The following is a 68,138-nucleotide window of genomic DNA, read 5'->3' on the forward strand; positions in this document are numbered from 1 at the left end:
CCTGGCGCCGGCTCTCCTGCCCCCAGCCCCTGCGGAAGGGCCTGCTGGGCCCGGGTGCCCTGGGGTCCCTGTGGCCCTGGCCCGGCCCAGAGCCGCACTCCTACCTGCTGCGGGACACCCTGGCCCTGGGGGGGGAACGTGGCAGGGGTCGCAGGGAAACACGCGTTCTGCGCACAGGGACTCTCGCACGTGCCGGATCACCCATGTCCACTCTTCACGAGTGTCCGGGACACTGTGGGGCTGCCGTGCACATGCTGCTGGACATCACCAGCTGTCACAAGGGTAGGTCACCAAGGGCCCATTGTGACCCGCCACCCCTGCCGGGAGGGGCAGCCCATCCTGCCCCCCGCTGGGACCTGGGCTCTCCCAGGGGAGTCAGCCCACCGCCGGATCTGGCCGCAGCCTGCGGTCCCTCTGCGCACGTCCCCTGCCGCAGGCAGTACTCTGCGGCCCCTTTGGCCTGAGGCCTGAAACCCGGCTGTGTGGTCAAAGGGCATCCTGCCACCACCCACCTGCAGAAATACGTCCAGACCTCTGCCAGGAGCATGAATCCCTCCCATCGTTGGGGAGGATCAGGTCCGAGACTGCCTGAGGAACCCGAACATACCTAGATGTTTACTGATATTAAAATTACTGATTATTATTATTGATATCCCGAGTTACTGTGTGCTGGTTTCGTTTGGGATGGAATCGACCTTCTTGCGGCAGCTGGCGCAGCGCTGTGCTTTGGGTTTGGGATGGGAATGGTGTCGGTAACTCTCACAGTTTTGGCCACATTGGCCGATGGCCGGCGACAGATGCTCTCCCCCCACGTCTTGCACAGGGAGAGGAGGAGGAGACATAAAGAGACTTACGAGTTTAGAAGAAAGTAAACCATTTTAATGTGATATTAATAATAAAATAAAAAGGAAATAATGAAATAGATACAGCAGATACAAAGCCGTACCAGGCTCCCAGGATGCCGTCACCGGCAGGCACTGGGGAAGTCCCAGACTGGACTCGGCGACGGGTGGGAGCTGGGTTCCAGAGCCGGAGCCGGGAGCACGCGGGTGGGGATCCCAGGCCGACGAACAGACAGGGCCCTGCTGGGACGCTGCCCATTGAAGAGAGCGAGCTGACCCTTTGATCCCTCAGCTTTCACACTGAGCATGGGACAGGTGGGCTGGAATACCCTGTTGGCCGGTTTGGGGTCCCCTGTCCCGTCCGCTCCTCCCCTCCCCGCAGGTGGGACCCCTCTGCGCTTTTCCGCTTCCCACCCTCCAACGGGGCAAATAACGAAATGAGCTGAGCTTGGGTGTTACGGCAGTAAGTATAAGCAAGAGCCTCCCTGCGTGCCGCTCCTCGGCACAAGCTGCAAACGTTGGTCTTATCGCGCCGAGAACGAACCGTTTTCGGCACAACGTGCTGTTAATTTCAGAGCGAGAAGAGGCCTAGCTCAGAAGTAAAATGACTGAACGCACAGTTGGTTTGGTTTTACCTCAAACCAGGACATTCCACTCCTTATTCCATACCGTTTGCGTCGTGCTCAGATCACTGATACGTTCATCTATCAAACCTACACGCACGCATAGATCGATAGATAGACAGACAGACAGACAGACGGAGGTTACTCAGTTATATCTTGACTTTATACAGAAAAGTTCACTGAGTCCATTTAGTTCATAACTGTAGCGTTTCGTCTACCATAGTAGACTCTCAGGGTAGGAAAGATGAATGAAATTCATTGTGGGCCATGCCCCTGGGTAGCATGTCCATCTCAAAGAGTTTTGCTGGATGACACTTGATGAAGTTGGTTCAGGTTCATTACTACTGCGTTACCCTGAAAAACACTGATAGGACACCGTTAGTGTCATATGACAATATCATGCGATTCAGAATTAAGTATTCCCACCCGGGTCAAATTTCCTTGGGGTACACATTGATCCTCTCCGTTCTTCAGCATCACCCACCAAGTACAAGCAGGTCCTTGAGCAAAAAGAGTCCCACAAACGGGTTCGCCTTGGCCTGAGGCAGGAAAAACCCAAACAGTTTTCCCTAACGTATTCCTTTCACGCACCACAGGGACTTTATCCCCTTCTACTATACGTAAAAGGCCTGATTGAGCTGGAGCAGCTCGATTGATGGATCCCCTGGTGTTAACTAACCAGGTGGCTTGTGCTAAAGGCTTGTCCCAATTTTTAAAGGATCCACCACCCATTGCATTCAGGTAGTTTTTAACAATCCATCGTATCGCTCCACTTCCCTGGAAGCTGGTGCGTGACATGGGATATGACATACCCACTCAACGCCACGTTCTTTGGCCCAAGTACTTATAAGACTGTGTTTGAAATGAGTCCCATTGGCTGACTCGGTTCCTTCTGGAGCACCATGTCGCCACGAGACTTGCCTTTCAAGGCCCAGGATGGTATCGCGGGCAGTGGCGTGGCGTACGGCGTAGCTTTCCAACCGTCTGGTGCTTGCTTCCACCATTGGAAGCACGTAACGCTTACCCTGACGGGTCTGAGGGAGTGTGATGTAGTCTATTTGCCAGGCCTCCCCGTACTTCTATTTCACCCATCATGCCCCACACCCCCAAGGTTTCAGCCGTTTAGCTTGCTTGATGTCAGCGCATGTTTCGCGCGTTTTCAGGGGTAACCTGCGCGATAGCATCCGTGGTTAAATCCACCCCTCGGTCACGAGCCCATTTGTATGTTGCATCCCTTGGTGACCTGAAGTGTCGTGGGCCCACCGAGCTAAAACCAGTTCACCTTTACGTTCCCAGTCCAAACGTGTCTGGAAAATCTTAGCAGCCTGATCCACTTGCTGATTATTTCGATGTTCTTCAGTGGCTCGCCTCATGGGTACATGGGCATCTACAGGACGTACCTTCACCACTAGTTTCCCCAGCTGGTCAGCAATATCTTGCCATACTTCAGCAGCCCAGAGGGGTTTACCTCTGCGCCGCCAGTTGCTCTGCTTCCACTGTTTCAGCCGTCCCCACAGAGCACTGGCCACCATCTATGGGTCGGCATAGAGATAGAGTGTCGGCCACTTTTCTCGTTCAGCAATGTCTAAGGCCAGCTGGACGGCTTTTACCTCTGCAAATTGACTCCATTCACCTTGTCCTTCAGCAGCTCCTGCGACTTGTCGCGTAGGACTCTGCACAGCAGCTTTCCACCTTCAATGCCTTCCGACAATACACAAGACCCATCAGTGAACAAGGCGTACTTGCCTTCTCATTAGCTGAGAGCGCATTGTACGGCGGGGCTTCCTCAGCACGGGTCACCACCTCCTCTGGTGGCATTCCAAAGTCTCTGCCTTCGGGACAGTTTGTGATCACTTCTACGATTCCTGGGCGATTTGGGTTTCCTATTCAAGCTCGCTGAGCGATTAAGGCAACCCACTTCCTCCAGGTAGCATCAGCGGCCTGATGAGCAGAAGGAACTTTAGCCTTGAACATCCAGCCCAGCACTGATCATCGGGGCACCAGGAGGAGCGGTACCAGTTACCCCTCAAGCAGCTCCAACTCCTTCATATGCCGCCAAGATTTCTTCCTCAGTTGGGGTACGGTTGGCCTCGGATCCTCTGCATCCCCGACTCCAGAATCCTAGGGGTCGACCTCGAGTCTCCCCTGCTGCTTTCTGCCAGAGGCTGCAGGCAGGGCCATTGTTCCTGGCTGTTGTACAGAGCACATTTTTAACATCCCATCCTGTTTGGAGTGCTCCAAGGGCTACTGCACGCACAGTCTCTTGTTGAATTTGCCTCCAAGGCCTGTCGTTGCTCAGGAGCCCACGTAAACTCCTTTTTCTTTCGAGTCGCTTCACAGAGAGGTTTCACAATCTGACTACAACCTGGCATGTGCATTCTCCAGAAACCCACCACACCTAAAAAGGCTTGTGCTTCCTTTTTGTTCGTAGGTGGGGACATAGATGTTATTTTGTTAATGGCATCCCTTGGGATCTGGCGACACCCATCCTGCCACCCGATTCCTAAGAACTGGCTACTTCAGGCTCTTTGTGTAGCAAAACTTGCTTTCAAAATAATCTTGACTACCTTCTTACCTTTCTTAAAAACATCTTCTGCTGTATTACCCCACACAATGATGTCATCGACGTACTGCCGGTGTTCTGCAGCTCCCCCCTTCCCCAGTGCCGTCTGGATCGGGCCATGGCAAATAGAGGGTTATCTACATCCATAATGAAATTATCGCTCTCTAAACCAGCTCTGGGGTTTAGAAAGCCGACATTAGTTTATTTACAGCACCGGGTGCATGGGGGATACCTCCTCCTGTCATGCACAGCCATCAGAACTCTCCGTGTGATTTTTATACACGTTTTACAACATCGCTAGAACGTTAGTACCTCCCACCCCTATTTGACTGGTTAGTAACTCACATACAGTTACACCGTCAAGTTACAGCTACCACACATGCTCAAGGGAAGGGTCTTCACCTGGGCAAGGGTTGTCTTGACCTATGGGCGTGATTTTTAGTATTCTAATGAAGGTAGTTCAGCTTGGGACACTAAGAATTTTCACTTTCCTGACAAGTCGGCTAAACGTCTCAAAACACGGAGATTAGTACCATCCTCAAGGTCCTTACGCTCCACGTGCTTCCTGGAGAATGATGCACTACTTGCCTCCCTTGATGAGGAGTTCTTTTAATTAGCTCATGCCTGATAAAGTCGGGGATAGAATCTTCATTATTTGTGAGAACTCCCGTAAGGCCTTCCAACCCTAGCTACTAATAACATTTCAGGGATGTGCTTTGCTAACAGCAGGGCTGTGTTTGCACCCCTGGGGCAGTCAGTTCCAGGTGTACTGGATGCCTCTCCAGGTGGAAGGCTTGCTGATCACGCCTTGGGTCTCCAGCCGACGAACCAGGTTCCGGATGGGAATCGGGGACTCTCGGCTGATGCGATACTGTCGCTGATGCACCCCTGGTACCATGAGCCGGTGATTAAGGACTCTCTAAGACTCGGTTTTGGAGTGTCAAAGCAGGCATTCCTTATTGCAGCGCTGGGCGCACAGGGGATCGCTCCGCCTAGAGTGCGCGCCGAGTTGCTCAACTACAAAGGCTACAAGCAATCAGAATATACATATTAATTACATTTCCCAGAAATGACTAACATACTCCTATTAGCACCTACAACTCATTAATATGTAAATGTCCCTGATGCATGCGCATCCGTGTCCGTTGGTGGTCTTCCAGGGTCCTCTGGTGGTCGTCAATAGTCTTCCTCACCGTGTCTGCTGGTTGAACTCGGGTACAGTTGCACCCGCGCACACTCCGTTCGTCTTTTGGCTTAGTTTGCAACTCCAGTTCTCACCAAACTAGCTTATTCTAGCATCTCTCCCATCTGCTCTCCTCAAGGATACAACGTCTCAAGACTTCCTTGTATCCAACTAAACCCAGCAGACGTCTAACCCATGCGCTTACAAAGCGTTTCAAACTTAGCTACGTTACTCCAGTAAGGAGGGAACCAGATGTTCTTTTCAACCGGGTATCAGTGAGGCCTGAGGGGCTTTCCACCCCAGCCTTTTGTGCTGTTCAAGGCTACTGTATCACCAGCGAGGGTATCACCCTGGCAGCAGCCATTGGGTGTTCTTTCACCTTCTTTAACCTTTAACCTGTTCTTTAACCTTCAGCAGTCCCGCCACAGAAGGGTCAGCTGAAAGACCAGATAAGGCAGGCAGCTGTGTCATGTCCTCACTCCCTCCAGCTGCCATACCAAAAGCCCACCCATACGCTTTCGGGTCTTTGAAATACCCTCTCTTGAGATAGTTTACGCCAAGGATGCACAGAGCGCCTGGGCCAATCACAAGAGTCCCCAGGAGGATGGGGCCAGGCTTTTTTCAGAGGTGCCCGGGGACAGGACAAGGGGTAACAGGCACAAACTTGACCATGGGAAGTTCCACCTCAACATGAGGAGGAACCTCCTTACTTTGAGGGTGGCAGAGCCCTGGCACAGGCTGCCCAGAGAGGTGTGGAGTCTCCGTCTCTGGAGACATTCCAAACCCGCCTGGACGCGTTCCAGTGCCGCCTGCTCGGGGTGACCCTGCTCTGGCAGGGGGGTGGACGGGATGATCTCCAGGGGTCTCCGCCAACCCCTGCTAATCTGGGATTCTGTGATGAGAATAGCTGACGTGCAATAACATTATTTTTGGCAAATCAAATTACATAGTTGCAATTCTATTCCATACAATAAAGGGAGAAGCCAGATCAAGGCTCGGACACAAAAATCCAGCCCACCAGCAAGACAATGCTTCTCCTGAAATTCAGTTTCCTACCTTCTTACAGGACCCAGCTAGAGTACTGCAAAGGACAACTGAAGACAGAAACAAACCCACAAAATATTGATAGGAAAAGTAGCACAGTGTAACAAGATGCAGCAGCTATGCCTTTTCGCACGAGGCACAGCTCAACAGGTTCTGCCATCAGGAAAGCAAAGACCTCTTGTAATGCTTAGCAATGTCTGTTCCCAGCGTATTCCAGCACCAATACCTACCGTGATCTTCCTGTAGACTGCCATGAGGCTGTTATCATCAAAGGGGAGAAAGCCACACAGCAGAGCATACAGCAGGACTCCCATGCTCCAAATATCCGCCTACAACATAAACGCAAGTGGAAGTTGCGAACATGATCTATCCAAAACAGGGTAGACAGCTAACATTGTCCCCCTTTGGCAAAGCCCACATGCAGCTCATGAGAAGCAGGCTCCTTAATTCTGGACAGAATGCTTACATTCCAAGTGCGAGCGCGCAACCCAAACTCCATTTTCCATTCACTCAAGCTAGAGCACCAGTAAAACAAGTATCCTCCCCTTAGGTCACTAAATTGCTGCATTACCTTCAATCTACAAGGATTTCGCTGGCGAAAATGAAATCCAACTAGGAATGGCACGGGATTTCCTATGGTAACGTATTGCGGATGACAGCCGCCGCCAGCACAGGTGCCATCAACCTGAAAACCCTGCTGCTTCTTCTCTGCTCGTAGAGGCACGACAAGGTCCACATGCCTCATACCGCCTCATACCGTAATCCCCACTTAGACCATAGATAAGGAGGCTCGCAAGGCACCAGACTTCACGCAAAACAAGAAAGAAAGCAGGAGTGAGAGGCTGAGGACAGTGGTGCAAAAGTATGCAAAAGGAAAAAAGACCGACTCCATCCCACGGCCCAACAATTTAGGAAGTTTGAAGGGATTGCAACGACAACAGTTTGGATAGATGAACAAAGGCGAGTACCACGTTCTAGACATGGAATCAAAGCTGGATAAACTCCACGGTTTTTCTCTCTCAAATTTTACTATGCTGCACAGTATGAAGAGAGCAAGTTTCCATACACGACCGGACGACAACTACGCAAACAGCTTGAATTTAGGATCTTTGGGCGAGTCTCTGCATTGCCCTCTGAAGTCAAACGCGCGGTTTTTATGTGCGTGCAGCAGCTAATTTAGCCCTACTCTGGGAGAGCAACTGATATTCTTACCTTTGGCTTGGCACAAAGTCCGAAGTCTATCAGCTTCAAATTATGCTCCTTGTCAATCAGCAGATTTTCCTGGTAACAGAGAAAGCGGTAATGAATGCTTCTATAACCTAAGTATCCAAGGGAGCACGTTTTCTTTCGCCTTATTGCTTCGTGTTGTTAGCAGCTAGAATTTACCTAAATCTCTCCTCTGGAGATTTTGATCGGTTGTTACCAAACATACCCCGTATTCCAGATGGGGAATCCCAGTTCCTACCCGCTGAGAAGGGTCTGGGGGGTGGGGCAGGGCTGATAGACAGCAACCTGGATGTGAGGCAGCAGCCTGCTCTGGCAGAAAAGGCAGTCGGCAGCGTCACGGACTGTGTTCAAAGGAGCACAGCGAGTCGGCTGGCGGAGTCACTCCAGTCCTCCGTTCAGCACAGCGACAACAGCGCAACCAGCTTCTGCCCCCCGCGCAGGAAGGCCATACAACTGAAGTGAGCTCTGGGGATTGCCAGCAGTGTGCTCAGGGGGCTGGAGCGCTTGCTCAACGAGAGGCTGGGGGAAAGGTGTTCCTTCAGCCTGTAGACGAGCAAGCTTCAGCGGAGATGTCGTGGCAGCCTTTTAATACCTCCCCGGAGGGCAGGAAGACAGAACTCGCCTCTTCACAGCAGCGCAGGGTGGGAGAATTGACAGACAACAGGCATGGAGAGAGGTTCAGACTGGAACTAAGGAGATGCCTTTCTCCTCATAAGGACAGTGAAGGGCTCAACAGATTGCCCAGAGAGATCGTGCTGCCTCATCCTTGGGAGAGGTCGAAGATGTGACACGGATAAGGCCCGAGAAGCTTGGTCAGACACTGCTTTGAGCGGAAGGTTCCAACAGAAGCCTCTAGAAGCCACTTCCCACCCGAGTTATCACACAGGCCTATGAATCCGTCCGCTCGCCAACTGCAAAGCCAGCTCCTTCACAAAGGTACATACGATGCTTTGTTTGGGGAGAAGTTCTTCGGAGGCAAAGATTTCAGGAGCTCTCTAGGAAAACGCTTGTGCGCTAAAACAGTTGCTTTTCTCAGAGATGCCAGCAGCTGTAAAAATGCAAATTTCTAACCCCGTCAAGGAGAAAGGGACTCAGGTCTTCCATTACCTACACTGATGCTTAGGGATGATGATGCCCTAAACCCTGCCATGACAGCAAAGCCACAGGATGGGTCCAGTCGCATGCAGCTCCCCCTGCACCTTCTCTCTAACCACCGCTTGTTTAAATTATCCGTGTCACTTTTTCCTTTGGGCATGCAAATACAGCGGTTTGCACAACAGAGTGGCACCATAAAGTCTCTCTACAGGTACAAGCTGCAACGAAGGGGAGAACAAAAACGTCTAAGTAACATTCCAAGTCACATTCCTCTCTCCGCTCCACTCACAGCTGAAGCATGTTGTTCTGCTTCCCTTTCAGAGGAAGCCGAGGGAAGCTCCTTCCTCGGATACAGACACATCCAGCTCAGCTGAGGAACACAGTAGCAAGCCGAAACAATGCTCTTTCAGAAGACACTAGATAAAGAGCTCTAAGCACCAGAGAACAGAGAAGGCATAACTTACTCCAGCTCCTAATGGAGAAATGAGAGCGAGCGTTCGTTATCACTCATGCAAATCTAGCTACTCTTCAGGCTTACTGGTTTGAGGTCCCTGTGGGCATATCCCTGGCTGTGAACATAAGCAATCGCCGAAACAATCTGCCGAAAAAACACACGAGCTTCCTCTTCTGAAAGGCGATCCTTAGAAATGATGTAATCAAACAGCTCTCCTCCAGGACAGTACTGCACAAAGACAGGAAAAAGAGAACACCTTGAGAATACAGTAAGGAAATCCAAACAGCAGTGCGAGGACGCTCTTCCATCCCTCTGCGTTATCACGGTAGCGCCCAGGTGTCCCCCAAACGTGCCCTCAGCCGGCATCGCAGCAGACCAGAGCAGCCGAGGAGCCTGACTATTGCCTGATGCGCTGCGACAGATACATCACACTAATGGCACAGCCATACAAACTGCCCAGGAGGTGACAACCACGCCGGAGTTCCGGGGCCCTACGTACCCTCCTGGTGCTCTTTTAAAATAACTGAAGCACAAGGTAGCAATTACAGTTATTTCACTTCTTGTCAACAGCAAAGAGCGGCTTTTACAGGAAGAGAGAACATGCACATCATTCAGGGAACTTCCTAAGAATTGTTTCGTTTGAACTCTGTTATCAGCTACTGCTACAGCGAAAACCAGGAACCTTTGCCACAGGAGAAACACCGTTGCTTACCTCTAGGACCATGAACATTTTCTCAGATGTCTCTATCACGTGATACAACTGGCAAATATGCTGGTGCCTTAAATTCTTCATGGCATCAATTTCTATTTTAACACGAGGCAAGTCATCCTAAGAGACCACAACAGCAAGCCATGAAATTGCCAGCTACTGGGAAGGCTTGTCCATCACAGTAAGCACCAGACTACCGTGCAATACAAAGTTCCACAGCGCGAAGACGACAGCACCCGATTCAAGTGCCCAAATTCAACCCAGCAGCAGCTCTGCCGTTACTCTCCTACAATTCCAGCACATTGATCAGCCGAACCCAGAGGGGCAGCCGAAAAACAGCCAGTATTCTCACCAGCGTTCTGTTCAAATTACTGTAATAATCTGTAACTTCCTCAATTTTACAGCCAGAGAATGTCGCCCTCCCCACAAGAGGCCACGAGATTAATATTCTTTCAAGACTACAGCATCCACCAATAGCCCAAAGGGCAGGCAGGCTGCCTTTTGACACGTCGCACCCCTGTGTTCTCAAGAACTCCGCAAGGGCAGCGGAAGATCCCACCAACTTGTAAGTATCTCATGGCTTACCCCCAGAGCAAGTTTGTCCATGATTTTTATGGCAACCTTCTCACCAGTGAGGAGATGGCGTGCGAGTTTCACCTTTGCAAACCCACCTAGGATTGGAAAAAGAGACGTTGAAAGCTCAGCGTGAGGACACGTTTTCTTGCCTGTAATCTCACAGGGGCAGCGGATGTGTCACACACACAGCAGGCAGCGTCTTCACTAGAGCAAGAAGCGATCACTGACGCCAACTTTCAGTGACACTGCCAGAGCTCTGCCACGCAAAATACACAACAGAAACGTGCCCCGTGCCTTCGACAGCAACAGTTAACGTGTGCTTAGGGAAGCACGAGAGCGGTCAGACAGGGCGCGCGCATCGGGTTGTGCCCACGGATCAGGCCTACCTGTTCCAATCGTTTCATGTAATTCGTAGCACTTGAGAATTTCCTCATAATCACCTAAAGCCATTCTGAGAGGAACGGGGACCCGGCAATTCTTCTCAGCCCCTGCGAGGAGAAACTGCAGCCGGCCTTTGGGCTTCTCCACGCTGAGCAGACTCTGGAACGGAAAACGCATTTACTGCAGCTCGGCGAGGGCCGGGGCGGGGGGCAACCTGCGCTGATGACCAAGCGCTACACCCCCAGCGGGAAATTCACCAGACGGGGCAGCCCTCAACATTAGAGGTGCCCTGCCTCCAGCCAGGAGGAGGAGAGGATAACCGAGTTTATTGGGCTCTGTGGATTCGATGTCCTCGCGTATTAGAGCAATGTTCTTGCACGTCAGCTATTCTCATCACAGAATCCCAGATTAGCAGGGGTTGGCAGGGACCTCTGGAGATCATCCCGTCCACCCCCCTGCCAGAGCAGGGTCACCCCGAGCAGGTGGCACTGGAACGCGTCCAGGCGGGTTTGGAATGTCTCCAGAGCAGGAGACTCCACACCTCTCTGGGCAGCCTGTGCCAGGGCTCTGCCACCCTCAAAGTAAGGAGGTTACGTAACCTGGTAAGCCTGGTACGGCTTTGTATCTGCTGTATCTATTTCATGATTTCCTTTGTATTTTATTATTAATATCACATTAAAATGGTTTACTTTCTTCTAAACTCGTAAGTCTCTTTATGTCTCCTCCTCCTCTCCCTGTGCAAGACGTGGGGGGAGAGCATCTGTCGCCGGCCATCGGCCAATGTGGCCAAAACTGTGAGAGTTACCGACACCATTCCCATCCCAAACCCAAAGCACAGCGCTGCGCCAGCTGCCGCAAGAAGGTCGATTCCATCCCAAACGAAACCAGCACACAGTAACTCGGGATATCAATAATAATAATCAGTAATTTTAATATCAGTAAACATCTAGGTATGTTCGGGTTCCTCAGGCAGTCTCGGACCTGATCCTCCCCAACGATGGGAGGGATTCATGCTCCTGGCAGAGGTCTGGACGTGTTTCTGCAGGTGGGTGGTGGCAGGATGCCCTTTGACCACACAGCCGGGTTTCAGGCCTCAGGCCAAAGGGGCCGCAGAGTACTGCCTGCGGCAGGGGATGTGCGCAGAGGGACCGCAGGCTGCGGCCAGATCCGGCGGTGGGCTGACTCCCCTGGGAGAGCCCAGGTCCCAGCGGGGGGCAGGATGGGCTGCCCCTCCCGGCAGGGGTGGCGGGTCACAATGGGCCCTTGGTGACCTACCCTTGTGACAGCTGGTGATGTCCAGCAGCATGTGCACGGCAGCCCCACAGTGTCCCGGACACTCGTGAAGAGTGGACATGGGTGATCCGGCACGTGCGAGAGTCCCTGTGCGCAGAACGCGTGTTTCCCTGCGACCCCTGCCACGTTCCCCCCCCAGGGCCAGGGTGTCCCGCAGCAGGTAGGAGTGCGGCTCTGGGCCGGGCCAGGGCCACAGGGACCCCAGGGCACCCGGGCCCAGCAGGCCCTTCCGCAGGGGCCGGGGGCAGGAGAGCCGGCGCCAGGGCCGGCTGGGCGAGGGGGGACTGCCCGCTGGAAACGGCGTCCTGCAGGAGTTCCCCCCAGCCCTGCCCAGCCCCTGCCACCCACCACCTCCCTGCTCGGGCCAGGCCGCACCGCGCTGGGGCCGCTCGCCGTGGGCAGCCCCCTCCCCACCCTCAGCCCTCTCCTCTGTCCCGCAGGACGGCGAGCGGTTGCCCTCGGAGCAGCCCTGCACCGGAGGCGGCAGAGGACCAAAGGGCCGGGGTGGCCGCCGAGGACCATCAGCGGCCAGAAAGCCCCAGGCAACGCCGGGTGCAGAGCGAGGACTTGGGCTGCGCCAGCCTCCTCATGCTCCAAGCGGAGGAGGAGAAGAGCCCCGGCATCCCCGCCATGAGTGAGTAGCGAGAGGACCCCAGGGGACCACCTCCAGCCTCGGGGCAGAGAGCAGGGCAGGGAGAGGCCGCTGGGCCGGCGGGAGGCAGCGGTGCTGCCGGGCTGGGGCCTTTCCCGCCCTGCTGCCAGCACCATCCCGGGGGAGACGGGGCATCAGCACCCCGGGCCAGGGCTCGCTGGGAGCAGGGCAGCGGGCGCAGGGCTGGAGAGGGGGCCCCTCTCTTCCCTCTGCCTCCTGCCGCGGCTACAGCTCTCCCCGCGCTTGTTCCTCCTCAGGTGGAGCTGCTTCTGCCTTCAGCTGCTGGCTGAAGGGCGAGGAGAAGGAAGCCCACACCTACGTCTTGGCCTTCCTCGACGGCACCCAAAGGGTAACGGCAGCCTTTGCCAGGCAGGCTCTGCCCGCGGCTGCCAGCCGCGTGCTGCCGTGCCTGCTGCCTGCGCGCGGGCCCTAGGGGGACTGCTGGCTGTGCAGGGCTGCTCCCCCCCCGGCCCCCTGCGCCATCGCTGCACCCCTCGAGGCCCCGCTCCTGCTGGCCCTGCTCTGGCCCTCATCCGCCCTCTCTGTCTCTCTGCTCGCTGGCTGTCAGGAAGAGGCCTCCAAGGTGAGGTTCCTGGTCTCCATCCGCATGCTCTGCACAGCCTGGCTGCAGGGCAGGTACCGGCCCAACCTCAGATCAGTGCAGGAGCTGGTGGAGAAAATGGAGGTGAGGGCACCCAGCGGGGCCGAGGGAGGGGGGCAGCGCTGGCTGAGCGCTGGCTGAGCGCCAGCCCAGCGGTAAAGACAGCACACGTGCCCTTGGGCACAGGGGAGGGCGAGACGGGCCTCCCTGGGCACAGCCCTGCCTGCCACGGGGCCAGTGCCACGCGAGGGGCTGCCCTGGGGGCCAGTGCCCGCCCTGCAGACTGGTGCTGGCCGCTGGCAGCCCTGCTGCTCCATCCTGCCCGTGCTCTCCCTCTCCAGGCCCTTTGGAAAAAGGAGTCTCCTCACAGCACGGATGCCGTGATGTGGCAGGAAGCCATGCTTGCCATCGCCGCAATGAGGTACCTGCCCCAGACCCTGACCTGGCCAGGGCCCCCCACGGCGTGGGCCTGCTGGCAGCAGGCATCTCCCATCCCGGCAAGACCCTGGCACCACTGCCTTTGGGCCTCTGCTCTCCCTCACGCTTGGCCCCCCATGGGTGCGCCAGATGGGAGGGCAGAGGCTGCCCGGGGGCTCCCCGCTACCTCTTAGCTCTTCCCTGGAAGGGAGAGGCAGGAGGCGGAAAGGGGCTCGGGCTCCCCCGGCCAGGGGGGTCCTCTCCCTCTGTCCCTGCCTCAGCGGCACCGGGGAAGGAGGACGTGCCTCCAGGCATCCCTTCCCCACCTCGTACGGGTACCACCCTGGGGACTGCCAGCCCCGACGCCTGCGACCACCTTCCCGACGTGGAAACCCCGGCATCCAACCGGCACCTTCTCTCCTTGCAGCGAAGACACTGAGGGCCTGGTGCACGAGCACTTCTGCCCCTGCATCCGTGACATCTGCTGTCTTGACCCAGCAGAGAACGGGGACGGTCAAGGCGCTTCCCTGGATGCTGCGGTAAGCGCGGGTTTGAGCTACGGGGAGATCCTGCCACTCAGTCCCCGCACACATTTTCCTAGCCGCCTCTGGCTGCAGGAAGACAACAGGGGAAGAAGGAAGAGCAGGGAGAGCCTGAGGCCTCTCCCGGGCGCAGCGGGCAGTTGAAGCCCGCCTCGGGTGGAAGGCGTTCAAGCCAGCTCCCTGCAAGGAAGAAGGGCCAGGGCAAGCGTGCCACCTGCTCTGTCCTCTTGCAGATCCTGAAGACTCTGAACAGAGTGCTGGAGGTGGTGATGTGTGGTGCTTCGCCGAGTTCCAGCCTGCTGAGATTGGAGATGATCTTGCAGGTGAGGCATTTGCCAAGAGCGGGGCTCTCGGGGTCTCTTCCTTGCCCTACCCGAAAGAGAGGTGACCTTCTGGAGTGTGCACGGCCCAGCCTGGAACCGGAGCAGCAGAAGGAGTCCCAGCATCCTTCCCCGCTCCCCTGCTCTGGCAGCTGGCGCTGCTGAGCCACTGCCCTTGCCGCCCGCCCCGTGCCTGCTCTCCTCCCCAGAGGGCAGCAGGGCAGAGAGCTGCTGGGACGTGGCCTGGTGCGAGGGGAGTCCAGCCCTGAAGCTGCGGGGGCAGAGGTGCTGGCACCTGCCTGGGGCAGGCCCCCCTGGGGGTTCCTGTCCTCCCGCAGAGGGGACACGTGGCCATCTCTGGCGGGGCGTGTGGGAAGGGGCAGAGGTGGTTGGGAGGGTGGGATCCGGCTACCTCCCTGACTGCCGCAGGTCACCAGCTGTTGCCAATGGTCCCCGAGGCTGTGAGGTGGCCGGACCCCGATCCAGGCTTCCCCCTGTGCAGGGGAAGCCTCAGCAGCACATGGTGTTAACCCAGCAGGCGCGCGGCAGAGCCACCGCTCTGGCTCGTTTCCCAAGGATGACCATTTGCTTTTGCCTTCCCAGGTCCTGATGCCCCTCATGACATCCCCGGAGGTGGCTAGGCGCCAGAGGGTTGTGCGGAGGATTGTCAACCTCACCCAGTTCCTGAGACTCTCTTGCATGCGGGAGGTAAGGGGCGTGCCGTGCAGGCGACCTCTCGGCACCCCTCACCGCGTCCTGCTGCCCCAGCGTAGCCGGTAGCGCTGGGCTCCCCGCAAGGGAAGCCTGGCCTGAGGGCAGGGTGTTTGGCAATGCTCAGCCCTGCGCCACCATCTTTGCCCTTCCCTCTGGGAGCTGCTCCCTCCCGTGCCTTTTTTCCGGGAGCCAGCTCCGTCCCAGGGCGCAGAAGCGTTTTGCAGGCCCGGCCCTGGCAGCCCTCCCTGCCTCCCTGCCTCCCCTGGGCTTCTGCCCAGCACGCTGCTCGCCCTGAGACGGCTGCCGCAGGCTGGGTCTCCACGGGGCACAGCACAGGGCAGAGCCCTCCAAAGCTCTGGCTACTGCTCCGTCCTCTCTCCCACAGGACTTGCCCTGCGGAGACAGAAGGAGGTCCTTCTTCTGTAGGCAGCCTCTGCCATTCCTGGGGCAGCTGATGGGGCTCCTCACCCTGTGCTGCGCTGAGGAGGACCAGGAGATCAGCGATGGGGCTGCGCAGGCCCTGCGTGCCTTCCACAGGTTCTTCCTGCTGCGAAATGGTAAGAGAGGCCGGGCGGGCTGGGGCCTCCCAGCCACAAGGACCCAGGCATGGCGCCACACCGCCTCGGCGCACCCCCTCTGCTAGAGGAAGGGGCAGCGAACTCCTGCGAGGCTGGAGCAGGGCAGCAGCTGGGGGCCTGTCCCGAGAACCCTTGGGCTGGAGAGCCTGTGGCAGCGGCACGCCCGGCCTTCTCTCCTCCTCCCGAGCAGAACGCCAGACCCCACGCTCCTGCCCTTCTGCAGCCCAAGAGGCGGTTTCCCCTCCTCCCCTGCCACCCCGGCACACCTCCGGCTCCCCACAGAATGGAGAGCCAGGCACAGAGCTCTGCTTCAGGCCCTCGCCTGCTGGCCCCAGCTCTGCCTTGTTCTGGCCACTCATGCTCTGTTTTGCCTCCTTCCCAGCCTACCAGGCAGGAAAACTGAGCCAGAACCTGGTGCTACGCGTGGAGCAGGCAACTGATGTCGCCCGCTGGGCCCCGGAGCACGTTGCCAAGGTGGTAACAAGCTCCTTCCTTGCTGGGGGTCTTGGCCGTGGGGCTGGCGGGAGGCTTGGGATGAACCAGTGCATCAGCCGCGGCGAGGGATGGCACGGCCTCCTGCCCATCAGGCTGCAGGGAGCCACCACCTCTCTGCAGGGAGCAGTCCAAGGCTTTAGCCCAGCGCCAGTGCCACAGCTCTGGCCATTCTGGCCACCGGCGAGCTCTGGTTGCTGGCAGAGCCCACGGTCCCTGCCGCCAGGGCAATCGGTGTGACGCCTTTCCCCTCCCTCTCTCCCTCAGCTACTTCGGAGACGCTTCCTCCCATCTGAGAAGAGCGACTTTGTCCTCACCATCTTGAAAAACATGGCGGACCCCAGGGTCTCTGACATCCTGCTGGTTGCCAGGTGTCTGGAGCTGGTCTTGAGAGGCTCGTGTTTGGATCTACTCGGGGTAGGCAGTGTGCAGCCGGGTTGCCCTGTGCGCGTGCCCTGCGGGGGCCGTTCCTTCCGCCCCGAGGCCAGGGCTTGCCGTGCCTGCCAGGCGTCCCTTGAGGCCAGCAAAGGGTGGCGGGAGGGAAGCAGGTCTTGGTGGCAGCGGGGGCCATGGCTGTGCTCCAGCCCGCTCCAGCCCGCTGTCTCCGGCAGATGGACGACCTTGTGGAGATCATCTATAGGCACCTGGTCTGCGTCAGTAGGCTGCAGCTCCAGGAGATCTTGACGTTCACCCTTCTCCGGCTGGCCAGCATCGACAGTTATGAGGTGGTCACTGGCCTGCTGAGGGTTTCCTGGCCCTGTGACAAGTACGTGGCCCATCAGCCTCGGGGGCAGCTCAGGACCTCTGGGGCCTGCCCAGGCAGAAGGGGTGGTGGCCGAGGTGGCTCCGCTGACAGTGTGCTCTGGCTCTGCAGCACTACCAGGGCCATGTGGAGCACGCTGGCCCAGGAGCCCGGCCTCGTGGCCGACCTGCTGAGGGTGCTGGTAGAGGTCAGTCACCAATGCAGCAGGCAGTACAGCATCGGGGGACACTACAGCTGCCAAGAACTCCTGGCCGTGAGTGTCTGGACGAGGCTTGCCCCGTCCCACCCAGGGCTGCACGCCCCTCTCCAGCCCCTCCGGCCCACTCCACCCGCCCCCAAACCCGGCCCTCTCCAGGGTGTCTGGCCCAGGGCCCTCGGGCCACAGCCGGGCGGGCAGGGCAGCGCGTGCCGCTCGGCCCCGTGGTGCGCCGGCAGGCTGCCTGTCCCGGCCCTGCTGCCCGGACACCTCTGCAGTGAGAGCCGTCCCGGGCTGTTTCTGCAGGTGGCCAGTGCCATGCGCGAGATCTTCCTGGTGCCCGACAGCCAACGCCACGTGTCGTTACTTTTTGATGAGCTCTTCATGGCAGTGCTCTTCCAGATCTCCTGCAGCCTGAACGGCTCACGGAAGGGCTGCTGCTGCATTGTCAGTGGGAGCGGGACACATCCTTCAGTGCTCAGGTGCTCCGGCACTCCTCGGGTGCCCCGACCCTGTCCCTGGTCTCTCCCCGGGCCCAGAGCCGGGGCCGGGGCTCCACGTGTGACCGCGCTTTGCTCTGCCCGCAGGAGCGCAGTGAGCACCATGCAAGCGCTCTTCCAGGGCCTGGGCGGTGCCTCCCTGGTTGAAGTCATCGGGAGTCAGGGGGCCTGGGACATGCTCGAGAGTGCTGAGACCTACCACAGCGGCGTCGCCATGCTGACGAGGTGAGAGCCTGCTCAGCCGCCCTTGCCTGCCCGGGCGTTTCTCCCCTGGCAGGGAAGGGCCGCCCGCACGATCCCCGTCCTCATGGGCAGTGGGACGCCCACCTCTCAGCGCAGTCCCAGAGAGGTTGGCCTGCCCAGCTCGGTGCCACCAATGCCTTCTTCCCCGGGCCAGGGTGCTGCGGCATCAAGTACCGGACTGCTGCGCCACCTTGTCTGAGCAGGCGGTCAAAGGCCTCCTCCAGAGACGGGCCGTGCAGGACGTCGGCGCCATGGTGGTCTTCGTGGAGGTGGGCCTGCTGGCACGCGCTGCCTCTCTGAGGGCAGGCGGGGGGAAGGCAGGCTGCCTGCGTGCGGCAGAGGGCAGAGGGGAGGCGGCCAGGGCCCTCTGCGGACCCTGCTGCCTCCCGCCTGGGCTGTGTCCGGCCCTGGCGCCTTGCCCCGAGCCGTCCGGGAGCTCTGCTGGCTGTGCCGGGCTCTCACTCTGCTGCCGATTGCCTTTCAGCTCCTGGAGTACACCGACTTTGAGCACGTCAATGCCCAGGTCCTGTCCCTCCTCCAGGCCCACCTGAGGAGCGAGGAGGTGCTGCTGCGCAGGCTGGCAGTCAGCAGCCTCGTCACGCTGTCCGGGAGACCCAAGAAGGTGGGCAGGGGCCGCCCGGAACAGTGCGGGTGTCCGCCTGGGGCTGGGCTGCAGGCGCGGTGCGCGCAGCGGCTTGCTCGGGCTTTGCCAGGAATCGGGAGCGGCGGGAGCGCTGCCCGCTGTCCCTGCTGCCCCGTTCAGCGGCCCGTGAGCGCTTCAGGCCAGGCCCTGGGCTGCTCCGCACGCGCAGAGACCTCTGCCCGACTGGCCCCGCACCCTCCACACGCAGCGTGGGTCAGCCGGTGCGGTGCTCGATTGCGTCACACAACACAACCACAGAATCACCGAATGATAGGGGTTGGAAGGGACCTCTAGAGACCACGTAGGCCAACCCCCCTGCCAGAGCAGGTTCACCTAGAGTGAAACAGTGTGTTTCTCGTAGGCAGCGACACTGCAAGGCCTCCTGCCAGAGGTCACGCAACGACTGCAGGACGGTGACAGCGACGTCACGACAGGGGCCCTGGCTGTCCTCGGCAACATGCTCCGCGTGCTGGACAGGCAGACGGCTGGCCCCATCGCTCTGCAGCTGCTCAGGACGCTCCCGCCCCTCTTTGAACACGTAAGGCGGCGGGAGAGCGGAGGCTTGGATAGCATGCCCGGGGGCGCACGTGTGCCTGGCCCGGGGTGGCGCGTCCCTCTGCGCGCGTGCCCACTGGCCCGAGAGTTCTTCTCCTCACTGCAGAGGGAGAGCCACAAGCATTCGTCTCCTCACCGTGGGCTTGGAGGAGCGGGACTGAGGTCCTCCCCTCTTCCTTCTCTCCTCCTAGGAGTCCAGCGACGTGCGAGAGCACTCCATCCTCCTCTGCAGAGATGCGATGGGGGTGGCAGTCAGCAGCCACAAAAAGCAGACGAGGAAGGACGTGGGGAGGAGCCTGATGATGCCCCTGTTCTTCCACCTGCACGACAGGGACCAGAGCGTGGCTCAGGTGGGGATTTCTAAGCCCTTGGCATGTGCCGCACCTGGGGCCCTGAGGAGGGCTCCGAGCCCCCCGCTGCCTGCAGCCGCAGAGCTGGCAGCAGCTGAGGAGGTGGGCAGGGACGTGTCCTACCCCTGCCCTGCTCGGTCCAGCGGAGCAGAGCAGCAGTGCGCGGCCACGAAGACCGAAGCACTGGAGCCCCCCTGGGCTTCCCAGGGGCGCCTGCAGGTGTCTGAGGCCAGGCCTTGGACCCCCAACCCTTGCCACCCCCCTGTCCTGCCCAGGGACCCCCTGGCAGTCCTGTCCCCTGGGCGGCAGGGCCATCTCCCACTCTCTGCTGCTCTGCAGGCCTCTCGGGAAGCCCTGCTCGGAGCGGCCAAGCTCCTGAAGCGCAGGCAGCTCAGGAAGCTGCTGGAGACGGAGCAGCCATGGAGGCTCGGCGAGTGCCTGGTAAGGGCGGCCTCGAAGCCCCACAGCCAGACTGGAGAAGCCCCTCTCCCCCCACGCGTTGGAGCTCCCAGCTGGGCCCCTGCCCGCTGCGGCGTCCTGGGCGCGCGAGCAGGGGAAGGCAGGGAAGGCCAGCCCTGGGCACAGGGGGAGGCTCTGGGCCAACCCTGTCCCCTCCTGCTCTCTCCAGCTGGCAGAAAGCAGCCGCGGTGCGGGGGATTACCTGCGACAGAGCCTGCCGTACCTGCGGAGCCCACAGCAGCCCTTGCGCGAGGCGGCCGTCAGATTCATCGGTGAGCCGCAACCCCGCCGCGGGTCCCTCCCTGCCCCGTGGCAGCTGAGCCCCAGCCACGGCTGCTGACGAATGCACCGGGCGCCTGCAGAGCCCTGACTGCCCCACGCGGGGCCGGGCGCCCACGGGGCTTCCTGCCGCCCTCTCCCACCCCTGCCCACGCAGGGGCAGCTGCTGGCAGCCTTGCGGGGTCCCTGGCCGCCGCCTTGGGCTTCACCCTCAGGGCACCGGCCTGGGCTCAGCCGGGCCCCAGGGCAGGCGGGCGCGTGGCCAGGCCCGTGGGGTCGGTGGGGGGCAGTTGGGCTGCTGGGGCGGGCAGGCCAGCGGGGTCTGTGACGGGCTGTGTGTGCCTAGGGCTCGCCGGGCGGCAGCTGAGGGATGGGCGCCAGGAGGAGCTCCAGGTCATCTGCGACGGTGAGCGAGGGCAGTGGGGTGTCTGCCGGGGCTGGCGGGGAGCAGGAGAGCCCCTGGTAGGGAGCTCCGGTCCCTGCCCCGGCCGGGGAGGGCTCTGCTCCCTGTGTGGGCAGAGCACAGAGACATTTCGGGGCCACGTGGGGCGCTGGTGGCCAGCACCTTCTGGCTGATGCCAACGCCTCTGGCTCCCTCCTGGCTGCGGGAAGAGCCGGGGAGCCAAGGGGGGCCCTGGCCAGAGGGGTCCAGAGGTCTGTGTGCACCTGGGCTCTGACCTCGGCTCTCTTCCTTTCCGCCCCAGCCCTTGAAGGCGCGGTGAACAATGGCAGCATTTTCGTGTCTTCCCTGGCGGCTCAAACCCTCATGATTATGAAGGCAGTCGTGAGAGAGCCTCCCTCCAGGTTCCGCCTGCAAGCGCCGTGCTCCTGGCTCCAGAGGGCGTGGAGGAGGAGGAGCACAGCCGGCCTGCCTGCGTCTCCCAGCTGTTAATAAAAAGACTGTGGAATTTCATGCGGTGTTTGGGCTCTTCTTTCCCGTCCCGCACTGCCCTGCTGCGCCCCAGGCACCCACGGGGACCTACTCTGCCGGGCCACCCCTGCACCGTGTGGAGCCCCAGCCCCCCCGAGAGCTGGAGGGGCCACATCGGGGGTGTCCAGGTATGGAATCGGCCATGCCGGAGCCCGTTGCTTCTCCATCACGTGCTGAGCAGAGCGGCAGTTCCTGGCCCAGGCACGCTCGGGGCGCCGGCAGGGGTGGAGAGTGGCCCCACCAGTGGTGGCAGCCCCACAGGAAGGCCAGAGGTGCTGGACGTGGCGACATCCACGTGTATGTGGGCTCGCGGGTCATGTCTCTATGGATTGGCCAAGCCTGAGATAGGAGGGTGTTAAGGAAAGCTTCCGCGCTGCAGTGGAATTGCTTTCTCTGAATAGAGGAATGAAAGACAAGTAAGCCCTTGACGCGTTTTAGGTCTCCATGTTCTTGTCAAGGCTAGAGCAGCATGTCGTGGTTTCACCCCGGCCAGCGACCAGGACCACGCAGCCGCTCACTCACTCACTCCCCCCTGCTGGGGTGGGGCCCAGAATCCCAGAATCCCAGACTGGCCGGGGTCGGCAGGGGCCTCTGGAGATCACCCAGTCCAACCCCTGCCAGAGCAGGGTCACCCACAGCAGGTGGCACACGATGGCGTCTCCAGGCGGGTTTGGAGTATCTCCAGAGCAGAGGCTCCACACCTCTCTGGGCAGCCTGTGCCAGGGCTCTGCCACCCTCAAAGTGAAGAAGTTCCTCCTCACGTTTAGGTGGAACTTGCTACGCTCAAGTTTGTTTCCTTTACCTCTTGTCCTGTCCCCGGCCCCACTGAGAAGAGCCTGGCCCCATCCTCCTGACACCCCCCCTTTCAGTATTTGTAAGTGTTGATGAGATTCCCCCCTCGGCCGTCTTTTTTCCAGACTGAAGAGACCCAAATCCCTCAGCCTTTCCTCATCAGAGAGGTGTTCCAGTGCCCTCAGCATCTTGGTAGGTCTGTGCTGCACTCTCTCCAGCAGTTCCCCGTCCTTCTTGAACCGAGGAGCCCAGAACTGGACACGGCGCTCCAGATGTGGCCTCAGCAAGGCAGATTAGAGGGGAAGGATGACCTCCCTCCACCTGCTGGCCACACTCCTCTTGATGCACGAGCTGGGCCAAGCAGTCCCCGCCAAGAGCCCCAGGGCTTCTCCCGGCCTCGCAGGGCCCCACGGAAGGCCCCGTGGGGCCTGGGGAGCCGCGGGGCTCCCCGCGGGGCCCGGCAGAGCCCCTCCAGCTGCCTGGGGAACAGCAGGGCTCCCCGGGGCCGCAAGCGGGATCCAATGCAGTCCCTCCAGCTGTCGGGGGCGGCGGGGCTCCGCAGGGGTGCGAGGGGGGGCCCGGCAGAGCAGGTCCCCTACGGGTGTCTCCGCCTCCAGCGCGCCTCAGCCTCTCCCCAGGCGGCTCCCGTTCAGTAACCGACCCGCAGCGCCTCAGCCACTCCCCTTCCCCGGCGGCGCCGGCATCAGCCACCCGCGGCGGAGGCCGGGCCGGGGCGGGCAGCGCGGAGTGCCCGGCCCCCCGCTTTCGCTTTCGCTTTCGCTTTGCCTCCCGCCATCGCGACGGGCGGCAGCGGCGGCGCCGGGGGCCGGCGGCCGCGGCAGGCGGTCTGGGGGCTGCCGGGGCTGCGGCGCGGCGCGGTGCGGTGCGGTGCGGTGCCGCGCCACGCGCCCCAGGGCTGTGCCCAGCGGGGGAATTCCCGCCGTTCCTTCCCGGCTCCCTCAGGCGGCGGGTGTAAAATGGCGCCGCGGCGGCGGGCCGGGCCGCCCCCATGGCCGTCGCTGGCCGTGGCGGCGGGGCTGGTGGGGCTGCTGAGCGCGGCTCTGGCTCTCGGCGGTGACAGCACGCCCTTCCCCTGGCAGGGGGTGAGACTCCCCAAGGATGTTGTCCCACTGCGTTACCACCTCGTCATCCATCCCAACCTCACCACCCTGACCTTCGCCGGCAGCGCCGCCATCGAGGTTACAGTCACCTGGCAGACCAGCGCGGTAGTCCTGCACAGCAAGCACCTGAGGATCGCCAGGGCCACCGTCGAGGCTGGCCACGGCCGCCCGGCGCAGGAGGCGCGGGTGGTGGAGCAGCAGGCCCTGGAGCAGGTGGCACTCCTCACCGCTGAGCCCCTGCGGGCTGGGCACAACTACACCCTCCGCATCCAGTACCGGGCAAATCTCTCCGAGTCCTTCCATGGCTTTTATAAAAGCACCTACAGGACCCGGGAAGGAGAACTCAGGTAACCCTTTTTGGAGGGCTGGAGCCCCTCTGCTGTGGGGACAGGCTGAGAGAGCTGGGGGCGTTCAGCCTGGAGAAGAGAAGGCTCCGGGGAGACCTTCCAGCCCCTTCCAGTCCCTCAAGGGGCTCCAGGAAAGCTGGGGAAGGACTCTGGAGCAGGGAGGGGAGCCACGGGACAAGAAGGAGCAGGTTTAAACTGGAAGAGGGGAGATTTAGGTGAGATCTGAGGAAGAAGTTCTTGGCTGTGAGGGTGGTGAGCCCCTGGCCCAGGTTGCCCGGAGAAGCTGTGGCTGCCCCATCCCTGGAGGGGTTCAAGGCCAGGTTGGCCGGGGCTTGGAGCAACCTGGGCTGGTGGGAGGTGTCCCTGCCCAGGGCAGGGGGTGCCACTGGGTGGCCTTTAAGGTCCCCTCCAACTCTAAACATTCTGCTATTCTATGATTCTGTGATATGCAGAAGCTTTTGGTAGTACCTGTAGTTACTGTGTAAATGTGAAATTACTCTGTTTTCAGACATCGCTGTGTCTATGAAGGTGTTTGACCGTAACCCTTTTTTTTCCCCCCACTTAGAGTGCTTGCAGCAACACAGTTTGAGCCGACAGCTGCGCGAATGGCCTTCCCATGTTTTGATGAACCAGCCTTCAAAGCCAGGTTCTCAATTAAGATCAGGAGGGAACCAAAGCACCTTGCGCTGTCCAATATGCCAATTGTAGGTGGATACTTTTAATGATGTGCTGTTGACTGATGGTCTTTGAAACACAAAAGCAAAAGGAGAACAGAATATTCAGGCAGTTGCTTTTATTGGGAATGATGACCTGAACATGTTTGGTGAGACACTGGCCCAGGTTGCCCAGGGGCGTGGTAGACACCCCATCCCTGGAGACATTCCAGGCCATGCTGGGCAGGGCTCTGAGCAACCTGACCTAGTTGAAGAGGTCCCTGCTCATGGCAGGGGGGTTGGACTAGATGGCCTTTAAAGGTCCTTTCCAAGCTTCCCTCCCCTCCCCTCCCCTCCCTTTCCCTTCCCTCCCCTTCCTTTTCCTTCCCTCCCCTCTCCTCCCCTTCCCCTCCCCTCTCCTCCCCTTCCCTTCCCATTAGCGTGTGTGTGCTATTGCTGGTAGTCTTGACACAAGGTTAAAACAGAATGAAGAAAATAATGCATCGTATGGGTTCCTGCTTCTCAGCAGAAGTGTGAGAATGATCAGCACAGCGCAGCCTCCAAAATCTTTCTTTTACTCACACAATGCTTTCCATGTTGATCTTAGATTTTAAGATGAGTGATGAAATGTGTGTGAATAAATACATGATTCATGTGTCTTAACTTAATTGTCAGATAAACAGGACTTTCTCTGTGAAAAAAAAAATAACCTTTGGACTTCTGAAAAAACATCTCAGAGTGAAAGTGCTGTACGTGTAGTAGCTACAGATATTGTTTGCGATTATAAATACGTGTGCATATATGGGCTTAACTGTGTTTTGTACATTGGATCTTCCTTTGGGCGTAAGAGATTCTCCGTAAGTTCTTCTGTTCTATTAGTTGCTGGTTTGCAAGGAAACTAACCTTTATACGAGGGAACAGCACTTCCCACCCCTCACCCAAGTACCTTTCAAAAATGAAAAGTCTGGAAAGTTGGTATAACAAAAATCAATTCTTTTGTAGAGAAACAGATAAAAAAATGACTAAGGAGTGAGTGGCAGTGTTACAGTTCAGTGGGGCTAAACGTGTTGCCGGTCAAGTTGGTCAGCTAGGGCTCTCTGTAACCAAGAGGGGAAATGGATACCTCCAACAGTGCCTCATTTTATGCGAAACCACACACCCGAGGTAGCTGAGTCACGATTTGGAGGAGCTCGCTTCTCTCGCATGTAACAACGGCTGCTGAGATTTATACAGCTGCTGATCAGCTAAAGTTGTGTGAGATTAATTCCATCAATGTGAGATTAATTAATTCCATCGGCGTGAGCAGAGATTAATTCCATCGGTGGGCTCAACAGCGTTTTTGTTTTTCTGGTTTTACCGGTGTAGAAGTAAGTAACGCTTCTGAATGGAAGTGCCCCTATGTCTATACGTATGCGCAGTTCCGTTCTCGCTGTGGGGAAGGGTGGGCATGGGGATGGCTTTTTTCCAGTATGTCTTTGTAAACTAATGTAATAGCTTTAAACTGTAACGTAGTATCTATCTTTAAAATGCAGTATCTGTAAAGTGAGAAGAAAGACAGCAACTGTTGGTGCCAGGGTCCTCGCAGGTAGTACACTGGGTGATGCGCTGTGCTCGTTTTTTAGGTGAAGTCTGTGAATCTAACTCCCTGGCTTGTTGAGGACCATTTTGATACCACTGTCAAGATGAGTACGTACCTCGTGGCCTTTATCGTTTCGGACTTTAAATCCGTCAGCAAAATAACCAGTCGCGGAGTTAAGGTAACTCTGTCCCATTTTCTAAGAGCTTTTTTGTATTTAAGTCTGTATGAATACATAATGTTTTACTTTGCAGTTAGATCATCTGATTTATATGTCTCGACGTTTTGCAGGAGGGAAAAGAGAGAAAGGAATTGATTCTGTACTTGGGTGATCAATTTGCATTCTGGGCTTTGTGAGTTTCACGGGTTTTTGGTAACGGGCTTACTTCTTAGACAGTTCCATGCATCGGTGACAGCTTGTTTCATCTAAGATTGTATAATTAAAGACAAATGAACTCCAGTTTTCATGGAGTATCAGCACTAATGGAGACCTGTGTCAGTTGAGTGACTCTATCGTGGTAGGGCTGGAAATAGTAGAAGTCTTTGGAGGGGTGTGGTGGTTCTCGTGGGTGAGTTTTAACACTTGTTTTCCTAATTCCGATAATGTTTTTCTGCAAATGTTTCAGTAGCCCCTGTACGAGACGTGATAGGCGTGTGCTCTAGTGTCCCTTTTTATGGTCATCGAAGTAACTGTGGTAAAGAGCAACTTCTGTAAGCTTCTGATGTTGGGGTTGAAGTGCTGCCTGCTTGTCTGCCGTAGATTTCTGTGTATACGGTGCCAGACAAGATCAAGCAAGCTGATTACGCGTTGGATGCTGCGGTGAAACTTTTAGACTTCTATGAGGATTACTTCAGCATTCCATATCCTTTACCGAAACAAGGTAAGTGTTAAATAATTTCATGCATTCAAGAACATTATTAAGCACCGACAGTAAAATACCACAAAACCAGAAATTTAGAGTATTAAGACAGGGCCCAGATTGGCTCAGAGGCTTTTGGAGTAAGTGTCTGCTTGACAGAACTTGAGGAAAAGCTCCACTGGGAGCTGAAGATCCTTGTCTTCTGTGTAGAGCTTTTTTTGAAAGTATGTTTTTGCAATTACATTAAAGAGAGCCTTTAGAAGTGTGTGTGATACCTGTGCTTATGTGGGAGCAGTCATGAAGTGGGAGGAGCAGGTAAGCGAGTTCTTTATTGAGGAAAACGATACCAGTAGTATTTTAATGTTTTTTTCTAGATTTAGCAGCTCTTCCTGATTTTCAGTCTGGTGCTATGGAAAACTGGGGATTGACCACATACCGGGAATCCGCATTGTTGTATGACCCTGAAAAGTCCTCGGCGTCTTCTAAACTTCAGATTACTATGATAATAGCCCATGAGCTGGCTCATCAGGTGAGATCTGGGGAAGAATAAGGAGTTCAGAAGGGCCTGCAGAGGGGTCAGGGTTGATGGATGCTGTGCGGGGAGGAGGATCTTGGAGCTGGAAGCTGAAAAAAGCGGCCTCTGCTTGAGGGCTCGTCTGTGAACGAGGAGGACTGCTTTTGGGGAAGGAGTGCTGGCAGGCTGCACCGACGCGCAGGGCTGGAGGTACAATTGCGTTCAGTCCAGCAGCTCCAGCACTGTGGGGCCTTTGCACCACTGACAGCCCTTGAAATTAATTTTAGGCCGCCAAAATGGGAACATGGAAGTTTGGAAAGGTGCGCCATTTCATACGCGGCTTCCCTGCCAAACGGGGTTTCTGTGCAAGGTTTCTTGTGAGTGGAATGTGAGTAGAAGCCCATGTTTTGCTGTATTACTGCTAAAAGGAGAGTGCAATGGGAAGAGGCCAGAGCAAGCTGTATCACTAGCAAAAGGTTCCGTAGCGGTCAATAACATACCATAAATGCAGCTTCATAAATCACAGAATCACAGAAACTTCAGAGTTGGACGGGACCTCTAGAGATCATCTAGTCCCACCCCCCTGCCAAAGCAGGGTTGCCCCGAGCACATCCCTCAGGGCTGCAGCCAGGCGGGTCTTGAAAATCTCCAGAGAAGGGGACTCCGCACCCTCCCTGGGCAGCCTGTTCCAGTGCTCTGTCACCCTCACCGTAAAGAAGTTTTTCCGTGTATTTGAACGGGAATTCCTGTGTTCTAACTTGTGCTCGTTGCCCCTCGTGCTATCACTGGGAACCAATGAAAAGAGTCTGGCACCATCCTCCTTCAACCCACCCTTTAGATACTTATATGCCCTCTAAGGCCTAATAAGGTCTCCCCTCGGCCTTCTCTTCTCCAGGCTAAAGAGTCCCAGCTCTCTCAGCCTTTCCTCGTAAGGGAGATGCTCCAGTCCCTCAATCATCTTAGGTGCCCTACGCTGGACCTGCTCCAGTAGTTCCCTGTCCCTCTTGAACCGGGGAGCCCAAAACTGGACGCAGTATTCCAGCTGTGGCCTCACCAGTGCAGAGTAGAGGGGGAGAATGACCTCCTTCGACCCGCTGGCCACACTCTTCCCTATGCAGCCCAGGATTCCATTGGCCTTTTTGGCAACAAGGGCACATTGTTGGCTTGTGGATAATTTACTGTCTACCAGGACCCCCAGATCCTTCTCCTCAGAACTACTTCCCAGCAGGTCCACCCCTAACCTATACTGGTGCTTAGCATTCTTCCTCCCCAGGTGGAGGACCCTACACTTGCTTTTGTTGAACCTCATTAGGTTCTTCTCTGCCCAGCTCTCCAGCCTGTCCAGGTCACGCTGGATGGCAGCACGGCCCCCCGGAGTGTCAGCCACCCCTCCCAGTTTGGTATCATCAGCGAACTTGCTGAGGATACACTCTGTCCCATCATCCAGGTCATTAGTGAATATACTGAACAAAATTGGACCGAGTATTGACCCCTGGGAGACACCACTGGTTACAGGCCTCCAACTGGACTCTGTGCCGCTGATCACAACCCTCTGAGCTCTGTCGCACAGCCAGCTCTCGATCCACCTCACTGTCACCTCGTCTAGCCCATACTTCCTCAGCTTCCTAATGAGGATGTTGTGGGAGACAGTGTCAAAAGCCTTGCTAAGGTCAAGGTAGATGACATCTACGGCTCTCCCCTCATCCAGCCAACCCGTTATAACATCACAGAAAGCTATCAGATTGGTCAGGCATGATTTGCCCTTGGTAAATCCATGTTGACCACTTCCAATGACTTCCTGTTCCTCAACGTGTTTGGAGATGACATCCAGAATGAGTCGCTCCATTACCTTCCCGGGGACAGAGGTGAGACTAACCGGTCTGTAGTTCTGTCGTGGTTTAGCCTCAGATGGCAACAAAGAACCACGTGCCGCTCGCACGTGCCTTCCTAATAGAGGAAGGATCGTAAGAAAAGGCAAGACTCTTGGGTTGGGACAAAGGCAGTTTAACAGAACAGCAAAGGGAACAGGCAAACAACAACAACAACACGGGTAGGGGAATATACAAACGCGATTACGGAACCGCCGCTCCCCGCCGCTCGCCGACCGGCAGGCCCCGGGATGCCCCAGCCCGCTTTTAAGCAGCAACTTCCTGTCCCCTCCCCCGGCAGCTCAGGGTGGGCGTGGCTCACATGGCATGGAATACCAGGGAAAATTAACCCTATCCCCACCGGAACCAGGACAAGTTCCCTGGCTCCTCCTTCTTGCCTTTTTTAAAGATTGGAGCGATGTCAGCCTTCCTCCAGTCCTCAGGCACCTCTCCTGTTCCCCATGACCTTGCAAAGACGATGGAGAGTGGTCTAGCAATAACATCTGCCAGCCCTCTCAATGCAATGCAACCTTTGTGAGAAATTGTGTATTTAATGTCAGAAGTCCTTTTTTTTTCCCCCCAGTGGTTTGGCAACCTTGTTACCATGGAGTGGTGGAATGACCTGTGGTTAAATGAAGGGTTTGCGAAGTTTATGGAGTTCGTCTCAGTCAGCGTTACCCATCCAGAACTGAGAGTTGTAAGCAGCCGTTACTGTATTCTTGTTTTATAACTGCCTTCTAAATCCACTACTGAGTAAGGACAAAGATGAAACAGATTAGTGCTGTGAACCACTTTTAAATTTCTGTTTGATAGGATGATCTGACGTTAACTGGGAAGGATAGGAATATCGATTTAACTACATGTAAATGTTTTTGTGAACTGATGACGGAAGTTAACGATTGCGGTGCAAACGTATTCTTTTTTTGAAGAGACTTAGACTTCCAAAAATGTAAAGAAATTCTTTTGTCTGATTTCTTCAAAGAGGGTCAGATTTGAAAACACCAAAATCCTTCCACTAGCTCTAGCAGAGGCCCGATACGTGACATTTTCTGCCGAAGTCAGATGGACGGTGCATCTGGGCAGAATTTTGCCATAGCCTAAGTGGCTACGATAATAGGGAAATTCACATTTTTCCTTTTTTTTCTTTTTTTTAAATTTTTTTTTACGCTTACTGACCACTCTGTCATCAAACTGTTGGAATGTGCAGGTGTCTTTTTGGAGTTATTTTGAAGTCTCACTAGCTCAACTATTTAAGTTAGTTTAAAACACCAGAAGTCACTTGGCTGTCTGTACTACTGGTTGGAGGTTATTTTTATGCTCTGGAATAAAAAGGAAGCTGAGTCTTCTTTCCTTTGTGTGGCTTAAAAGATCATGGGGAATGGACTGAGAAGCGAACGCGTAGGGATTCAGTAGTCACCGAGCAAAATTTAGTAGTAATATTTGGTTTTGCCTCCCATCAGGAAGACTATTTCTTACGGAGATGTTTTGATGCCATGGCAGTGGATGCCTTAAATTCCTCACACGCTATATCTACTTCTGTGGAAGATCCAGCTCAAATTTTAGAAATGTTTGATAGCGTTTCCTATGAGAAGGTAAAGTGCATAACTGCTGCTGATTTCAGTTGTGCTGCTTGTACTAGTCAATTGCATTTTACTGATTTTACCCCTACATACAAGATGTCCCTGAGTCACGGTGTTAAGTGTTTTATGACTGGAATAATGCCTTGTTGGAAACACCTGGGTGGATTCAAAGGGCAGTTGCGTTTTCGATTTCTCAAATGAGGAAGCCTTTGCTTCTTCTACCTGTTCTGTATCAATTTAGTCTTAAAGCACTTTTTTAGGGTCTTAACCCAAGGAGTGTTTTTCACTGGAGCATCGTGTGGTGCTGGCATGTATAGTAATTAAAAAAACCAATAACATCACTTGCTCAATCGGTGATATTTTTAAGAGCCGTCGTCACAAAAAGACCAAAGTACTGTTTCAATATGCATAAAAGCTGAGTATTTTTTTATTCAGAGGGACATAGAAAAGTGAACTGCTATGTAGATTAGTGGTATGCTGGAACTCTTCTGAAACAAGCACCTTGCCAGCTAAAGGGGTAGTTGTGTAAACACTTTGTGACTCTTTTTTTCAGGGATCTTGCGTATTAAATATGCTGAGGGACTACCTGACTGCTGATGTGTTTAAAGCTGGACTTGTCCAGTACCTGCAGAAATACAGCTATCAGAATACAAAAAATGAAGATTTGTGGAACAGCATGACAAATGCAAGTATTCCTTATTCTCTTTTTTTTTTTTCAAATTTCCTAACTTCTGGTGTTTTGTCTCTAATATATTACTGAGGACTGTGGCCAGTACTTACGATTATGACATCAAAGCGAGATGACCCAAAACTTTGGGGTTTTTTCCTTTCAGATTTGCCCTACAATAGGTAACGATAAAAATGGACTACCAGGTGATGGTTTTTGCAGAAGCAGCCAACAGTCATCTTCAAGTGCAGTAAGTATCTGGTTTTCCACCTGCCAGTGCTTAGGAGTTTGGCACGTGTCTGTGCCCTCTGATGTTACTGTTCCGTGCCGTGGCATTGATCCGTGCCCCTTCCAAAAGCATCCTTTACCGCTTGAGCACGGTCCTAGGGAGCGTAAAGTTTCCTCAGTTCCACGGGAGATCTGTTTTCTCTGACGTCGGACAGAAATCCTACTCCTGTGCCCAGGGCTGACTGCAAAGCAGCAGAACTTAATGAGATGTCATTAACTATATGAGACCGCCCACAAAATAAACAGCTGGAGATGTCATCCAGTCTAACCGCACCTATGTAGAGCTTACCAATACCGAGGGCCTTTTAGAGTTCTGACATACCCGCTTCTGTTTCACTGTCAGTGTACTCCTGTCTTCTTCCTCTTCCTCCGTGTTGTCTTTTTCCCTCACTAAAAACCAGCACTGGACTAACAGAGAACCTCCTGACGTGAGGGCAATGATGGACACCTGGACGCTGCAAAAAGGCTTTCCCCTGGTAACTGTCACAGTGAGAGGGAAGAACGTCCACCTGCAGCAGGAGCGCTACGTGAAGGGAGTAGACGCTGCCTTGTCCACAGGGTAAACGAAACGGGGCAATCTCAGCACACAAACCGAAATACTGTCCTATGGCAGGCAGCGATGTCCAGTAAGAGCTCTCACTATTGCTTCTCGAGGAGCGCTCCCTGAGCTGTTTGGCTGGGAGGCTTTCCCGGTGTAGCTCGGGATCGGTAGCACTCCTGTCCTTGGACCCCGCACGCCTGGCCACGGTGGTGACAGAGCTGCAGAGCTGCAGTGTCTGCGCCTCTGGGCGAGCCCACACTGGAGACGTGCCAGCGGGACCAGGCTGGAAAGTTTGTAGTGTTGCGGCTTCAGTGTCAGTCATCCCCCAAGCAAACAAAACGAAAGCTGGCTAGGTGCCTCTGGCTCTGCGCTGAGCGCAGAGGTGCGAGTGCAGCGCGTTGCCGTTACCGCGCGGGCAAAGGTATTACTCAGCGGTTGGACTGGGACAAGTTGGAGAAGCTTTTGTGAAGTTCTTTCATTAAACAAAGCACTTCTGTTTTGCAATAGGTACTCGTGGCACGTTCCTCTAACCTACATTACCAGTAAATCTGACACGGTGGAGAGATTTTTGATGACAACTAAAGCAGGTAATTTCTTTGACGAAATAGGAGATTAATGTATTCAACGTTTGTTTGCAAGCCTTTTAGTTTTGCACAGTTTTTTTCGGACCGGGGAACCGGAACTACTGGTACCGGAGAAGCAATTTTTTGTCAGCCCCATAATACCACGACATCAATCTGTTGATGTATTTAGAAACCGTGTTCCTGTGTTCTTTAAATGCCTGAAATGAGAATAACGCTGTCATTGGGTGTAGTATGAGGATGTGTTTGAATCAATAAGAAAAAAAAAAGGAGTTCCATTTTCGTTTCCAGATGTCATTATCCTCCCGGAAGAGGTGGAGTGGGTTAAATTCAACGTGGACATGAATGGGTATTACATTGTGCACTACGAAGATGACGGATGGGATCGCCTGATTAACCTTTTGAAAGAGAACCACACAGCAATTAGCAGCAACGACAGAGCCAGTCTGGTTAACAACGTATTCCAGCTCGTGAGGTATGGCCTTCTGCCCAAGTCTGAAGAAAATACAAACTCTGTGTTTCTGCATGTATACTACTGGGGAAGGAAGTGCCGATAAGTACGTAGTATTCCTTAAATCTGTTAAGTAGGTGGAGAGCGTATTCTTTTCCTGCTTACAGCAGTGTAAGCCGAGGATTTTTCTCGCTTGCAGTGGATTTATCTAACCCTATTTAGCGAAACATGTTGTGTTCAATATTTGTTGTTGGCTAAGGGAAGGATGCCAGTGTGAAGCGTGAAGCGTGAAGGACTAGGATAATGGTTTTGCACCTGGAAAGATCCCGGTGCCATTTGTTGTTTAGAAACAAGGCTGTTACAGTCATACAGACGTGATGTGATTCTGATCGGGGTTAATCTTGGTTCCCGGGGATGCATTAGGAAAGGCTGTGTCCTAGAGGCGCTTTGCCAACATTTGTGCGCAGCTCAGAGAACTAAGGAACCGGCCGAAGTAATTCCCGGTCTGAGCTCCCGGTGTTTGAGAAAGAGGGCAGCGGCAGGGAGACGGGCGATAATTAAGATCGTATGAATTTGAGCTGGCAGCTGAAGGGGATGTCAGCAGGCCTAGTTGCGATTTTCATTTGGACAGCAGAGGAAAGGTCTTTCTCGTTTGGAAAGAGGAGAGTGAAGTGAGATTTTCAGCACGTTCGAGGAGCTTCGAGAGGGAAGGAGGAAGGGACAGCTAGAGATGCAAATTGAGTTAAGCAGAGTTCATTTTGTGATGGGTGACTAGAGCATACTTGTATTTTGAGGCAGAAGAGACGGGTGAATAAGGACAAAATGAGAGCGTGTGCAGGGAGCTGACATGGAAAGGAGTCCGAAGAAAAGGATTCACAGAAGGATGAACAAACGAGCAGGGGGAGTGAGCAAAGACCTCTTGGGTGTTCTCTATTTGCTCTTGGAAGAAACCGTTGAGAGGTGTCTGGCAGGGGTAGGAGAGAGTTTGCCGAGTCAGGTAAAGACAGTGAAGGAGCGGTTGGCGTTGTAGCTTCGAGGCTTACTGCAGGCCAAATACCTACATGTTGAGCTGGAAGGGTGTTTTGCCGAGGAGGTCATCTCAGTGGTGGGATTCCTTCTGTACGTGTGTGGTTTGCAGAGCAAAAGCAATAGTGGGAGAGGGCAGGAGGGAGAGGCTCTGCTGGGATAACCTCGGCGCGTGAGAGAGGCGGGGAAAAGGTCGGTCTTCCGAGGTCATTCTTTTACAGTCCGTTTCTTAGGTCAAAGGTTAAAGGTTAGGTTTCATAGCTTGGGTAGCTGCTGAGCAACATTTCACTTCCAAAAGCAGAGTTAAAAAGAGATTTGAAAATACTCTTAAGGCATTCCTATTTGTATAGTTTTCCGCAAAAAAATTGCTTTTAAGTTTTTAAGTTTGCTTTTGCTTTTAAGTTTTTGCTTTTGCTTTTACGTTTTAATTATAACTTGTTTTATCCCCTGTCGCCTGCTTCCTTAGCGTAAACAAATTGTCGATTTCCAAAGCTTTTGATTTGAGTTTGTACCTGAAACACGAAAGACAAATCATGCCTGTACTCCAGGGTATGAGCGAGCTGATTCCTATATACAGGCTTGTGGAGAGGAGGGATACGGATGGTACAGAGAAACAGTTAAAGGTAAGGTTTTAAAAATCGAGAATGTTCTAACTGTGCCTGTACCCTATAAAACGCACTTTAAAATATATCTGTGTTGTTTCCGTGTCTTAGGAGTATATAGTCAATCTGTTTAAAGACCTGATTGACGAGCAGTCTTGGAGCGATGAAGGCTCAGTGTCTGAGAGATTTCTTAGGCGCTCGCTGCTGCTGTTCGCCTGCGTGCACAGGTACCAGCCGTGCGTGGACAAAGCCAAAGGATATTTTACAGAATGGCAGAAATCCAACGGGACCTTGAGGTCTGTTCTGTAACTATTACTGCCTTTTCTGATACTCTGTTTAATACCAGTAGAGTTAATTTACAAAAAGAGCTAAACTTCAGTCCTTTCCGGGCGCTGAAGTTGAGCCTTCATGGTTTTGTAACTTAGACTTCACGTTCCCAGCGCCTTCGCAGTTTGGTGCATAATATGTGCCCAAACTAGCACATACATCATGTGGAACTCCACAACTTGGCTTGGTAAAGATGTTCTGGAAAGCGAAGATAACATGTATTCCCCGATTTACATGTCTGGAGACTGACCTATAGCCGCTGTAAAACCAGTTCCCTACTGTTCATGAACTTCACCTGATGTTTGTTTCTCCTCATGGTGGAAGAACTCCCTAAAACACCCTCCAAAGTACCTCTGAGAGATTGTCCTGGGCAGGCCAAAGGGGACCGTATCGGTATCTCACTGGCCATAGCCATGAAAGGAGCATACGAAAATAAAGGACAAAAAAAAAAAAAGGATGAGTCCAGAATTTCTGGGAGTCGTTTCCAAGGCAGGAGCAACACCGAGATACAGCCTGATACGCTTAAGTGTTTCACAGCTGCAGGGGTCCCTGTCTGATACCCCCCAGGGACCAGTATTTTTGAATACGTTGTCCGCCGTGCGAGTGGACGTGCGACGGTGACGTGGTTATGTCTCTACCCGTGGTCCTAAGTATGCCGTGGAGAGTAACGTGGTCTTCAACTTGTTGTAGCTTGCCAGCAGATGTGAAGGCAGCAGTGTATGCTGTCGGAGCGCAAACATCCGAAGGCTGGGATTTCCTGCTCAGTAAATACAGACTGCACTCCTTCAGCGTGGAGAGAGACGACATCGAATGGGCTCTCAGCCTCAGCAGAAGTAAGGACAAGCTTCAGTGGTAAGTAGTCACACAGGAAGAGCAAGGTGTTTGGAGAAACTTTACGACCATTGAAACGGGAAATAGAATTATTCAGAGTCTCGTTTCAGAGCTTTTGCATTTCATGGCGTATCAAATGCTTTGTAGGGGTAATATGGTCAGAGGAAGTGGCTGCACCTTTTCATTTCTGTGTTCTGGTGCCAGGAGTCAACGCGCTCAGAATTTGCAGCAGCAAATTAGGACAAAATGCAAGATACCTGATCTGTGCTTGATAGACACTTCTTCATTTACCTTACTAGTGACTGTGATTACAGGCACACATGCTGTACGTTTCTTATAAAAATTTGAGGTTTCCTGCTTTTAAGCGAGCTGAGCACCACTGAGGTTTTCAGGTGTTAACTGCAAACCACGCGTTTTGTGACTTCCGCCGTTTGATGGGGGTGACAGCATGCGACACCGATGGAGCTGTGTCCCCGTATCACTGGAGACGTGCTTTAGCTCTTCTGTAATGTCATTATTTATTCTCTGCGTTGCATTGCTGTTCGGTCACCTTAGTCCTGGGCAGCACTTGCAGGTCCGAATTTTCCACTGGCACGTAGCGTAGAACAAATACCTTTCTTTCAGGGGGCGGATGGGCTGTCATTAATTTGGAGATTTCGAGTAGGAGCAAACTGTAGCCCCGATTTTATGCTTGGTATTTAGAATACAGGTCTGCCAAGTAGCTGTAACTGTGAAAATAACAGCGATGGGAAAGATGGATGTGGCCGAGGAGTTTGTTGTGAGAAGTCGGAAGTGACCCGGCAGAAATGACGCGTCAGGACCTTTAGAAAAGGGAACTTCCAACCAAAAACTCGGTACCAAATGAGTAATTTGCCAGGTTTATCTCCTGGTCTAAACAACTTCCGTCTCTGCTATTGATTCTTAGGTTAATGGATCAAGGTCTGCGTGGTGACATCGTAAGAACTCAGGATCTTCCACATATTATTGTATTTGTTTCCAAAAACCCATCCGGCTATCATCTGGCTTGGACGTTTTTGAAAGCAAATTGGGAGAAATTCGTAGAAAAGTAAGGAACAGAAGTTGTTTTACTGCTCTCTCTATCCAGTTATACTTTAAAACTCTACGGGCTCCAAAAATAGGCATTTTCTGAGTATCGGTGGTTCTTTTTGCCAGATTTGAACTCGGTTCGAATTCCATAGCCACCATCGTCACTGGAGTGACAAGTCGGTACTCTACAAGGTCACAGCTTGCACAGGTGAGCCATTCAGATTCTGGTTTTAAAACATAGCTGTAGTATAGCTGAAATTAAAATTGGGATTAAATCTTAACATGGTAAAAGCACGGCCAGTTATGAAGCGTCAGGGTAAGACCCTGCGTTTTCCGTGCGAAACGATGGTGTTGGTGATGAGTTAGGTTACTGAAGGGAGAGCATTAAGCCAATGCCCAGGAGGAGGATGTTCTTTGTTTAAGCAGCGGGCCTGGGTGCAGCGTGTCAACGTTTGTCTGCCGTTCGTGCTTTACCTGCCTCTGTTTTTTCTGCCGACTCTGGAGAACAGGGAGAAAAAACCGGTAGGTCTGTTCACTGATTGTACAGAAGACAAATGCTGAAGGCCAGTGAGAAATACACCGCTGTTCTGTATCCTCTATTCTGGGGAAAATTCTCCGCGCTCCTGGGTGTCACAGAGGATAATGATTTTGTCGACTTAATCCACAGTCCCTGTCGATGGTAAAAAACCCAGACTGGCCCACGTGCAGATATAATGGCATTCCTGACAATGCCTTTTCAGAAGCTGCAATTTTTGTTGCCAGTTTAGACTTTTCTGCTTTACAGCAAAACACAGGCCTAAGTAATGCAACCATATTAAATATAAAAGGAGAGAATATAGAATACGGTCTTCAGTCTTCATTTTAAATCCGAGCGGACTCTCCCAGTCTGTCACTAGCAGCATCTTGGCCAGTGGCAGGGGCTGCAGGGACATTTCCGTGTCCTACCCAGAAATGGGGCTGTGTCTCCCTGGGGATCCGTGGGACTCAGGCACAAGTCTCTGAATCCAGGCAAAGTCGCTCTGAGGCTGAGGGAGAAAATCCAGCAGCTCCCTTCCTTGTATCCTATTTGTGTCTCTGTGGTACTTTGTACAAGTATTTGCGTCTTGTATCACACTCATCAAGGTAAATTATCAGAAAATGATGTCTTTAATTTGTACAGCATGTACAGTCACTGTATCTTTTAAAAGCGTCTGCCATTAAGGCCAGCTCAAGCCTGAGCCTTGTGATCAGGACTGCCTCCTTGGGGAAAAAAACAAGAGAAAAAAAAAAGAAAAAAGTGAAAGAGGCAGCTGCCAATACTTGCAGCGGCCGCGGGGAATGCAGTGAATTCAAGGAGCAGAAGCAGCCTCCAGGTTTCCAGTGGCTGCCTTCCCAAGTGCTTCAAGGATGAGAGCAGCGGCTTCCCCAAGCACTGGAGGAGGTTGGAGGGGGTTTTTTTAGCAAAATGAAAGGAGGTGCAGACGTCCCTGTGTAGGGAAAACTTCCGGAAGTGCTTTGCCATCAACACTTACGCTTCTGCTGCGCCTCCAAATGGTCTGGAGCTGCCGGCAGGCAAAGGTCAGTGGCTCTCCTTGAGCCACTCTAGTAACAGCCGCACGGTCTCTTGTCTGTCCCACACCGTTGTCCCGCCCGTACCAGCAGGAGCACCCGGCCGAGCTTCGGGGGAAGGTGTGTTCGGGAGCAGAGCAGCCACCGGGCAGAGCAGGGGACGCTCAGTCTCCCCGGTGACGTCTGCGCTGAAACACTGCAGCTGCCACGGCTGAAACGGCCACACGGGTTTATTGAACGAGCAGGAACCAGACGACAGCTCCCGCAGCTGCGTTTTTTTATGGTCGAATTTGAAATGTGATCTTGCCGGGCTTGTGAGATCGAGCCGCTACGAAACCTTTTCAAAAAACTCTTCTTGGGATGGCGGGCCGGGGAGCAGGGAGGAAGGGAGGCGGGGCAGAGCCAAGGCCAGGTTCGAGGATCACAAGTTTCTTCTGGTCTTCCTGCACAACTGAGAGGTGGCCGCCTCTTCATCGACTGTTCTTTCACATTTTTGTCAACAGGTGAAAGAATTCTTCAGTTCTCTGGATGAAAAAAGCGCACGGCTTCGCTGTGTCCAGCAAGCTATCGAAACCATTGAAGACAACATACAATGGATGGATAGAAATTTGGAGAAAGTCAAGACATGGCTGCAAAACAACCATCTGTAAATTAAGGCACCTTGCTTATTTTTGTCAGAAGTAACTGAAAAGGCATGAAAAAGGAGGGCTGGAGGGACAGCTCAATGGGATAGATTTGTTTGGGAGGCACTGTAAGGCGGGCTAATGCTGCTGCTGCTCAGGATTTGTCTGTCTCACGGTTGCGGCTTGCTGGGAACAGACCCGGTCCTTTCACTGATGTCTCCCCAGGTGACACTTCTGAGAGCAGGGGGATGCTGTGGCGTGAATTAAGGCGGGGGGGGCGGGGGTTGTGTGACCGCTAGAAATGCGAAATGCATTGCTTCTGAAAAAGCCGAAGGTACTGTGAGATGAACAACCCAGAGGAACTTCCCACCTGCAGGTGCTGACCCTTCGCTGTCGTTCCTGCAAAGGTACAATGGGCCGCGCTACTCAACACTGACACGCGCTACAGCCCTACCGCGTTGCGGACACGTCTTTATCCTTAGGGTTTGTGTTCCCAGGGGAGTAATTTTGACAAGCCTGTACCTTGGATCAAGCGTCAGGTAATTAAAAAACCCCCACGTACCAAGTGTAGTTAAAATTGCCTCAATCCAAGTAAATACGACAAGGCCCATCCCTGCGAGCTCTCTGGCGGTGTCTCAGGGCTGGGGACATTGCGGTGGCTGCACGCTGCCGAGGTGCCCGTAACGCCACCCTCTCGCCAGAGTCCTGCCCGGCTCCTCCTGCTGCCGGTGTGGATACTTTCCCCGCCCTGGAAATATTCTTGTGCTTTTAGGTAACAAGTACGTACATTTTCTGTGCAAAAATAAAAAAAACCCAGTTGGTGGATTATACTTCAGATGATTAACCAGCAGTTTGTTTCAGCAGGAATTTTTGCTTTTCGTTATCCCTTTTTCACCTAATCGAAATGCAACTGTTGTCACATGTACCCATTGACACTCAACAGGACAGACGGGCATTGCGCTCCTTACGTCTTGCCTGTAGGTCATGATCCCCTGCCCTCTTGTCACCAGGCAGAAGGAGGGGAACTAGGAGAGGAGGGCGGGAATGGAGGCGGGGAATGGAAGCGGGTACCTGCTGGGGGCAGCAGGAGGTCCCCTCCAGACCCCCCATGCCCCCCCAGGGGCCCGTACAGAACAGCTACGGGCCTCTGGAGACGGACCGTGAGGGAACTAAGGATGCTGATAGAGCCCCATCCGGGGAGTCGCCAAAGCAGCCAGCTCCACGCATTAAGACTGCTGCTGTGAAGAGCAGGAGGAGGGCAACAGTCGTAGGGGGGTCCATTCTGAGGGGAACGGAGGGTCCCGTATGCAGGCCGGACCCTTCCCACAGGGAGGTCTGCTGCCTCCCTGGGGCCCGTGGTAGGGATACCGCCGGGAAGCTTCCTGGCCTGAAACGTCCCTCCGATTATTACCCGCTTGTGATCGTACAGGCAGACGGTGAGGAGCTGGAGAGCAGAAGTCCGAGGGCAATGGAGAAAGATCTCAGGGCCTTGGGACGGCTCGTCAAGGCTTCGGGAGCACAAACTGTGTTCTCCTCTGTCCCTCCTGTTTTGGGGACTGACGAATGGGTAAACAAGAAAATCGGACAGATCAACACCTGGCTCCGAAACTGGTGCTACAAGCAGGGCTTTGGGTTCTGTGATCATAGCTTGATCTGCAGGACGCCGGGCCTGCTCGCTAAGAATGGGAAAAGCCGATCCCGAAAGGGGAAAAGGGCACTAGGCCGAGAGTTAGCAAGGCTCACGGACGGGGCTTTAAACTAGAAACGAAGGGGGAAGGGGATATCAGGAATAGTGTGGTGAGCCGGACTAGGGAAGTGATCATCCCCCTGTACTCGGCACTGGTGAGGCCCCACCTCGAGTACTGCGTTCAGTTTTGGGCCCCTCGCTACAAGAGGGACATTGAGATGTTCGAGCGTGTCCAGAGAAGGGCTACAAAGCTGGTGAGGGGCCTGGAGGACAAACCTTATGAAGAACGACTGAGGGAGCTGGGGTTGTTTAGCCTGGAGAAGAGGAGGCTGAGGGGAGACCTTATCAGCCTCTACAACTACCTGAAAGGAGGTTGTAGAGAGATGGGGGCTGACCTCTTCTCCCTGGTGACAAGTGATAGGACGAGGGGAAACGGGTTCAAGTTACGTCAGGGGAGGTTTAGATTAGATATTAGGAGACATTTTTTCACTGAAAGGGTTATTAAGCATTGGAACAGGCTGCCCAGGGAGGTGGTGGATTCACCATCCCTGGAGGTGTTTAAAAAAAGGGTAGATGGGGCACTGAGGGACATGGTTTAGAAGTGGCTCTTGTCAGGGTAGGCTAAAGCTTGGACTCGATGATCTTAAAGGTCCCTTCCAACCTCAACAATTCTATGATTCTGTGATTCTATAAAACCAGGCCCGCTAGTAACGAGCCTAGGGATAAAGGGCCAAGGGTGGGGGTGAAGTTGGTAGCCCAGCTCAAGTGCGTCTACGCGAATGCACGCAGCATGGGCAACAAACGGGATGAGCTGGAAGCCGTTGTGCAGCAGGACAGCTATGAGGTAGCGGCCATCACGGAAGCGTGGTGGGATGACTGTCACGACTGGAATGCTGCGATGGATGGCTATAAGCTCTTCAGAAGGGCCAGGCAAGGAGGGAGAGGCGGGGGTGTGGCTCTGGTCATTAGGGAATGTTTTGATTGTGTGGAGCTAGATTCCAGTGATGGTAAAGTCGAGTGTTTATGGGTAAGGACGAAGGGGAAGGAAAATAAGGGAGATGTTGTGCTGGGAGTATGCTACAGACCACCCAACGAGCATGAGGAGACAGATGAAGTCTTCTGTAAGCGGCTGGCTGAAGTCTCGCCATCGCCAGCCCTTGTTCTGGTTGGGGACTTCAACCTGCCGGGTATCTGCTGGAAATACAACACAGCAGAGAGCAGGCAGGCTCGGAGGTTCCTCGAGTGCATGGAGGAGAACTCCCTGACACAACTGGTAGGGGAGCCTCCCAGGGGAGGTGTCTCGCTAGACCTACTGCTCACAAAGAGAGAAGGACTAGTGGGAGATGTGGTGGTCGGAGGTCGTCTGGGGTTTAGTGATCATGAAATGGTCACGTTTTCAATTCGTAGCGATGTAAGGAGGGGGGTTAGCAAAACCTCCACCTTGGACTTCCGGAGGGCGGACTTTGACTTGTTCAGGACACTGGTTGAGAGAGTCCCTTGGGGGACTCAGGACTTTGTCCTGAAGGGCAAAGGGGTCCAGGAAGGCTGGACGCTCTTCAAGAAGGAAATCTTAAAGGCCCAGGAGCAGGCTGTCCCCAAGCGTCGCAAGTCTAAAGGGCGGGGAAAATGGCCAGCCTGGATGAATAAGGAACTTCTGCTGGGACTTAGGAATAAAAGGAGGGTTTACCACCTTTGGAAGAAGGGACAGGCAACTCAGGAGGACCACAGAGATCTCGTTAGGTTATACAGAGAGAAAATTAGGAAGGCAAAAGCCCAGCTGGAGCTCAACTTGGCCACTACCATTAAGGACAACAAAAAAAGCTTTTATAAATACATCAACAAAAAGAAAGCCAGGGAGAATCTCCATTCCTTACTGGATGCAGGGGAGGGGTGGGGGAGAAGTTGCAACCAATGACGAGGAGAAGGCTGAGATCCTTAATGGCTTCTTTGCCTCCGTCTTCAACAGTCAGACCAGCTGTCCCCAGGGTGCTCAGAGCCTCCTGAGCTGGGAGATAAGGATGGGGAGCAGAACAGCCCACCCATAATCCAGGAGGAAGCAGTCAATGATCTGCTTCTGCACCTAGACGCACACAAGTCGATGGGGCCGGATGGGCTTCACCCAAGAGTACTCAGGGAGCTGGCGGGAGAGCTCACCAAGCCCCTCTCCATCAGTTATCAACTATCCTGGTCAACAGCGCAGGTGCCAGATGACTGGAGGGTGGCTAATGTGATGCCCATCTACAAGAAGGGTCGGAAGGAGGATCCGGGGAACTAGAGGCCTGTCGGCCTGACCTCAGTACCAGGAAAGATCATGGAGAGGATCATCTTGAGTGAGCTCTCACGGCAAGTGCAGGGCAGCCAAGGGATCAGGGCCAGCCAGCATGGCTCTAGGAAAGGGAGGTCCTGCTGAACCAACCTGATCTCTTCCTATGACCATGTGAGCCACCTTCTGGATGCGGGGAAGGCTGTGGACGTTGTCTGTCTGGACTTTGGTAAGGCCTTTGACACCGTCCCCCACAGCCTTCTCCTGGAGAAGCTGGCGAATCCTGGCATAGACAAGCGTACTCTTCGCTGGGTTAAAAACTGGCTGGATGGCCATGCCCAGAGAGTTGGACACCACCAGTGGTGTCCCTCAGGGCTCAGTTTTGGGGCTGGTTTTGTTTAATATCTTTACCAATGATCTGGATGAGGGGATTGAGTGCACCCTCAGTCAGTTTGCAGACGACACCAAACCAGGTGGGAGTGTTGATCTGCTGGAGGGTAGGAAGGCTCTCCAGAGGGACCTGGACAGGCTGGATCCATGGGCCAAGGCCAACCGTATGAGGTTTAATAAGGCCACGTGCCGGGTCCTGCATTTCGGTCACAACAACCCCAAGCAACGCTACAGGCTCGGGGCAGAGTGGCTGGAAAGCTGCCCGGCAGAAAAGGACCTGGGGGTGCTGGTGGAGCCAGCTTAACACGAGCCAGCAGTGTGCCCGGGTGGCCAAGAAGGCCAACAGCGTTCTGGCTTGTATCAGGAATAGCGTGGCCAGCAGGAATAGGGAAGTGACGGTGCCTCTGTACTCGGCACTGGTGAGGCCTCACCTCGAGTGCTGTGTTCAGCTCTGGGCCCCGCTGTACAAGAGGGACATTGAGGTGCTGGAGCGTGTCCAGAGGAGAGCGACCAGGCTGGTGAGGGGTCTGGAGACCAGGGCATCTGAGGAGAGGCTGAGGGAGCTGGGCATGTTGAGCTTGGAGAAGAGGAGGCCGAGGGGAGACCTCATTGCCCTCTACAGCTCCCTGAAAGGAGGGTGCAGAGAGGTGGGGGTTGGCCTCTTCTCCCAGGTGAATAATGACAGGCCCAGAGGAAATGGGCTGAAGCTGCGGCAGGGGAGGTTTAGGTTAGATATTAGGAAGAATGACTTTACCGAAAGAGCGGTCAGGCACTGGAACAGCCTGCCCAGGGAGGCGGTTGAGTCACCAGCCCTAGAGGAGTTTAAGAAACGACCAGATGTGGCACTTCAGGGCATGCTCTAGTGGCAGAGACTGTAGGGTTTTTTCTGTGTGTATGGTTGGACTCGATGATCTCAAAGGTCCTTTCCAACCGTGGAGATTCTGTGATCCTATGATTCTATGCTGAGCAGCGTAAGCCAATTGCTCTAAGGAGAGAAATTATTAATACTGTGTGCTCAGAAGGGACAGTTAGTCAAGAAAGCGAAGCTGAAATCTTGGAGGTGGGTGGTTTTCTGGTGGAGGGTTGTTTTTAACAGGAAGTTGGGAATGGCCTTCTCTGTTTACCTGCAGGAAACTTTTATTTCTGTGCTAAACTTTAAAAAGCAAAAATATTCAACTAATTACCACGTCTTTAAATACACTTGATTTCTTTGCTCTTGCAACTGTGCCCTTGCCGTGATTCCACGGTGTTTGTTTCCTCTGCAGCTCTGACCTGTCGGTTTCCTCACGAATACGCTGAAGCAGACAGAAACTTTACAGAGATAAAAACTTGGGGGGGGAAAATGCATAACCTGGAACTCATCATGAACTTTTGACCGTGCCTTGCTTGCTCTTCCCTCAGCTAGAAATTAGACCTGCCCAAGCAGTTGAAACTTCCTTCACCAGAGCTCAGAGATGCTGCCGAGTTCTGCTGTTGAGGGCAAAAAGCTGTGTCACAATGCTACAGAAAATACCATTGTGGAATAATTACTAAATTGGCCAAGAATACAAAAATACAGCATTGTTCACACATGAAGGAAAGTCATAAAATCAAGAGGCTTCTGAGGTAGAATACAGCCGCAGCTAGCACACGACGAATGCCACATCTGTGATTCCCTGTACAAGGTTGTTTGCGAAACTACACGAGGGATGGAAGGGAACGCGCTTGTTCCGTGGCCTTCCCTTGTGACGAATAGCAGATATGGGGACGAGATGGTACTACGGAACTGATAAGCGGCCTACACGCTACCCGAGCCAACATTTCATCTAATGTTGATGAAATGCTGTCCTTTTGTGCGAACTTTGCTCACCACAATGTACCAAAACACACCTCCATCCCGGAGGCTATCCGCCCCCGAGGTGTGAACGCTCCTCCTTGAATACATTAATCATAATAAAAGTACGTATGACTAAAGTCACTCAAACTCCACTTTGAAGATAAAAAAATAATATAAAAATAGCCCAAGAGAGAGGGGATGTCAGGGAAGACACCATCGCGAAGAATTCCACCGCTGATTTCCGGGATCAGTCGACGGGCTGAGCCTTTCTTCCCCCCCATAGGGACGCCTTTGGGTAAGACTTCGATTACACCGAGCGCTTTCTCGGGGACTTAGAAATTTCTCTAGAGAATCTCTACCCTACATTTATAGCCAGGCTGTATCGTTTGTAATTTTGTCGCGCGTTTGTATACTTAGCAATATCTTTATTTGCACGTGCTTTGCAGACAGTGTATTTATCACCGGCAATCCTAAAGAACCTGTATATCTGTTGTTTAAATAAACTGCACTGTTTCAGTAGCTGGTCGTTCCGCTTTCTCACTGAACGCGACCAAAACTTGAGAGAGGCCGTGCTAGTTCAGGAGCACGACTAGACTGAAGGTGCAGCCCACTACTAGTGTATCCAAATCGTAGTAGTTTAATACATATTAAACGCGATTGGACTGATAGTGCCGAATTGGGCATCACTCAGAATTTAAACCCAGCCGCACCTGGCCTCCCGCCTCGGTGAGGAGTGTTAGAACGCAAGGGGGTTTATCTTCTGCCAAAACCGCTTGGCCCCGTTTCACGCAACAACCATTCCTCTCACTCACCTTATATAGAGGGTACCCCTTTATGTACCCAGCACCTTTTGCCTCTGAGCTCATTGAAGGAAACGGGGATTCTGAGCAGGCTGTGCATCGCACGTACATTTCCTGCTGTTATTTCAGGTATCGTTGACTGTTGCTCGCTTTAAAATGTTTTCAGAGCTGAAAAGGTAATTTAATAATAAATAAAATTTGTTGATGTGAGCCTAGATAAAGTACCTCATTAGTGTCATTTTGCACATTCCTTTCTTTTCCTGTTGTAAGCAGCAATTTGCGTTTCTGGTTTCTGCCTTTACTGCTTCATCTTCAGTTTCTCAACTGCGGGGAAATCAAGTTCTATTCCTCATCTACCACAGCCCCTTCTTGCTCTAACACACACACACACACCCCCCTGGCTTTTTTTTTTTTTTTAATTGAGGAAGCATCTCTTCGCCCGTGTGTATCCAGATGCATTGCAACGGGCATCTGGATGCAATGCAAGACAGAGCTCAGAGGGTTGTGATTAGGGGCACAGAGTCTAGTTGGAGGTCAGTGACGAGTGGTGGTCCCCAGGGGTCACTTCAATACATTCATCAGTAACCTGGAGGAGGGGACAGAGGGCACCCTCAGCGCGTTTGCTGATGACACAAAGCTGGGGGGGGTGGCTGACACACCGGAAGGCCGTGCTGCCATCCAGAGAGACCTGGCCAGGCTGGAGAGTTGGGCAGAGCGTGGCCAGCAGGTGGAGGGAGGTCATCCTCCCCCTCTGCTCTGCCCTGGGGAGGCTGCACCTGGAGTGCTGGGTCCAGTTCTGGGCTCCCTGGTTCAAGAACAACGTGCTGGAGAGGGGACAGCAAAGGGCTACCAAGATGCTGAGGGCACTGGAACACCTCTCTGATGAGGAAAGGCTGAGGGATTTGGGTCTCTTCAGTCTGGAAAAAGGACGGCTGAGGGGGGACCTTATCAACACTTACAAATACTGAAAGGGGGGGTGTCAGGAGGATGGGGCCAGGCTCTTTTCAGTGGTGCCCGGGGACAGGACAAGAGGTAACGGGCACAGACTTGAGCATGGGAAGTTCCATCTCAACATGAAGAGGAACCTCCTTACTTTGAGGGTGGCAGAGCCCTGGCACAGGCTGCCCAGAGAGGTGTGGAGTCTCTGCTCCGGAGATACTCCAAACCCGCCTGGAGACGCCATCGTGTGCCACCTGCTGTGGGTGACCCTGCTCTGGCAGGGGTTGGACTGGGTGATCTCCAGAGGCCCCTGCCGACCCCGGCCAGTCTGGGATTCTGGGATTCTGGGCCCCACCCCAGCAGGGGGGAGTGAGTGAGCGGCTGCGTGGTCCTGGTCGCTGGCCGGGGTGAAACCACGACATGCTGCTCTAGCCTTGACAAGAACATGGAGACCTAAAACGCGTCAAGGGCTTACTTGTCTTTCATTCCTCTATTCAGAGAAAGCAATTCCACTGCAGCGCGGAAGCTTTCCTTAACACCCTCCTATCTCAGGCTTGGCCAATCCATAGAGACATGACCCGCGAGCCCACATACACGTGGATGTCGCCACGTCCAGCACCTCTGGCCTTCCTGTGGGGCTGCCACCACTGGTGGGGCCACTCTCCACCCCTGCCGGCGCCCCGAGCGTGCCTGGGCCAGGAACTGCCGCTCTGCTCAGCACGTGGTGGAGAAGCAACGGGCTCCGGCATGGCCGATTCCATACCTGGACACCCCCGATGTGGCCCCTCCAGCTCTCGGGGGGGCTGGGGCTCCACACGGTGCAGGGGTGGCCCGGCAGAGTAGGTCCCCGTGGGTGCCTGGGGCGCAGCAGGGCAGTGTGGGATGGGGAAAAAGAGCCCAAACACCACATGAAATTCCACAGTCTTTTTATTAACGGCTGGGAGACGCAGGCAGGCCGGCTGTGCTCCTCCTCCTCCACGCCCTCCAGAGCCAGGAGCACGGCGCTTGCAGGCGGAACCTGGAGGGAGGCTCTCTCACGACTGCCTTCATAATCATGAGGGTTTGAGCCGCCAGGGAAGACACGAAAATGCTGCCATTGTTCACCGCGCCTTCAAGGGCTGGGGTGGAAAGGAAGAGAGCCGAGGTCAGAGCCCAGGTGCACAGAGACCTCTGGACCCCTCCGGCCAGGGCCCCCCTTGGCTCCCCGGCTCTTCCCGCAGCCAGGAGGGAGCCAGAGGCGTTGGCATCAGCCAGAAGGTGCTGGCCACCAGCGCCCCACGTGCCCCCGAAATGTCTCTGTGCTCTGCCCGCACAGGGAGCAGAGCCCTCCCCGGCCGGGGCAGGGACCGGAGCTCCCTACCAGGGGCTCTCCTGCTCCCCGCCAGCCCCGGCAGACACCCCACTGCCCTCGCTCACCGTCGCAGATGACCTGGAGCTCCTCCTGGCGCCCATCCCTCAGCTGCCGCCCGGCGAGCCCTAGGCACACACAGCCCGTCACAGACCCTGCTGGCCTGCCCGCCCCAGCAGCCCAACTGCCCCCCACCGACCCCACGGGCCTGGCCACGCGCCCGCCTGCCCTGGGGCCCGGCTGAGCCCAGGCCGGTGCCCTGAGGGTGAAGCCCAAGGCGGCGGCCAGGGACCCCGCAAGGCTGCCAGCAGCTGCCCCTGCGTGGGCAGGGGTGGGAGAGGGCGGCAGGGAGCCCCGTGGGCGCCCGGCCCCGCGTGGGGCAGTCGGGGCTCTGCAGGCGCCCGGTGCATTCGTCAGCAGCCGTGGCTGGGGCTCAGCTGCCACGGGGCAGGGAGGGACCCGCGGCGGGGTTGTGGCTCACCGATGAATCTGACGGCCGCCTCGCGCAAGGGCTCCTGTGGGCTCCGCAGGTACGGCAGGCTCTGTCGCAGGTAATCCCCCGCGCCGCGGCTGCTTTCTGCCAGCTGGAGAGAGCAGGAGGGGACAGGGTTGGCCCAGAGCCTCCCCCTGTGCCCAGGGCTGGCCTTCCCTGCCTTCCCCTGCTCGCGCGCCCAGGACGCCGCAGCGGGCAGGGGCCCAGCTGGGAGCTCCAACGCGTGGGGGGAGAGGGGCTTCTCCAGTCTGGCTGTGGGGCTTCGAGGCCGCCCTTACCAGGCACTCGCCGAGCCTCCATGGCTGCTCCGTCTCCAGCAGCTTCCTGAGCTGCCTGCGCTTCAGGAGCTTGGCCGCTCCGAGCAGGGCTTCCCGAGAGGCCTGCAGAGCAGCAGAGAGTGGGAGATGGCCCTGCCGCCCAGGGGACAGGACTGCCAGGGGGTCCCTGGGCAGGACAGGGGGGTGGCAAGGGTTGGGGGTCCAAGGCCTGGCCTCAGACACCTGCAGGCGCCCCTGGGAAGCCCAGGGGGGCTCCAGTGCTTCGGTCTTCGTGGCCGCGCACTGCTGCTCTGCTCCGCTGGACCGAGCAGGGCAGGGGTAGGACACGTCCCTGCCCACCTCCTCAGCTGCTGCCAGCTCTGCGGCTGCAGGCAGCGGGGGGCTCGGAGCCCTCCTCAGGGCCCCAGGTGCGGCACATGCCAAGGGCTTAGAAATCCCCACCTGAGCCACGCTCTGGTCCCTGTCGTGCAGGTGGAAGAACAGGGGCATCATCAGGCTCCTCCCCACGTCCTTCCTCGTCTGCTTTTTGTGGCTGCTGACTGCCACCCCCATCGCATCTCTGCAGAGGAGGATGGAGTGCTCTCGCACGTCGCTGGACTCCTAGGAGGAGAGAAGGAAGAGGGGAGGACCTCAGTCCCGCTCCTCCAAGCCCACGGTGAGGAGACGAATGCTTGTGGCTCTCCCTCTGCAGTGAGGAGAAGAACTCTCGGGCCAGTGGGCACGCGCGCAGAGGGACGCGCCACCCCGGGCCAGGCACACGTGCGCCCCCGGGCATGCTATCCAAGCCTCCGCTCTCCCGCCGCCTTACGTTTTCAAAGAGGGGTGGGAGCGTCCTGAGCAGCTGCAGAGCGATGGGGCCAGCCGTCTGCCTGTCCAGCACGCGGAGCATGTTGCCGAGGACAGCCAGGGCCCCTGTCGTGACGTCGCTGTCACCGTCCTGCAGTCGTTGCGTGACCTCTGGCAGGAGGCCTTGCAGTGTCGCTGCCTACGAGAAACACACCGCTTCACTCTAGGTGAACCTGCTCTGGCAGGGGGGTTGGCCTACGTGGTCTCCAGAGGTCCCTTCCAACCCCTATAATTCGGTGATTCTGTGGTTGTGTTGTGTGACGCAATCGAGCACCGCACCGGCCGACCCACGCTGCGTGTGGAGGGTGCGGGGCCAGTCGGGCAGAGGTCTCTGCATGTGCGGAGCAGCCCAGGGCCTGGCCTGAAGCGCTCACGGGCCGCTGAACGGGGCAGCAGGGACAGCGGGCAGCGCTCCCGCCGCTCCCGATTCCTGGCAAAGCCCGAGCAAGCCGCTGCGCGCACCGCGCCTGCAGCCCAGCCCCAGGCGGACACCCGCACTGTTCCGGGCGGCCCCTGCCCACCTTCTTGGGTCTCCCGGACAGCGTGACGAGGCTGCTGACTGCCAGCCTGCGCAGCAGCACCTCCTCGCTGCTCAGGTGGGCCTGGAGGAGGGACAGGACCTGGGCATTGACGTGCTCAAAGTCGGTGTACTCCAGGAGCTGAAAGGCAATCGGCAGCAGAGTGAGAGCCCGGCACAGCCAGCAGAGCTCCCGGACGGCTCGGGGCAAGGCGCCAGGGCCGGACACAGCCCAGGCGGGAGGCAGCAGGGTCCGCAGAGGGCCCTGGCCGCCTCCCCTCTGCCCTCTGCCGCACGCAGGCAGCCTGCCTTCCCCCCGCCTGCCCTCAGAGAGGCAGCGCGTGCCAGCAGGCCCACCTCCACGAAGACCACCATGGCGCCGACGTCCTGCACGGCCCGTCTCTGGAGGAGGCCTTTGACCGCCTGCTCAGACAAGGTGGCGCAGCAGTCCGGTACTTGATGCCGCAGCACCCTGGCCCGGGGAAGAAGGCATTGGTGGCACCGAGCTGGGCAGGCCAACCTCTCTGGGACTGCGCTGAGAGGTGGGCGTCCCACTGCCCATGAGGACGGGGATCGTGCGGGCGGCCCTTCCCTGCCAGGGGAGAAACGTCCGGGCAGGCAAGGGCGGCTGAGCAGGCTCTCACCTCGTCAGCATGGCGACGCCGCTGTGGTAGGTCTCAGCACTCTCGAGCATGTCCCAGGCCCCCTGACTCCCGATGACTTCAACCAGGGAGGCACCGCCCAGGCCCTGGAAGAGCGCTTGCATGGTGCTCACTGCGCTCCTGCGGGCAGAGCAAAGCGCGGTCACACGTGGAGCCCCGGCCCCGGCTCTGGGCCCGGGGAGAGACCAGGGACAGGGTCGGGGCACCCGAGGAGTGCCGGAGCACCTGAGCACTGAAGGATGTGTCCCGCTCCCACTGACAATGCAGCAGCAGCCCTTCCGTGAGCCGTTCAGGCTGCAGGAGATCTGGAAGAGCACTGCCATGAAGAGCTCATCAAAAAGTAACGACACGTGGCGTTGGCTGTCGGGCACCAGGAAGATCTCGCGCATGGCACTGGCCACCTGCAGAAACAGCCCGGGACGGCTCTCACTGCAGAGGTGTCCGGGCAGCAGGGCCGGGACAGGCAGCCTGCCGGCGCACCACGGGGCCGAGCGGCACGCGCTGCCCTGCCCGGCTGTGGCCCGAGGGCCCTGGGCCAGACACCCTGGAGAGGGCCGGGTTTGGGGGCGGGTGGAGTGGGCCGGAGGGGCTGGAGAGGGGCGTGCAGCCCTGGGTGGGACGGGGCAAGCCTCGTCCAGACACTCACGGCCAGGAGTTCTTGGCAGCTGTAGTGTCCCCCGATGCTGTACTGCCTGCTGCATTGGTGACCGACCTCTACCAGCACCCTCAGCAGGTCGGCCACGAGGCCGGGCTCCTGGGCCAGCGTGCTCCACATGGCCCTGGTAGTGCTGCAGAGCCAGAACACACTGTCAGCGGAGCCACCTCGGCCACCACCCCTTCTGCCTGGGCAGGCCCCAGAGGTCCTGAGCTGCCCCCGAGGCTGATGGGCCACGTACTTGTCACAGGGCCAGGAAACCCTCAGCAGGCCAGTGACCACCTCATAACTGTCGATGCTGGCCAGCCGGAGAAGGGTGAACGTCAAGATCTCCTGGAGCTGCAGCCTACTGACGCAGACCAGGTGCCTATAGATGATCTCCACAAGGTCGTCCATCTGCCGGAGACAGCGGGCTGGAGCGGGCTGGAGCACAGCCATGGCCCCCGCTGCCACCAAGACCTGCTTCCCTCCCGCCACCCTTTGCTGGCCTCAAGGGACGCCTGGCAGGCACGGCAAGCCCTGGCCTCGGGGCGGAAGGAACGGCCCCCGCAGGGCACGCGCACAGGGCAACCCGGCTGCACACTGCCTACCCCGAGTAGATCCAAACACGAGCCTCTCAAGACCAGCTCCAGACACCTGGCAACCAGCAGGATGTCAGAGACCCTGGGGTCCGCCATGTTTTTCAAGATGGTGAGGACAAAGTCGCTCTTCTCAGATGGGAGGAAGCGTCTCCGAAGTAGCTGAGGGAGAGAGGGAGGGGAAAGGCGTCACACCGACTGCCCTGGCGGCAGGGACCGTGGGCTCTGCCAGCAACCAGAGCTCGCCGGTGGCCAGAATGGCCAGAGCTGTGGCACTGGCGCTGGGCTAAAGCCTTGGACTGCTCCCTGCAGAGAGGTGGTGGCTCCCTGCAGCCTGATGGGCAGGAGGCCGTGCCATCCCTCGCCGCGGCTGATGCACTGGTTCATGCCAAGCCTCCCGCCAGCCCCACGGCCAAGACCCCCAGCAAGGAAGGAGCTTGTTACCACCTTGGCAACGTGCTCCGGGGCCCAGCGGGCGACATCAGTTGCCTGCTCCACGCGTAGCACCAGGTTCTGGCTCAGTTTTCCTGCCTGGTAGGCTGGGAAGGAGGCAAAACAGAGCATGAGTGGCCAGAACAAGGCAGAGCTGGGGCCAGCAGGCGAGGGCCTGAAGCAGAGCTCTGTGCCTGGCTCTCCATTCTGTGGGGAGCCGGAGGTGTGCCGGGGTGGCAGGGGAGGAGGGGAAACCGCCTCTTGGGCTGCAGAAGGGCAGGAGCGTGGGGTCTGGCGTTCTGCTCGGGAGGAGGAGAGAAGGCCGGGCGTGCCGCTGCCACAGGCTCTCCAGCCCAAGGGTTCTCGGGACAGGCCCCCAGCTGCTGCCCTGCTCCAGCCTCGCAGGAGTTCGCTGCCCCTTCCTCTAGCAGAGGGGGTGCGCCGAGGTGGTGTGGCGCCATGCCTGGGTCCTTGTGGCTGGGAGGCCCCAGCCCGCCCCGGCCTCTCTTACCATTTCGCAGCAGGAAGAACCTGTGGAAGGCACGCAGGGCCTGCGCAGCCCCATCGCTGATCTCCTGGTCCTCCTCAGCGCAGCACAGGGTGAGGAGCCCCATCAGCTGCCCCAGGAATGGCAGAGGCTGCCTACAGAAGAAGGACCTCCTTCTGTCTCCGCAGGGCAAGTCCTGTGGGAGAGAGGACGGAGCAGTAGCCAGAGCTTTGGAGGGCTCTGCCCTGTGCTGTGCCCCGTGGAGACCCAGCCTGCGGCAGCCGTCTCAGGGCGAGCAGCGTGCTGGGCAGAAGCCCAGGGGAGGCAGGGAGGCAGGGAGGGCTGCCAGGGCCGGGCCTGCAAAACGCTTCTGCGCCCTGGGACGGAGCTGGCTCCCGGAAAAAAGGCACGGGAGGGAGCAGCTCCCAGAGGGAAGGGCAAAGATGGTGGCGCAGGGCTGAGCATTGCCAAACACCCTGCCCTCAGGCCAGGCTTCCCTTGCGGGGAGCCCAGCGCTACCGGCTACGCTGGGGCAGCAGGACGCGGTGAGGGGTGCCGAGAGGTCGCCTGCACGGCACGCCCCTTACCTCCCGCATGCAAGAGAGTCTCAGGAACTGGGTGAGGTTGACAATCCTCCGCACAACCCTCTGGCGCCTAGCCACCTCCGGGGATGTCATGAGGGGCATCAGGACCTGGGAAGGCAAAAGCAGATGGTCATCCTTGGGAAACGAGCCAGAGCGGTGGCTCTGCCGCGCGCCTGCTGGGTTAACACCATGTGCTGCTGAGGCTTCCCCTGCACAGGGGGAAGCCTGGATCGGGGTCCGGCCACCTCACAGCCTCGGGGACCATTGGCAACAGCTGGTGACCTGCGGCAGTCAGGGAGGTAGCCGGATCCCACCCTCCCAACCACCTCTGCCCCTTCCCACACGCCCCGCCAGAGATGGCCACGTGTCCCCTCTGCGGGAGGACAGGAACCCCCAGGGGGGCCTGCCCCAGGCAGGTGCCAGCACCTCTGCCCCCGCAGCTTCAGGGCTGGACTCCCCTCGCACCAGGCCACGTCCCAGCAGCTCTCTGCCCTGCTGCCCTCTGGGGAGGAGAGCAGGCACGGGGCGGGCGGCAAGGGCAGTGGCTCAGCAGCGCCAGCTGCCAGAGCAGGGGAGCGGGGAAGGATGCTGGGACTCCTTCTGCTGCTCCGGTTCCAGGCTGGGCCGTGCACACTCCAGAAGGTCACCTCTCTTTCGGGTAGGGCAAGGAAGAGACCCCGAGAGCCCCGCTCTTGGCAAATGCCTCACCTGCAAGATCATCTCCAATCTCAGCAGGCTGGAACTCGGCGAAGCACCACACATCACCACCTCCAGCACTCTGTTCAGAGTCTTCAGGATCTGCAAGAGGACAGAGCAGGTGGCACGCTTGCCCTGGCCCTTCTTCCTTGCAGGGAGCTGGCTTGAACGCCTTCCACCCGAGGCGGGCTTCAACTGCCCGCTGCGCCCGGGAGAGGCCTCAGGCTCTCCCTGCTCTTCCTTCTTCCCCTGTTGTCTTCCTGCAGCCAGAGGCGGCTAGGAAAATGTGTGCGGGGACTGAGTGGCAGGATCTCCCCGTAGCTCAAACCCGCGCTTACCGCAGCATCCAGGGAAGCGCCTTGACCGTCCCCGTTCTCTGCTGGGTCAAGACAGCAGATGTCACGGATGCAGGGGCAGAAGTGCTCGTGCACCAGGCCCTCAGTGTCTTCGCTGCAAGGAGAGAAGGTGCCGGTTGGATGCCGGGGTTTCCACGTCGGGAAGGTGGTCGCAGGCGTCGGGGCTGGCAGTCCCCAGGGTGGTACCCGTACGAGGTGGGGAAGGGATGCCTGGAGGCACGTCCTCCTTCCCCGGTGCCGCTGAGGCAGGGACAGAGGGAGAGGACCCCCCTGGCCGGGGGAGCCCGAGCCCCTTTCCGCCTCCTGCCTCTCCCTTCCAGGGAAGAGCTAAGAGGTAGCGGGGAGCCCCCGGGCAGCCTCTGCCCTCCCATCTGGCGCACCCATGGGGGGCCAAGCGTGAGGGAGAGCAGAGGCCCAAAGGCAGTGGTGCCAGGGTCTTGCCGGGATGGGAGATGCCTGCTGCCAGCAGGCCCACGCCGTGGGGGGCCCTGGCCAGGTCAGGGTCTGGGGCAGGTACCTCATTGCGGCGATGGCAAGCATGGCTTCCTGCCACATCACGGCATCCGTGCTGTGAGGAGACTCCTTTTTCCAAAGGGCCTGGAGAGGGAGAGCACGGGCAGGATGGAGCAGCAGGGCTGCCAGCGGCCAGCACCAGTCTGCAGGGCGGGCACTGGCCCCCAGGGCAGCCCCTCGCGTGGCACTGGCCCCGTGGCAGGCAGGGCTGTGCCCAGGGAGGCCCGTCTCGCCCTCCCCTGTGCCCAAGGGCACGTGTGCTGTCTTTACCGCTGGGCTGGCGCTCAGCCAGCGCTCAGCCAGCGCTGCCCCCCTCCCTCGGCCCCGCTGGGTGCCCTCACCTCCATTTTCTCCACCAGCTCCTGCACTGATCTGAGGTTGGGCCGGTACCTGCCCTGCAGCCAGGCTGTGCAGAGCATGCGGATGGAGACCAGGAACCTCACCTTGGAGGCCTCTTCCTGACAGCCAGCGAGCAGAGAGACAGAGAGGGCGGATGAGGGCCAGAGCAGGGCCAGCAGGAGCGGGGCCTCGAGGGGTGCAGCGATGGCGCAGGGGGCCGGGGGGGGAGCAGCCCTGCACAGCCAGCAGTCCCCCTAGGGCCCGCGCGCAGGCAGCAGGCACGGCAGCACGCGGCTGGCAGCCGCGGGCAGAGCCTGCCTGGCAAAGGCTGCCGTTACCCTTTGGGTGCCGTCGAGGAAGGCCAAGACGTAGGTGTGGGCTTCCTTCTCCTCGCCCTTCAGCCAGCAGCTGAAGGCAGAAGCAGCTCCACCTGAGGAGGAACAAGCGCGGGGAGAGCTGTAGCCGCGGCAGGAGGCAGAGGGAAGAGAGGGGCCCCCTCTCCAGCCCTGCGCCCGCTGCCCTGCTCCCAGCGAGCCCTGGCCCGGGGTGCTGATGCCCCGTCTCCCCCGGGATGGTGCTGGCAGCAGGGCGGGAAAGGCCCCAGCCCGGCAGCACCGCTGCCTCCCGCCGGCCCAGCGGCCTCTCCCTGCCCTGCTCTCTGCCCCGAGGCTGGAGGTGGTCCCCTGGGGTCCTCTCGCTACTCACTCATGGCGGGGATGCCGGGGCTCTTCTCCTCCTCCGCTTGGAGCATGAGGAGGCTGGCGCAGCCCAAGTCCTCGCTCTGCACCCGGCGTTGCCTGGGGCTTTCTGGCCGCTGATGGTCCTCGGCGGCCACCCCGGCCCTTTGGTCCTCTGCCGCCTCCGGTGCAGGGCTGCTCCGAGGGCAACCGCTCGCCGTCCTGCGGGACAGAGGAGAGGGCTGAGGGTGGGGAGGGGGCTGCCCACGGCGAGCGGCCCCAGCGCGGTGCGGCCTGGCCCGAGCAGGGAGGTGGTGGGTGGCAGGGGCTGGGCAGGGCTGGGGGGAACTCCTGCAGGACGCCGTTTCCAGCGGGCAGTCCCCCCTCGCCCAGCCGGCCCTGGCGCCGGCTCTCCTGCCCCCAGCCCCTGCGGAAGGGCCTGCTGGGCCCGGGTGCCCTGGGGTCCCTGTGGCCCTGGCCCGGCCCAGAGCCGCACTCCTACCTGCTGCGGGACACCCTGGCCCTGGGGGGGGAACGTGGCAGGGGTCGCAGGGAAACACGCGTTCTGCGCACAGGGACTCTCGCACGTGCCGGATCACCCATGTCCACTCTTCACGAGTGTCCGGGACACTGTGGGGCTGCCGTGCACATGCTGCTGGACATCACCAGCTGTCACAAGGGTAGGTCACCAAGGGCCCATTGTGACCCGCCACCCCTGCCGGGAGGGGCAGCCCATCCTGCCCCCCGCTGGGACCTGGGCTCTCCCAGGGGAGTCAGCCCACCGCCGGATCTGGCCGCAGCCTGCGGTCCCTCTGCGCACGTCCCCTGCCGCAGGCAGTACTCTGCGGCCCCTTTGGCCTGAGGCCTGAAACCCGGCTGTGTGGTCAAAGGGCATCCTGCCACCACCCACCTGCAGAAACACGTCCAGACCTCTGCCAGGAGCATGAATCCCTCCCATCGTTGGGGAGGATCAGGTCCGAGACTGCCTGAGGAACCCGAACATACCTAGATGTTTACTGATATTAAAATTACTGATTATTATTATTGATATCCCGAGTTACTGTGTGCTGGTTTCGTTTGGGATGGAATCGACCTTCTTGCGGCAGCTGGCGCAGCGCTGTGCTTTGGGTTTGGGATGGGAATGGTGTCGGTAACTCTCACAGTTTTGGCCACATTGGCCGATGGCCGGCGACAGATGCTCTCCCCCCACGTCTTGCACGGGGAGAGGAGGAGGAGACATAAAGAGACTTACGAGTTTAGAAGAAAGTAAACCATTTTAATGTGATATTAATAATAAAATAAAAAGGAAATAATGAAATAGATACAGCAGATACAAAGCCGTACCAGGCTCCCAGGATGCCGTCACCGGCAGGCACTGGGGAAGTCCCAGACTGGACTCGGCGACGGGTGGGAGCTGGGTTCCAGAGCCGGAGCCGGGAGCACGCGGGTGGGGATCCCAGGCCGACGAACAGACAGGGCCCTGCTGGGACGCTGCCCATTGAAGAGAGCGAGCTGACCCTTTGATCCCTCAGCTTTCACACTGAGCATGGGACAGGTGGGCTGGAATACCCTGTTGGCCAGTTTGGGGTCCCCTGTCCCGTCCGCTCCTCCCCTCCCCGCAGGTGGGACCCCTCTGCGCTTTTCCGCTTCCCACCCTCCAACGGGGCAAATAACGAAATGAGCTGAGCTTGGGTGTTACGGCAGTAAGTATAAGCAAGAGCCTCCCTGCGTGCCGCTCCTCGGCACAAGCTGCAAACGTTGGTCTTATCGCGCCGAGAACGAACCGTTTTCGGCACAACGTGCTGTTAATTTCAGAGCGAGAAGAGGCCTAGCTCAGAAGTAAAATGACTGAACGCACAGTTGGTTTGGTTTTACCTCAAACCAGGACATTCCACTCCTTATTCCATACCGTTTGCGTCGTGCTCAGATCACTGATACGTTCATCTATCAAACCTACACGCACGCATAGATCGATAGATAGACAGACAGACGGACAGACGGAGGTTACTCAGTTATATCTTGACTTTATACAGAAAAGTTCACTGAGTCCATTTAGTTCATAACTGTAGCGTTTCGTCTACCATAGTAGACTCTCAGGGTAGGAAAGATGAATGAAATTCATTGTGGGCCATGCCCCTGGGTAGCATGTCCATCTCAAAGAGTTTTGCTGGATGACACTTGATGAAGTTGGTTCAGGTTCATTACTACTGCGTTACCCTGAAAAACACTGATAGAACACCGTTAGTGTCATATGACAATATCATGCGATTCAGAATTAAGTATTCCCACCCGGGGTCAAATTTCCTTGGGGTACACATTGATCCTCTCCGTTCTTCAGCATCACCCACCAAGTACAAGCAGGTCCTTGAGCAAAAAGAGTCCCACAAACGGGTTCGCCTTGGCCTGAGGCAGGAAAAACCCAAACAGTTTTCCCTAACGTATTCCTTTCACGCACCACAGGGACTTTATCCCCTTCTACTATACGTAAAAGGCCTGATTGAGCTGGAGCAGCTCGATTGATGGATCCCCTGGTGTTAACTAACCAGGTGGCTTGTGCTAAAGGCTTGTCCCAATTTTTAAAGGATCCACCACCCATTGCATTCAGGTAGTTTTTAACAATCCATCGTATCGCTCCACTTCCCTGGAAGCTGGTGCGTGACAGGGGATATGACATACCCACTCAACGCCACGTTCTTTGGCCCAAGTACTTATAAGACTGTGTTTGAAATGAGTCCCATTGGCTGACTCGGTTCCTTCTGGAGCACCATGTCGCCACGAGACTTGCCTTTCAAGGCCCAGGATGGTATCGCGGGCAGTGGCGTGGCGTACGGCGTAGCTTTCCAACCGTCTGGTGCTTGCTTCCACCATTGGAAGCACGTAACGCTTACCCTGACGGGTCCGAGGGAGTGTGATGTAGTCTATTTGCCAGGCCTCCCCGTACTTCTATTTCACCCATCATCCCCCACACCCCCAAGGTTTCAGCCGTTTAGCTTGCTTGATGTCAGCGCATGTTTCGCGCGTTTTCAGGGGTAACCTGCGCGATAGCATCCGTGGTTAAATCCACCCCTCGGTCACGAGCCCATTTGTATGTTGCATCCCTTGGTGACCTGAAGTGTCGTGGGCCCACCGAGCTAAAACCAGTTCACCTTTACGTTCCCAGTCCAAACGTGTCTGGAAAATCTTAGCAGCCTGATCCACTTGCTGATTATTTCGATGTTCTTCAGTGGCTCGCCTCATGGGTACATGGGCATCTACAGGACGTACCTTCACCACTAGTTTCCCCAGCTGGTCAGCAATATCTTGCCATACTTCAGCAGCCCAGAGGGGTTTACCTCTGCGCCGCCAGTTGCTCTGCTTCCACTGTTTCAGCCGTCCCCACAGAGCACTGGCCACCATCTATGGGTCGGCATAGAGATAGAGTGTCGGCCACTTTTCTCGTTCAGCAATGTCTAAGGCCAGCTGGACGGCTTTTACCTCTGCAAATTGACTCCATTCACCTTGTCCTTCAGCAGCTCCTGCGACTTGTCGCGTAGGACTCTGCACAGCAGCTTTCCACCTTCAATGCCTTCCGACAATACACAAGACCCATCAGTGAACAAGGCGTACTTGCCTTCTCATTAGCTGAGAGCGCATTGTACGGTGGGGCTTCCTCAGCACGGGTCACCACCTCCTCTGGTGGCATTCCAAAGTCTCTGCCTTCGGGACAGTTTGTGATCACTTCTACGATTCCTGGGCGATTTGGGTTTCCTGAGCGATTTTAATCGCTGAGCGATTAAGGCAACCCACTTCCTCCAGGTAGCATCAGCGGCCTGATGAGCAGAAGGAACTTTAGCCTTGAACATCCAGCCCAGCACTGATCATCGGGGCACCAGGAGGAGCGGTACCAGTTACCCCTCAAGCAGCTCCAACTCCTTCATATGCCGCCAAGATTTCTTCCTCAGTTGGGGTACGGTTGGCCTCGGATCCTCTGCATCCCCGACTCCAGAATCCTAGGGGTCGACCTTGAGTCTCCCCTGCTGCTTTCTGCCAGAGGCTGCAGGCAGGGCCATTGTTCCTGGCTGTTGTACAGAGCACATTTTTAACATCCCATCCTGTTTGGAGTGCTCCAAGGGCTACTGCACGCACAGTCTCTTGTTGAATTTGCCTCCAAGGCCTGTCGTTGCTCAGGAGCCCACGTAAACTCCTTTTTCTTTCGAGTCGCTTCACAGAGAGGTTTCACAATCTGACTACAACCTGGCATGTGCATTCTCCAGAAACCCACCACACCTAAAAAGGCTTGTGCTTCCTTTTTGTTCGTAGGTGGGGACATAGATGTTATTTTGTTAATGGCATCCCTTGGGATCTGGCGACACCCATCCTGCCACCCGATTCCTAAGAACTGGCTACTTCAGGCTCTTTGTGTAGCAAAACTTGCTTTCAAAATAATCTTGACTACCTTCTTACCTTTCTTAAAAACCTCTTCTGCTGTATTACCCCACACAATGATGTCATCGACGTACTGCCGGTGTTCTGCAGCTCCCCGCTTCCCCAGTGCCGTCTGGATCGGGCCATGGCAAATAGAGGGTTATCTACATCCATAATGAAATTATCGCTCTCTAAACCAGCTCTGGGGTTTAGAAAGCCGACATTAGTTTATTTACAGCACCGGGTGCATGGGGGATACCTCCTCCTGTCATGCACAGCCATCAGAACTCTCCGTGTGATTTTTATACACGTTTTACAACATCGCTAGAACGTTAGTACCTCCCACCCCTATTTGACTGGTTAGTAACTCACATACAGTTACACCGTCAAGTTACAGCTACCACACATGCTCAAGGGAAGGGTCTTCACCTGGGCAAGGGTTGCCTTGACCTATGGGCGTGATTTTTAGTATTCTAATGAAGGTAGTTCAGCTTGGGACACTAAGAATTTTCACTTTCCTGACAAGTCGGCTAAACGTCTCAAAACACGGAGATTAGTACCATCCTCAAGGTCCTTACGCTCCACGTGCTTCCTGGAGAATGATGCACTACTTGCCTCCCTTGATGAGGAGTTCTTTTAATTAGCTCATGCCTGATAAAGTCGGGGATAGAATCTTCATTATTTGTGAGAACTCCCGTAAGGCCTTCCAACCCTAGCTACTAATAACATTTCAGGGATGTGCTTTGCTAACAGCAGGGCTGTGTTTGCACCCCTGGGGCAGTCAGTTCCAGGTGTACTGGATGCCTCTCCAGGTGGAAGGCTTGCTGATCACGCCTTGGGTCTCCAGCCGACGAACCAGGTTCCGGATGGGAATCGGGGACTCTCGGCTGATGCGATACTGTCGCTGATGCACCCCTGGTACCATGAGCCGGTGATTAAGGACTCTCTAAGACTCGGTTTTGGAGTGTCAAAGCAGGCATTCCTTATTGCAGCGCTGGGCGCACAGGGGATCGCTCCGCCTAGAGTGCGCGCCGAGTTGCTCAACTACAAAGGCTACAAGCAATCAGAATATACATATTAATTACATTTCCCAGAAATGACTAACATACTCCTATTAGCACCTACAACTCATTAATATGTAAATGTCCCTGATGCATGCGCATCCGTGTCCGTTGGTGGTCTTCCAGGGTCCTCTGGTGGTCGTCAATAGTCTTCCTCACCGTGTCTGCTGGTTGAACTCGGGTACAGTTGCACCCGCGCACACTCCGTTCGTCTTTTGGCTTAGTTTGCAACTCCAGTTCTCACCAAACTAGCTTATTCTAGCATCTCTCCCATCTACTCTCCTCAAGGATACAACGTCTCAAGACTTCCTTGTATCCAACTAAACCCAGCAGACGTCTAACCCATGCGCTTACAAAGCGTTTCAAACTTAGCTACGTTACTCCAGTAAGGAGGGAACCAGATGTTCTTTTCAACCGGGTATCAGTGAGGCCTGAGGGGCTTTCCACCCCAGCCTTTTGTGCTGTTCCAGGCTACTGTATCACCAGCGAGGGTATCACCCTGGCAGCAGCCATTGGGTGTTCTTTCACCTTCTTCAACCTTTAACCTGTTCTTTAACCTTCAGCAGTCCCGCCACAGAAGGGTCAGCTGAAAGACCAGATAAGGCAGGCAGCTGTGTCATGTCCTCACTCCCTCCAGCTGCCATACCAAAAGCCCACCCATACGCTTTCGGGTCTTTGAAATACCCTCTCTTGAGATAGTTTACGCCAAGGATGCGCGGAGCGCCTGGGCCAGTCACAACGGGGTGCATCTGCCATTTATTCCCAGGCCGGCTCACTTTGGCCGAACTACAGTCAGTTCTTGAGACCTGTCACACCAGAAACAGCAAGAGATTTTGTTCCTTTATGATTCAATGGCAACAGGGTACACTGTGCACCGCTGTCCACCATGTCTTTATGCTTTTGTGGCTCTAATACACGAGGACATCGAATCCACAGAGCCCAATAAACTCGGTTATCCCTCTCCTCCTCCTGGCTGGAGGCAGGGCACCTCTAATGTTGAGGGCTGCCCCGTCTGGTGAATTTCCCGCTGGGGGTGTAGCGCTTGGTCATCAGCGCAGGTTGCCCCCCGCCCCGGCCCGCGCTGGGCTGCAGTAAATGCGTTTTCCGTTCCAGAGTCTGCTCAGCGTGGAGAAGCCCAAAGGCCGGCTGCAGTTTCTCCTCGCAGGGGCTGAGAAGAATTGCCGGGTCCCCGTTCCTCTCAGAATGGCTTTAGGTGATTATGAGGAAATTCTCAAGTGCTACGAATTACATGAAACGATTGGAACAGGTAGGCCTGATCCGTGGGCACAACCCGATGCGCGCGCCCTGTCTGACCGCTCTCGTGCTTCCCTAAGCACACGTTAACTGTTGCTGTCGAAGGCACGGGGCACGTTTCTGTTGTGTATTTTGCGTGGCAGAGCTCTGGCAGTGTCACTGAAAGTTGGCGTCAGTGATCGCTTCTTGCTCTAGTGAAGACGCTGCCTGCTGTGTGTGTGACACATCCGCTGCCCCTGTGAGATTACAGGCAAGAAAACGTGTCCTCACGCTGAGCTTTCAACGTCTCTTTTTCCAATCCTAGGTGGGTTTGCAAAGGTGAAACTCGCACGCCATCTCCTCACTGGTGAGAAGGTTGCCATAAAAATCATGGACAAACTTGCTCTGGGGGTAAGCCATGAGATACTTACAAGTTGGTGGGATCTTCCGCTGCCCTTGCGGAGTTCTTGAGAACACAGGGGTGCGACGTGTCAAAAGGCAGCCTGCCTGCCCTTTGGGCTATTGGTGGATGCTGTAGTCTTGAAAGAATATTAATCTCGTGGCCTCTTGTGGGGAGGGCGACATTCTCTGGCTGTAAAATTGAGGAAGTTACAGATTATTACAGTAATTTGAACAGAACGCTGGTGAGAATACTGGCTGTTTTTCGGCTGCCCCTCTGGGTTCGGCTGATCAATGTGCCGGAATTGTAGGAGAGTAACGGCAGAGCTGCTGCTGGGTTGAATTTGGGCACTTGAATCGGGTGCTGTCGTCTTCGCGCTGTGGAACTTTGTATTGCACGGTAGTCTGGTGCTTACTGTGATGGACAAGCCTTCCCAGTAGCTGGCAATTTCATGGCTTGCTGTTGTGGTCTCTTAGGATGACTTGCCTCGTGTTAAAATAGAAATTGATGCCATGAAGAATTTAAGGCACCAGCATATTTGCCAATTGTATCACGTGATAGAGACATCTGAGAAAATGTTCATGGTCCTAGAGGTAAGCAACGGTGTTTCTCCTGTGGCAAAGGTTCCTGGTTTTCGCTGTAGCAGTAGCTGATAACAGAGTTCAAACGAAACAATTCTTAGGAAGTTCCCTGAATGATGTGCATGTTCTCTCTTCCTGTAAAAGCCGCTCTTTGCTGTTGACAAGAAGTGAAATAACTGTAATTGCTACCTTGTGCTTCAATTATTTTAAAAGAGCACCAGGAGGGTACGTAGGGCCCCGGAACTCCGGCGTGGTTGTCACCTCCTGGGCAGTTTGTATGGCTGTGCCATTAGTGTGATGTATCTGTCGCAGCGCATCAGGCAATAGTCAGGCTCCTCGGCTGCTCTGGTCTGCTGCGATGCCGGCTGAGGGCACGTTTGGGGGACACCTGGGCGCTACCGTGATAACGCAGAGGGATAGAAGAGCGTCCTCGCACTGCTGTTTGGATTTCCTTACTGTATTCTCAAGGTGTTCTCTTTTTCCTGTCTTTGTGCAGTACTGTCCTGGAGGAGAGCTGTTTGATTACATCATTTCTAAGGATCGCCTTTCAGAAGAGGAAGCTCGTGTGTTTTTTCGGCAGATTGTTTCGGCGATTGCTTATGTTCACAGCCAGGGATATGCCCACAGGGACCTCAAACCAGTAAGCCTGAAGAGTAGCTAGATTTGCATGAGTGATAACGAACGCTCGCTCTCATTTCTCCATTAGGAGCTGGAGTAAGTTATGCCTTCTCTGTTCTCTGGTGCTTAGAGCTCTTTATCTAGTGTCTTCTGAAAGAGCATTGTTTCGGCTTGCTACTGTGTTCCTCAGCTGAGCTGGATGTGTCTGTATCCGAGGAAGGAGCTTCCCTCGGCTTCCTCTGAAAGGGAAGCAGAACAACATGCTTCAGCTGTGAGTGGAGCGGAGAGAGGAATGTGACTTGGAATGTTACTTAGACGTTTTTGTTCTCCCCTTCGTTGCAGCTTGTACCTGTAGAGAGACTTTATGGTGCCACTCTGTTGTGCAAACCGCTGTATTTGCATGCCCAAAGGAAAAAGTGACACGGATAATTTAAACAAGCGGTGGTTAGAGAGAAGGTGCAGGGGGAGCTGCATGCGACTGGACCCATCCTGTGGCTTTGCTGTCATGGCAGGGTTTAGGGCATCATCATCCCTAAGCATCAGTGTAGGTAATGGAAGACCTGAGTCCCTTTCTCCTTGACGGGGTTAGAAATTTGCATTTTTACAGCTGCTGGCATCTCTGAGAAAAGCAACTGTTTTAGCGCACAAGCGTTTTCCTAGAGAGCTCCTGAAATCTTTGCCTCCGAAGAACTTCTCCCCAAACAAAGCATCGTATGTACCTTTGTGAAGGAGCTGGCTTTGCAGTTGGCGAGCGGACGGATTCATAGGCCTGTGTGATAACTCGGGTGGGAAGTGGCTTCTAGAGGCTTCTGTTGGAACCTTCCGCTCAAAGCAGTGTCTGACCAAGCTTCTCGGGCCTTATCCGTGTCACATCTTCGACCTCTCCCAAGGATGAGGCAGCACGATCTCTCTGGGCAATCTGTTGAGCCCTTCACTGTCCTTATGAGGAGAAAGGCATTTCCTTAGTTCCAGCCTGAACCTCTCTCCATGCCTGTTGTCTGTCAATTCTCCCACCGTGCGCTGCTGTGAAGAGGCGAGTTCTGTCTTCCTGCCCTCCGGGGAGGTATTAAAAGGCTGCCACGACATCTCCGCTGAAGCTTGCTCGTCTACAGGCTGAAGGAACACCTTTCCCCCAGCCTCTCGTTGAGCAAGCGCTCCAGCCCCCTGAGCACACTGCTGGCAATCCCCAGAGCTTACTTCAGTTGTATGGCCTTCCTGCGCGGGGGGCAGAAGCTGGTTGCGCTGTTGTCGCTGTGCTGAACGGAGGACTGGAGTGACTCCGCCAGCCGACTCGCTGTGCTCCTTTGAACACAGTCCGTGACGCTGCCGACTGCCTTTTCTGCCAGAGCAGGCTGCTGCCTCACATCCAGGTTGCTGTCTATCAGCCCTGCCCCACCCCCCAGACCCTTCTCAGCGGGTAGGAACTGGGATTCCCCATCTGGAATACGGGGTATGTTTGGTAACAACCGATCAAAATCTCCAGAGGAGAGATTTAGGTAAATTCTAGCTGCTAACAACACGAAGCAATAAGGCGAAAGAAAACGTGCTCCCTTGGATACTTAGGTTATAGAAGCATTCATTACCGCTTTCTCTGTTACCAGGAAAATCTGCTGATTGACAAGGAGCATAATTTGAAGCTGATAGACTTTGGACTTTGTGCCAAGCCAAAGGTAAGAGTATCAGTTGCTCTCCCAGAGTAGGGCTAAATTAGCTGCTGCACGCACATAAAAACCGCGCGTTTGACTTCAGAGGGCAATGCAGAGACTCGCCCAAAGATCCTAAATTCAAGCTGTTTGCGTAGTTGTCGTCCGGTCACTAATTACGGGGTAGGGCGCTAGCTGCGTGAGAGAGCAGTTAACTGCGTGTTACGACCAAACTGTTAGATAATTTTCTCCTCTTACATTTCCCATTTTATCATAAGTTAAGGCAGAGATCATCTTGTGCGTGTCGCACTGCTGTGCCCTGCAAAGACCTATAATATAAAGCTGATGTTGGCATGCATTTCTCTGTAATGAGTTTCAACGGTGTCTGTCTTTTTCAAAAGATTTGTGTGTACGTGGAGATGTGGATCGGGTCAAATAGTTTATTCCAGTTACACTTACAAATCCTCTGGTTCCACGTGCTTGTGCTGAGTAGTTTCCCGAGTTTAAAATCGGTTTCTAGGAGGCCTTTCTATTTGTCAGCTTAACGTGCGAGCTGGGTGCTGTTAAGCAATGGTTTAGTGGCAAGAAGGTCTTACAGATCCAAAGACAGTTGCTTGTCCTCAGATCGTGTTACTTAACTCAAGTTAGTCTTGATTCCCTGCAAGATGCTCTGTTAGACCACCGTCTCGGTGGTGTCATGTCATCTTATTCTGACTTGCTTGGAACACAGCCCAGGCAAAGTCATAATGTGGTTTTGACAAGGAAGTCGTCTTAGTTGTTCTTCGTGAAGTTATTGTCTTAAATATTGGTATAAATAACCAGCTAGCCTCATGCCCAGTAGCTCTTGGATCACTTCTTCCCAAGTTCCATCTCTCTTCTCTCCGCAGTTGCAAAGGAAAGTATTCTTATCAGAGGAGGAGCTGCGGAAAAGGCTGCTAGGATAATAGGTGAATGAGCAGCTTGGGATCTGAATGATTATAGGGTCCTCGTGCTCTTAGACAACTTTGCTATTGAAGCGTATATTGCACCAAAGCGAACGTCAGGTGGATGCAGATGCATGGCAGAGGAAGATGAAGCCTCTGAGGCCTCTAATATGGCATGGGTGGAAGACTTACGCTGTGTTAAAGCCGATGCTTCTGTGTGATGGCTTTTCTGTGTTCTTCTAGGGTGGCCTTGACAACCGTCTGAACACGTCCTGCGGAAGCCCAGCTTATGCAGCACCGGAGCTGATCCAGGGCAAAGCCTATATTGGCTCAGAGGTATGGAGCACCGGTTTGGGTTAGGGGGGTTCCGCCACCTCCCCCTGCCGGGTATTTAAGTATTTAAAGGTGGTGAAGTTCAGTTGTGCTCACTTGGTTTCTCTCTCAACTACTACTGGATAACATTGCCTGGATCGTTTTCGGAAGCTGTGTGTCTGGCCTCAACAGTCACAGCCTGGAACAGCACGTAGTGCTTTTGGCCGCAGGTCGTGTCACTGGCTGGTTTGTCTCTGACTAGTCCTTCGCTATCGCCATTTGTTGCTCTGTATTTTAGTGCCCTACAAAACAGTAACTTAAATGCCTTCCTTCTGCTGCACGTTCTGTGGAGCAGTGATTTATTCTGTTAATTATCCAGCTCTTGTGGCCAAGTTTTATGCAGTTTCAGTATTTTGTGTGCTTTACCAGGTCTGTCTTTGGCTTGAAATTCGTGTATGGAAACTTGCTCTCTTCATACTGTGCAGCGTAGTAAAATTTGAGAGAGAAAAACCGTGGAGTTTATCCAGCTTTGATTCCAT

General features: G+C 55.6%; 3 protein-coding genes across 6 annotated transcripts in view; 2 read left to right on the forward strand and 1 right to left on the reverse strand.

Annotated features, from left to right (window-relative positions):
* Positions 1-1,048: 1,048 nt before the first annotated feature.
* On the reverse strand, positions 1,049-10,851 carry LOC134508813 (maternal embryonic leucine zipper kinase-like). Of its 2 annotated transcripts, none has more exons than XM_063320894.1 (7): positions 10,703-10,851; positions 10,326-10,411; positions 9,744-9,860; positions 9,116-9,259; positions 7,468-7,536; positions 6,486-6,584; positions 1,049-1,829 (listed from the first exon to the last, which is right to left on the reverse strand). In XM_063320894.1, the coding sequence occupies exons 1-7, from the start codon at positions 10,764-10,766 to the stop codon at positions 1,815-1,817; spliced, it is 594 nt and encodes a 197-aa protein (XP_063176964.1). In that variant the 5' UTR covers positions 10,767-10,851; the 3' UTR covers positions 1,049-1,814. The 2 variants fall into 2 exon arrangements, with proteins under 2 accessions (XP_063176964.1, XP_063176965.1); XM_063320895.1 differs by lacking the exon at positions 1,049-1,829 and adding an exon at positions 4,076-5,054.
* Positions 10,852-22,781: 11,930 nt separating this feature from the next.
* Positions 22,782-39,898, forward strand: LOC134508600 (endoplasmic reticulum aminopeptidase 1-like). Of its 3 annotated transcripts, none has more exons than XM_063320425.1 (18): positions 22,782-23,485; positions 24,051-24,189; positions 25,761-25,895; positions 26,475-26,595; positions 26,949-27,103; positions 29,540-29,653; positions 30,417-30,548; positions 31,090-31,221; positions 31,370-31,453; positions 31,893-32,050; positions 32,540-32,619; positions 32,905-33,088; positions 34,557-34,713; positions 34,804-34,988; positions 35,710-35,871; positions 36,776-36,916; positions 37,024-37,105; positions 38,949-39,898. In XM_063320425.1, exons 1-18 carry the CDS (start codon positions 22,995-22,997, stop codon positions 39,093-39,095), a joined length of 2,799 nt encoding a protein of 932 aa, XP_063176495.1. In that variant the 5' UTR covers positions 22,782-22,994; the 3' UTR covers positions 39,096-39,898. The 3 variants fall into 3 exon arrangements, with proteins under 3 accessions (XP_063176495.1, XP_063176497.1, XP_063176496.1); XM_063320427.1 differs by lacking the exon at positions 38,949-39,898 and adding an exon at positions 37,407-37,677; XM_063320426.1 differs by lacking the exon at positions 29,540-29,653.
* A 23,109-nt stretch (positions 39,899-63,007) lies between these two features.
* Positions 63,008-68,138, forward strand: part of LOC134508811 (maternal embryonic leucine zipper kinase-like) — a 9,391-nt gene continuing 4,260 nt past the window's right edge. Inside the window, exons 1-6 of the mRNA XM_063320893.1 lie at positions 63,008-63,156; positions 63,448-63,533; positions 63,999-64,115; positions 64,600-64,743; positions 66,323-66,391; positions 67,531-67,623. Coding sequence (XP_063176963.1) covers positions 63,093-63,156; positions 63,448-63,533; positions 63,999-64,115; positions 64,600-64,743; positions 66,323-66,391; positions 67,531-67,623 — 573 coding nt within the window. The 5' untranslated portion in view covers positions 63,008-63,092. The remainder of the gene's footprint in view (positions 63,157-63,447; positions 63,534-63,998; positions 64,116-64,599; positions 64,744-66,322; positions 66,392-67,530; positions 67,624-68,138) is intronic.

The sequence above is a fragment of the Chroicocephalus ridibundus genome, chromosome Z (genome assembly GCF_963924245.1).
Source record: "Chroicocephalus ridibundus chromosome Z, bChrRid1.1, whole genome shotgun sequence".
Taxonomy (NCBI): domain Eukaryota; kingdom Metazoa; phylum Chordata; class Aves; order Charadriiformes; family Laridae; genus Chroicocephalus; species Chroicocephalus ridibundus.

Coding starts and splice junctions, on each gene's coding strand:
- LOC134508813 (XM_063320894.1), bottom strand. CDS start 10,766: ATGGCTTTAGGTGATTATGAGGAAATTCTCAAGTGCTACGAATTACAT. Junction 9,861..10,325: donor TGGACAAACTTGCTCTGGGG/GTAAGCCATGAG, acceptor GTGGTCTCTTAG/GATGACTTGCCTCGTGTTAA. Junction 9,260..9,743: donor AAATGTTCATGGTCCTAGAG/GTAAGCAACGGT, acceptor GTCTTTGTGCAG/TACTGTCCTGGAGGAGAGCT.
- LOC134508600 (XM_063320425.1), top strand. CDS start 22,995: ATGGCGCCGCGGCGGCGGGCCGGGCCGCCCCCATGGCCGTCGCTGGCC. Junction 30,549..31,089: donor ATAGCGTTTCCTATGAGAAG/GTAAAGTGCATA, acceptor TCTTTTTTTCAG/GGATCTTGCGTATTAAATAT. Junction 35,872..36,775: donor AGTAAGGACAAGCTTCAGTG/GTAAGTAGTCAC, acceptor ATTGATTCTTAG/GTTAATGGATCAAGGTCTGC.